Here is a 72,089-nt window from a genome sequence, read left to right as displayed (position 1 = left end):
ATTAGTGTGTAATTGCATCTTTCAACAGATGCCTTCTCACGCTAACCCCACTGGTGCACATTTTGAATAAGATGTAAATGTGTGTGTTTTGGTCCCAGGGTCACCTGCAGGGTCCACCAGCTGGAGATACATCAGACGAGGGACTCAGAGATTTACCTGCCAGGTAGCTTTAATCAAACACCTGGATTAGCTGTGTCTATGCTTCACTATCCATTAGCTATTCAGACACACAACATTTATTGAGTAAAATGTGCTGATAAAGCAGCTATGAAATTATGCAGGTTCCTCCTCTTATATCGAAATGCTTTTTCAGGTTCAATCTCCTTTTTTGTCATTACAGATGGATACCAGGGATCCTTCACTGTAACCATTGTAATTACAGTTTTAACCACCTTAACAGCCACTGTCATCTGTTCATGTATTGTGCATTTCGTGAAGAAACACAGCTGCCCTGGTAAGTCAGTTTCTAGGCGTTATTTTTAAAACTGCTAATTCAGTTCAATGAATCATCAAACAAGTGAAGGAAAAGCAAAACAAATAATAAAAAATAAAAGGAAAAAATATACATATGGTAAGAAGCACCTGGATTTTAGCCTGAATTTAGGTTGGCTTTGTCATAACAGTTTGTGTGTGTAATAAGAACAATGAAATGTCAGGAATGAAACAGATGCTAATTATTTTTGTTTTTTTGTGTTCATACAGTGAGAAGACAAAAACGGAGTCTCGATAATCATGGTACGAATGATGAAAGGCAGAGTCCGGTCATCCAGACAAGGGACTGTACAAATGACTCCAAATCCTCATCAAGCATCTCAAATCCCACGATCCCGCCCTCTCCAAAGTCTCATCACAACAACGACAACCCCAGACCAGAGGCCTTGACAACATCTGTCAGCTCCTCACAGACCACAGAAGAAGATTCATCACATCTGGACACCAGCGGCGAGATGAAAAGAAACAGTGATAACAGCAGTTCACTTCCAGTGTTGTCCATTCCGCATGAGCGTCTTCGCCGTTCGTCCACTCGTCGGTCTGTTAGAGGCAGTATACGTGTTCAGCACAGAAACATCATCTCTGAAGACTCAGAGCCGCTGATGGAGATCGGTCCTGAAACTAAATGAGGAACGTTTCATAATCAGACAAATGAAACTGTCAGTTAGGTGGGAGTTGACCTCTAAGTATAAACTGATTTGTCATTTATTTCAGGACGCCATCCAAGTGAGTTTTATAGAAAAGCATTGCATTTTATAAACATACCAACGTTTTAAATACGTATTTGATAGTTTTTGTTTTGAAATACAGTCAAAGTTGTCATTTTAATGTGCTGACCCAATATCTGCTTTTCTTGATTATCATCGTAGGTAGTAATACGGTTTTATAAGAGAGGCACCTCAATTCAAACTTTATCCACATTCATTTTGTGTAATATATTGGGATATGTATTTATTAGAGCTTTGCTGTAATCTTTTTTGAGTTTTGTAATTATTGTATTATGTAATAGTGCTGTTTTAACTTGCTGGTTACTGTTCTTGGAACAGCTGCAACCACACGATTTGCATTATTTTCACCTGGATTGCTGTGCATGTGAGTATGAAGCTGGCTGAGCTCCAGCCAAAGTAAAACTCCGACACGGACAGCAGTGACAGTGAAAACCACGTCATGTATCATGTAACTGTTTGTGACATTCTGATATAAACACACACACCTATAAAAGAAACTGTAATGTTAAGAACAATAAAAGTTGTTCTTGTGAATCTACAGCTGTCGATTAATTCTGGTTAAAGCAAGTTTTCTTCAGTATTCACTTAATGCAGTCATATTTGAATTCATATCAAACGATTCAAGGTAAAAATGAACTATTTGTAGCCAGTTCAGTTTTCTTCTTTTTCCAAAACCTCAGAAAGAAATGGGCTAAATATTCCTCACATTGCAGCAGAGTAAAAGTAAGTAAAACAAATGAAGGTTTTGGAGTGGTCTATCATCTGGGCTTAAATGTGACTGGATTACAGAGATAATCGTGCAATTCTGGAAGAAGCTGCTGCTTTTCCTCTGTGTATGGAAAACTCCTTTAGAAAGCCTGTTGTAAGGCTGATGTTAAATGTTGATGTTGTTGTTGATGCTGATGTTAAATTAAAGTACAATTGCTGTTTGTTAATAGTAAACAATGATAAAAAATTTAAGTAGCTTTGACATCATATGCAAAGCACACAGAGTAGCAAAGTGTGATGGTGAGTTACTGAAAAAAGTTTCTGTTAAAAACCATGGCAAAGGTTTAACGTGAGTTTTTAAAGAAACAAGGTATCATTTTTATATCTTTTAATTTTTTACATGGTACATTTTTTTCTGTAGTCTACTGAGGATTTTGTGGTATTTACTGTGAAAGGTTAAATTTGTGGGTTTTATAGGAAGTGTCAGGTGATGTGAGAATTTAAGGAAAGCGAATGCAACTGCTTTTTGTTTTTTCCAGATGTCTTCCCATAATCGTCTCTCATTTCTGCTGAAACAGTTTAAAATTAACTGTAAATGTTTTTTTCTGCTCAGCTTGTGACGCGTGCTGTGCACAGAGTTCAGGAAATTTGTTTCACAAGGACAAAAAAGGATTTACAAAATTGCACAAGTTCATGGTAATGAAATAGAAGTAAATCTACTTAGTACGTGTATGGAAGTATTTTACAGCATTTCTGCACGACTTTCTACACCACTTGAACTACTTACAGTTATTTTTTTTAACTATTATACTTTACAAAGCAGTGCAATTAAAACTTTTGAAAGATATTAATTCCACAGCAGTGTGTCCATAGCAGAGTGGTTTCTTAAATATGGGCCCTTTGCTGAATTTCATCCTTTATTTTTTAGTTAAAACATTAAAACAGACCTACTATACTCATTTCAGCCTCCATGTTTCGATTCTTGGAGTCTCCTACAGTAGTTTTGCATGATGCCCACTTCAAAAATATTCCTTCATTTTTAGCTTTTCTTGATCAATTTTAGCCAATTTTCTTCTGATTGGCAGGCTGGTGGGGCTTTTCCTCACAGCCACAGCTGTGTGCCTGACCATGTTAGGAAGATCCCTTTTCTTTGACGTCATACAAAGAGAACTGAGTGTTTACAGCAGACTTTTGGATCACAGAGATTATTAATCTGACATTTTGTGTTGTCTTAGGTTAGAATAAGGGGTACAGTGATTTGCAGTTATTTTCATTTCAATACATTTTGAAAGCACAGAAATAAGTAACAATAATGTAAATAACGTAATGTAACAATAATGCAGCTTAAAAAAACCGTTCACTTTGAACCAGCATAGATTTGTTTGTTTTCTAAACACTTAAATTAAAATATATTAAATACATGTCTTTTGTTCCTACTGAGTCACACCTAATAAAACATTAATGTGCTGTCATGTTTGCTGCTTTGAGTCTGTATTATCTAAATTTTAGCAGTTAACTGCAGGCCTACTTGTTGTTCCTAGAGTATTTAAAAGTAGAATGGGAGGGAGATCCTTCAGTTTTCAGGCCCCTCTTCTGTGGAACCAGCTTCCAGTTTGGATTCGGGAGACAGACACTATCTCTACTTTTAAGATTAGGCTTAAAACTTTCCTTTTTGCTAAAGCATATAGTTAGGGCTGGACCAGGTGACCCTGAATCCTCCCTTAGTTATGCTGCAATAGACGTAGGCTGCCGGGGGATTCCCATGATGCATTGAATTTTTCCTTTCCAGTCAGCTTTCTCACTCACTATGTATTAACAGACCTCTCTGTATGGAATCATATCTGTTATTAACCTCTGTCTCTCTTCCACAGCATGTCTTTATCCTGTCTTCCTTCTCTCACCCCAACCGGTCGCAGCAGATGGCCCCGCCCCTCCCTGAGCCTGGTTCTGCTGGAAGTTTCTTCCTGTTAAAAGGGAGTTTCCTTGCTTGCTTGCCTGCTTGCTCATAGGGGGTCATATGATTGTTGGGTTTTTCTCTGTATCTATGAAGCGCCTTGAGGCGACTTTTGTTGTGATTTGGCGCTATATAAATAAAATTGAATTGAATTGAACAAGCCCAACATGACAAAATTTGCCACATCTAGTTTAACCCCTACTAACATTTGTTTATGCTGTTAATCACAGGTGAGCAGATCATCCTGTGTGGGCCAAAAAGCAACAATACAGACAGTTCACCTCACTATCGCTGTCACTGATCAAAAATGAGCTTTTCTGACTGATTCAGATGTGAGACCATTGAGATGAAGAATCCAGTCTTTTGGTAACCTTTGTGCTCAAATTGAATAGTTTATAATTAAAGAAGTTATGAGAGAGTATGAACCATCATCAGTGGTCCTCCAACTGCACAACCAGTAAGAATGTAACAAAAAATCAGAACAGAAAAATGAAGCAACAGATTTCTGTCCCTATAAGTTATAAGTAAATAAATAAGTAAATGTTATAAGTAAAGCCAGCTGTCTGTAGACAAATGCTAAACTGTTTCTTTGTGGACATTTTCACCCACATCATTCGTAAAGCGTGTGTAATGTAATGTTTTGTATAAACATTTGACCTGAAATGTTGGTTGAAAAGTTCAAAGACCACAACGTGAATAATTAATAGTTATGTATCTCTCTCGTAAAGCTCAGATGAGGTTTCCTAATCGTTTCCCACAGTTTTCTATGAACATTTGAACTGAGATGTTGGTCACAGACAACAGCCTGAAAAATTCTTACTTTTGCAGGTGCTGTTTCTGAGCCAAAACTCTCAGTTGTTCCAGATGTGGGAGGAGGACTGACTCTGCAGTGTGAGGCTACAGTGGGGCAAAAAAGTATTTAGTCAGCCACCGATTGTGCAAGTTCCCCCACTTAAAATGATAACAGAGGTCAGTAATTTGCACCAGAGGTACACTTCAACTGTGAGAGACAGAATGTGGAAAAAAAATCCATGAATCCACATGGTAGGATTTGTAAAGAATTTATTCGTAAATCAGGGTGGAAAATAAGTATTTGGTCAATAACAAAAATACAACTCAATACTTTGTAACATAACCTTTGTTGGCAATAACAGAGGTCAAATGTTTACTATAGGTCTTTACCAGGTTTGCACACACAGTAGCTGGTATTTTGGCCCATTCCTCCATGCAGATCTTCTCGAGAGCAGTGATGTTTTGGGGCTGTCGCCGAGCAACACGGACTTTCAACTCCCGCCACAGATTTTCTATGGGGTTGAGGTCTGGAGACTGGCTAGGCCACTCCAGGACTTTCAAATGCTTCTTACGGAGCCACTCCTTTGTTGCCCGGGCGGTGTGTTTTGGATCATTGTCATGTTGGAAGACCCAGCCTCGTTTCATCTTCAAAGTTCCCACTGATGGAAGGAGGTTTTGGCTCAAAATCTCACGATACATGGCCCCATTCATTCTGTCCTTAACACGGATCAGTCGTCCTGTCCCCTTGGCAGAAAAACAGCCCCATAGCATGATGTTTCCACCCCCATGCTTCACAGTAGGTATGGTGTTCTTGGGATGCAACTCAGTATTCTTCTTCCTCCAAACACGACGAGTTGAGTTTATACCAAAAAGTTCTACTTTGGTTTCATCTGACCACATGACATTCTCCCAATCCTCTGCTGTATCATCCATGTGCTCTCTGGCAAACTTCAGACGGGCCTGGACATGCACTGGCTTCAGCAGCGGAACACGTCTGGCACTGCGGGATTTGATTCCCTGCCGTTGTAGTGTGTTACTGATGGTGACCTTTGTTACTTTGGTCCCAGCTCTCTGCAGGTCATTCACCAGGTCCCCCCGTGTGGTTCTGGGATCTTTGCTCACCGTTCTCATGATCATTTTGACCCCACGGGATGAGATCTTGCGTGGAGCCCCAGATCGTGGGAGATTATCAGTGGTCTTGTATGTCTTCCATTTTCTGATGATTGCTCCCACAGTTGATTTTTTCACACCAAGCTGCTTGCCTATTGTAGATTCACTCTTCCCAGTCTGGTGCAGGTCTACAATACTTTTCCTGGTGTCCTTCGAAAGCTCTTTGGTCTTGGCCATGGCGGAGTTTGGAGTCTGACTGTTTGAGGCTGTGGACAGGTGTCTTTTATACAGATGATGAGTTCAAACAGGTGCCATTCATACAGGTAACGAGTGGGGGACAGAAAAGCTTCTTACAGAAGACGTTACAGGTCTGTGAGAGCCAGAGATTTTCCTTGTTTGAGGTGACCAAATACTTATTTTCCACCCTGATTTACGAATAAATTCTTTACAAATCCTACCTTGTGAATTCATGGATTTTTTTTTCACATTCTGTCTCTCACAGTTGAAGTGTACCTCTGGTGCAAATTACTGACCTCTGTCATCATTTTAAGTGGGGGAACTTGCACAATCGGTGGCTGACTAAATACTTTTTTGCCCCACTGTAAGTGTTGGTTCCCTGAGCCTCTGATTACATTTCTTGACAATCAAGGAAGTGAAATTAGTGCTGAAGACCCAAGGAGAAGTGAGGAATCTCCAGGGTGTCTCACAATCACAAGAAGAGTGACTCTGCAGACTGCTACAAAAAGGTTTCATATTATTTTAATATTTAAAGTTTCAGATCTTAGTTCTGGTTTTATGTGGTTCATTTACCTCAGTTGGGTGGGATTGTGTTGTTAAATTATCATCAGTGTACAGAGAGCTTTAATTTTCCAGGACAAAACTATGTGAATAAAACTAAAAGGTGCTTCTTTCGATCACAGAGTCACCTGCAGAGTCCACCATCCGGAGATAACCCAGACCAGGAACTCAGAAATGTACATACCAGGTACACCAGCACTTTAACACACCTGGATCAGCTGAACTACATAAAACACATATTTTTGTCTATTGTTTACATCCATCTAGCTTTTCTAAAAAAACACTGCAAACTGTACATGTATATGAAAACTGTTTAAAATGTAATTAATTTTAATCTAAGATTTGCTAATTACTGTGTTCTTTAATGTCACTTCTGTTTTAAATGTAAACTTTTACAACATGGAAGTTACGTCACCTGTTTGTGTCATTTTTGCAAAATTTTATTATCCTAATCTTCAAATGTTGAGTTTCAGGTGAAAGCCTGAGATCCTGCACTGACATCCTTCGCTGTTGTCGTGAGGATCTTTGTAACAGCAGTCATTGCCTTTTTAGTCAAGAAATGTCAGCGTTATGGTAAGTCTGTTTTTTTAATAATGTGTTTTAAAATTAATTATTTAACTGATTATTTGGCCATCAGAATGTAAATATTAAAAAAACAAAAAACAAAACAGATCTGTTGCAATTATCTCCGTCAAGGAGGTTGTGTTTCTGGTAATGTTTGTGTGCTTTTCTTTCTGTCTGTAAACATAGTAGCTTGAAAAGTTTCTAATGAATTCTGATTAAGCTTTGCAGGCGTCATGTTAACAATCTATTCAAATTCAGCTAACATCCACCAAGTGTTCAAGGTCAACTTAATGATTTATTGGTCAAAAAAGCTGCGTGATTTAGAAACCACAATTCTTACGAGTGTGGTGTCTATTACCAATGTACAGAAAGCGATTTAAAATAATATTCCTTGGACATATAAAGACTGATATAGGTCAAAAAACTTAAACTTTCATGAAATTGATTTGCCTGAATTTCTACTGCCTTAGTTTGCATTGGCAACATGTACGAAATGATATTAGGATATTGAAAACATCACATTGACCTCTGACCTCACTTTTACATTTCACATCAGCTTTTCGTTCAAACTGTAAGGACACAAAGATATATGTTATATCTTTAAAGAACATATTGTCAAGAGAAAGACAATGAACTGCCCATTAAGTGACAAATATACTGACATGTAATATTATATAATGAGCTCGGGTTAGTTACACATCAGTACATATTGTCAAACATCTACTACTACATAATGTCTGCCCTTCTTACAACCTTAAAGTGAATACTGCTGACATTGTGAGCTGACCTGGTGGAGGTTTGCAGAGATTCTTTTAGTTATTTGCTGGACTGGGTTTGTGTTTTCACTCTATAAGAATGTTAAATGTAGCAATAATGTGGACATCTCAGGATACACCAGATCGTTGTGAGGCAGTTTGTACTGACTAATTTGACACAAAATCAAACCTCTTTTTACATTTAACTTTCTTATTTTTACAAGGACTGTATAGCTACAGTAAGTTCTCAATCAAAACCTCTTCACACTAAAAATCTTTACAATAAACAAATGCAGCAAAGTGCAGACAACAGAGAAAATATATAATTCATACACTAAGAGCAGTAGTGGTAGTTTAGCCAGGACTATCACAAACATATTTGACATTAATTTAGGTATTAGAATAAGGAAATGGGATGTGGTGTGTTGCAAAGTGGCTTGCAGAAGAAGCAGGCCGGGTAAAAGAGCTTAAAAATGTGCTGTAAACAAGATTGACCAATTTGATTAGATAAGTGATCATTTGTTGTAGCCTGGCAGTGACAGCAGGTGATGGTCCTGGATTTTGAGTTAATTTGGCCTGAATTTGTGGCCTGCCTAATCTAATGCTCAGTCTAAATATATTAATTTAAATTATATTTGTGTGTGTGTGTATGTCTGCACTGATCGATAGAATGGTCAAGATTTAAGAAAAAATTGCCAAACAAGTGATTTTTTATTCACTTTTTGTGTTCATACAGTGAGAAGACAAAAATCAGGCCTTGAGAAAGATAAGATGAGTTGTGTTCAACAGTCTAGCCAGCCCTCGGGATCATCACAAAGCACCCCAAACCCTGTTATCCCACCCCCAGCAAAGTCTCCCCACACCATCAGCCACCTGAAACCGGAGGCTTCAACCAACAGAAACCATCCAATCAGCTTAACACAGACCAGGTATTCCACACCTGCCGTTTCAGGACAAAATCCAACATCTGGCACGCAGATAAAAAGAAACAGCTGTGACACTTCTGCTTTTTCAGCAAAGAATCGTGCTGTGTCATTCAGAAGTCCTTCAGATTCAAAAGAAAGAAAACATCTTCCTGTTCAAAAAGCATGCGTGTGTCCTGGTCTGGTGCAGGTGGTGCACATGCGCCTCAGCGCAGCAACACCTTCGCTGACAGGTCTAAACTGCACTACAGTACCCTGATAGATTCATCTGATGTCCGGGGACATCAATAACAAATCAATATAATAGTATTAGATTTAGTAGCAGTAGTAGTTATAATAATGATAGTAATTGTAGTATCAAAAGTTAATAAAATTATTAATGCCACTACATAAAAATACTTCTGAGAAAAATTATAATCCCAAGATGTGAAATGATTCAGTGCAAGAAACAGGTCTGTGACATGCTTTATTTTCTTTATGGATTCATCTTATGATTTTTTTTGTTTGGTTTTTTTTTTGCTTGTCAAATTATTTCAAGAGTTTCCCAGTCATAACAAATCTCATGCAAAATGACAGATTACTAAAAAAAACTTGGGAAGAGCAGCTAAAGATGAAAATGCGCTTTTTCCCCACATGAAAAGGTTTCTTTTTTAATTTCATTCTCTTTTGGATACTACATCAGTCAGTTTCATGGGAAACCTTACACTTTTACAAATAATTTATCTTTCATTTGTATGTGTATAATGTGTAAAGTAACATACTTGAAGTTGTGTCTCAATATTTTTATTGCTTTTGATTATTCTGATATTGGAATAATACAAAAATATGAAAGACAAAAACACCTTTCATTTTAAGCTTCTTTTAGTTGTATGCATATTGTATGTCCTATCCTTCAGACACTTTAAACTGAGTGTATGTTGACTTTTCCATTTGTATAAAAAAATGAATCAACTTTTTTTTTCTTCCAAACTTAATTTAAAAATCCCATTACAGAGTCACAGCCCTTATCTACCCCAGAATTTTCCAGGGGTTGGCACAAATAAATGGAAAAGAGACAAAATGAAACCATTCCTTTCCTCCTTACAGGAGCCATGGTGGTTTGAAGGAAGCTTCAGTGCTAAATTGATTTCATTCATCTGTAACCCAGAGGTTTTGAAATGAAAGTTTTGTGGAAATATTTAAGCATCTGTTGATCTAAGCGTATGCAAATAAGAACACCGATCCATCACATTAACATCATGTGAAATAAAGAAAGCACATTATACTTCCACCTTTGCTGCTGCTGTGTTCTCCTATAGAGGTCAACTTTTCTATTAAGGCTTGTTTTTGGTCCATGTTTGTCTCTTATAATATCTCTGCTGCTGGACTTTCTGTCTATGTCTATAATTTCTTGGAGACTTAACTGGTCATGAAAAGACAAAGCTGTTTAATAAATGAATAAATCCTGTTGAAACTGTTTTTTTCCAGCATATTTAAACGAGCAAACATTTTATCTTTGACTCATGTCCCAGTTTTTAATCCCTGTTCAGCGACGATGCCAGACTAGTGGTAACTGCTAGTTTAATGTCAATGGGCTCAACTTACAAGACTGTACATGTTTCATAGGACGCAGAACCAACATAACAAGCTTGTTTCCACCACTGATCAAAAACAACAACAGCAAAAAAAGGAAATTTTGTTTCATAGATGACATTTCTTTATCACAAGCTTCCATAGGCATAGACAAAACATATAAGAGGGAGAAATTTCTTCTCTGCTCTGGACTCTATTCAAAAAGACGAGCCTTGTCTTTGAAAAATGGGGTCAGTGCCTGCCAATGCTTATAAAGATATAAATGTAGGCATACACTTCAGTCACTGACAAAGGAGAGGAACTGTAATGTTAGGTGACAGTAAGTTTTGCAGAGACTTATGTCAGCATTTGATTGCGTCAGACAGACGAGTAACTTCGCAGACAGCAGATACTCGGAGTTCATGAACTGTAAAAAAACTGCATAAATATTTTCACATCCATTAGAAAAAAATTATTTTATTGTTATTGGGAGAGAGACAGAGTGAAGTAAAAACTCAGAAACCAGCGAACGACAAAGGTGGCACCGCTGATTAATAGGATTTTTAAACAGTTTCACATTTGCAATCAGAGGAAGAGGATTTAGGAGAAAATTATTATGGTTTCATGTTTAAATTTTTATTTTGAAACGATATTAGGCTGTTTTAAACATACAACACTTATTACAGTAAAACTGATGTTTTACCTCATCCAGTGTCCCTCTGTTTTGTTCCAACCTATGAGTAACTTTTCATGCTGAAAATGATTCACTGTGTGCGATTAACAGGAAACAGCCATCGTATTTTCTCGAAACCATCGACAGCACCTTTGAATGACTGACAGAGGTTAACTCACTCATCACTGCATCTACAGCAGGTCTATGGCCTTTTGGTCAGTGAAGCTGCACAATGGTTTATGTTTGTTTAAGTTTTAATAAGCACTGTAGATGTGACTATAATTGAAATAATAAAAAAGTTAGCACTAATAACGCATTACTGTTAAGATTTCAAGCTCCGTGAAATTAAAGGTTGGCTTATTTACTCAAAAACAGCGCAACCGTGTGGTAGGATATGATAACTGCATTTTATTATCGACCTCTTGATTTAATATTCAGCTTTTTAAAATTCGGCTTTATATCTAAATATCCTACATTTTTCAGCAGATCAAAAATTTATTCTGCTTGTTCTGGTAATTGTTTATTTTCTTCCTTTTTTCGGTTTTTTTCTTCCTCTTCAAAGGACTTCCATGATATACGCTCTATATAAGACCAGATCCCCAAAGTGAAACATTAGAAAACTACATGCAGTGCACGTGTGGCAGATGTGACCCTGAGTTGGATAATTAGAAAAGGATGGATGGATATACATGTATGTGTGTGTGATACAGGGCTTTAAGAACAGGTACATAACTCAATATGTTCAACACAGAAAGAAATTGGAAGGAACACCAAAGGGGCAAAACACCAGCTCTTGATACAGCTGTTGCTTGGAGTTGCAAGACCAGACTGGTCGTAAGACTGGCTACAGATACCGACTCCAGAATGGAGCAATCTCCACCCACCTCCTCTACATGGATGACAGGAAGCTGTATGCCAGGAGTGAAAGAGACACTGTCATTTGAACTTGAGAAGTGTAGTCAGATGGTAATGAAGACGGTAGTCAGAATTGGGGAGGACTGCACCACCATAAGGCAACATTGCAGACATCAAGGACAACTACAAGTACCTGAGAATCCTACAGGTAAACTGAAACCATGAATAGGCCTCTAGGAAAGCTGCAACCACCAAGTATGTTCAGAGAGTAAAGCAAGTCCTGAGGAGTAAGCTAAACGGGAAGAACAAAATCTGGGCAATCAACACCTACGCCATGACAGTGATCAGATACCTCACCGGGATAATAAGTTGGCCAAATGAGGAGATAAATGCCAGAAACATCAAGACAAGAAAACTCCTGACCGTGCATGGAGGGTTTCACCCAAATTCCAGCGCCCTGAGGGTGTACGCTAAGCAGAAGGAAGGAGGCCGAGGGCTGGTGAGTGTCAGCACCACAGTCCAGAATGAAACAACAAAAAGCAAAGGTCTGTTGTTGTTGCTTTGACATTTTTTATGTGACTGTGTTAATGCTGTCTACATCATCTGTTGGGTGGACCTTTTGTGACCTTTTGTATAGTTGAGAAGACACAGGAGTCTCTTCTTATAATGTGCTCTAAAAAACAAAACAAAACACAGTCTCTGTTAACACATAAAGTTGCCACTTTTACCATATTCAGCATTGCAAAGGAAAATAATGAAAAATGAAAATGCACAGCAAAGGTATAACAGGCTAGAGACTAGGGATGGGTATCGAAACCCGGTTCTTGTTGAGAACCGGTTCCCACTGTTTCAGTTCCTTGGAATTGTTTGACATTTTTGCAAACATTCCCTTATCGATTCCAGTCGCCCCGAATGACGTCACCACATTGCGGAGCGTCATTTACCCGGCAGGAAACATGGTACCTAAGCGGCTCAAACACTCAAAAGTTTGGTTTTACTTTACGAGAACGGATGACAACAGGACAACTTGCAATACTTGCAAAGTAGATATTTCATTTAAGGGAGGAAACACTACGAATATGCAAAAAACACGTGATGACCTTAAATGAATGTCGTGTTTTTAATTCCGCTCCGGACTCGTGAATCTCAACCCAGCAGCAGCGGTAAAGTTTGCACGTCCTCTCCCGTTAAAGCGGCAGGTAAATAATCAACTAACAGTGCATATTATGTTAGCGCGATCTGCCTTATTACAAAACCTGCCATTACTGTGCATTTAGGTGACCGTGATGAGAGAGACAGACAGAGTCTGGCTCAGATGCTGGCAGCTCTCACTGCAGTCTACCGGTAGCGTCTCCTTTCAGGCCAGGATAGACGAACGTCACCGAGCTGTGACTAAGTTTGTGGTAAAAGGCTTGAAGCCATTTGCCACAGCAGATGCCCCGATTTAAAGTGAACGTGTTTAATTGTAGGCAGGACATTACTGGATATTCTTGTGTAATTGCTACAGAATAATTTATGTTATACTTTGTTATTGCTACAGAAGAATATTTATTTTATTATTTTACATTTACAATTTTTTTTCCTGGGGACCCTGTGACACCCCATGGAAGAGCCGTAGGCTGTGGATCTCTTAAGATCTCACTGTTGGTTTGTAAGGCCATGTTACTCCTAAATTTCTATCTTGTTCAAAGAGAAGATATAAAACAAAGTTCTAAGCTAATCGACCTTAGTGTTCTCCTTTTTTAAAAAGAATCGATAAAGAATCGAATCATTAAACAGAATCAAAAATGGAATCGGAATCGTGAAAATCTTATCAATACCCATCCCTAGAGACGTAAAGAAGTGTGTCCGTGTAATGAGCACTTTCACTTTAATAGAATCAGTAGCCACATTTTATTGAGATCACTGGTATCTTATCTGGATGAATCATTTGGTTTGTATCGATAGCATAAAATACAACAATATGAATGTTAAAGTTGTTGTATTCAGTCATATTTCTTTTATTAACAGATTCAGATGTGAACATAATCACACGGGCTATATTGTCAGCAAATAACATAAAGTGCTACTACATGAGTTACTTCTCACACACAAATTTTCTGTAGACTTCATCTTGAAATGCACTGACTGATATGAGCTGTCAAATGACTGTACTGCTGTTGTTTGAGTGTAAACAGGAAATGACCAGAGCTTCAAAATTACAGTAACTTAGCATGACTTCATGCAATGCACAGTAACAAAGCATGTTTCTTGGCTTTTGTTTTTTTGTAGGTTTACCAAAAGTTTCATGGCATTTACTGTAAAAATTGTGGTAAAGATTAACAGTAAGGTTATTTTAAAAGCACAAGCTATCAGGTGATGATTCCTTTGTATCCCTTTTTTGTACTAAAAATAAATTGTGGTTGTGTTTCTTCTTCTCCTTTTTTTAACTGATGTTCCCATAACTGTCACTCAGTCCTCTTGAAAAACTTAAAAAGGTTTGCAAGATGTGTTTGTGTTCTGCATGCATGTGACTCATGCTGTGTGACGAGTATGAGAAATCTGCCTCACATGACCACACAGGATTTCCTTAAGTGCTGTTAATGTTGTGATAAATAATATGATAGCGTTATGTTCTCATCGGCCTCCTGATTTAATCTTGAGATTTTTTAAGGTTTTCTGGTTACATCTACAAATATTATACTTTTTAATCAGCAGCTCAATAATTGGTTCTAGTTGTTCTGGTTAATAGTTTCTTTGAGGGACATGTGCCCTGTTAATTTTATATAAGAGACCAGACCTCAAAGTCATCTAATGTCTTTGTCTAATATCAAAGACATTAGATGACTACTTACAATGTGGATGTGGTTTGTGGCTGTGCTGTACATCCTTTTGTTGTTGCTTTGAGTTATATTTGTTTGCAGACTTTATGCTAAGGGGAAGGAAGGAAGCCGAGGACTAGTACGTGTCAGTACCACTATTCAGCATGACAAAGAGCAACAAAGAGCAAAGATTTGTGTGACTGTGTTAATCCTGTCTACATCATCTGCTGGGCGACCTTTTTGTGTCTTAAATTTGGGGGTTTGTGTCTTTAAGATATTCCTTTTAGCTTTTTTTTTTTTTTTTTTTGAGACACTGGACGATTTCCCAAAGGGTTTCATATGAAATGTGATGTGAATTAGAAAATTACAATCTATGATAACAAGTTGTCAGTTTCAGCACATTCAGCATTACAAAACTACTTTTGTAGCTGTTTGTATTGTTTGGCATGATGAAAGGAAGCACTTTCAGTTCACTCACTCACTGTTTGACTTGAAGCAGCAGACCTTATTGTCTTTTTTGAGTTTGTTTTCATTTAGCCAGATTTATCTTGTACTGCATTTGAATCTTATCTGGGTGTAGTTTAAGAGAGCACAATGACTATGATCTCCTAAACTACAAATACATTAAAAAACAAAACAAGAGTGCATGATGACATTCACACCGTCATGAACCCACCCACTTCCCGTTTTGTGAATGAAATACAGTTGGAACTGTTGCACATCATTATGCCTCAGGCTGCCCTCTAGAGAGGAAGCATGGAGCAGGTTAACAGAGTTTGGGTCCTTTTTCAGTCCTTATTTCACACCCGTGGATCCGGCAGGTCGTTTTTCTGTGCTTCGGCCACGCACGTCCTTGCGTTCCTTCTCGCCGTGGTCCTATCTTCTTGTAGAGGTAGGATTTCTACAGTCCCGTGGGAGTGTTTTGTGTCGCGTGACTTTCCCACGAATTACTGTGCAGATCACACAAGAATATATTTGTTATAAAATCAGCTGAAATGGAGAGAATATCAGTGTAGTAGCTGCCTCTGCCCGTTGTCCATTTATATGCCCATATACAGTGGACTACACGGTTAATGGTTAATTCTTTGTATCTTGTTTTATTTAATCTGAAAAAGTCAGTGATCACTGTCACCCTATGTTTTTATTACCACTGTTCATTTTAAAGCTCAGTTTTTACATCCTTAAGATGTGACTACAGCCCAGCTCATGCAGCAGTATATCAATGACTAAACTTATATTGTGGATGGATTATCTCAGCTGTTCTGCTGCTGCACCTCTTAGATATGACTGTAGTCATTACTGCTCTCACTACTTGTTTCAACTTCTATTGACTGTGTGTTTGAGGTGGTTTCAATCAGGCAGAACTGAAAACACATCCACACTGTTTCATGGTTTCTGGTAATATTTGTGTAAAAGGTGATATGCCTAGCAGGTTTTTACAGTTAATGCTTGACTTTCATTTTTAAGAAACAAAAAAGGAGAAAAAAAAGGTTGTAAATCTGAGGACATGGGGCACCATGCATTGTTTTCCCACACACCTATGCAACCGAACTTCTTTTTGCCCTCCATAAGAAGAATGGCAGTCCCATAACACCGTCACTTTTCAGGCCAGGAAGGCCATATTATCTTTAATATGCTGTCTGTGGTTGATTCACATATTGTACGTCCATGTGACTGAACCATGTGATGCACTGTGCTGGCTGTTTATTTATTACATTTGTCTTGCACGGAGCCATAAAAACTGAAAGGAAGTCCTTCTACATTAGTTCATTTATTATAAGAACACAAACCAACAATCAAATTATCTTATAAAGGTACCAAAAATATGTTGCTTTACTTTTTTGTGCAACATTTCTTTAGACATTATCTTGTAAGACAGTGATTGATATCAGCTGTCAAATTTAGGTGTTACAGGAAACAACTACGGCTTCAGAAATAACTTACTGTGACTTCATGCAATGCACAGTAACTAAGCACATGTTTCATGCTTCTTTTTGTATGTTTACTAAGAGTTTTGGTATATTTACTGTACAAATTGCACTAAAGATTTACAGGAAGGTGGTTTTAAAAGCACAAGCTGTGAGGTAATCATTCTTTTGTATCCCTTTTTGTGAGCATTAAAAATAGATTGTGGCTGTGGTTGTTTTTTTGTATAGATGTGTTAACTGTCATTGGGTTCTGTTGAACAAGCGTTTGTGTTTGCATGCATTAGAGTCATGCTCTGCACCAAGTTTAAGATCTCAGTCTCACATGACTACACAGGATTTCCTTTATTGCATAAGCTATGACAAAAAAAGTGGAAGTAGATGACATTTTAACTTTACAAGCATGACTTTTAAATCTGTCTGTACTGAACACATGCCAAGACTTTTTTCTGACTTTCTTCAACACCTTTAACCTCTGCAGGTCAAAATAACACAAAAACAGCAACTGATGCATTTTACAACACGGTGCATCTCTTCTGCCCACTTAAAGATGCCACACATTACTTTCTAACAAGTGTGAGTGCACAGGAAAATGTTGTGCACACACACATTTCATCCTATCTATATAGGCCTATTATGTTTTCACTGTAAGAGTCCAACATCTTAGTTAAAAGAAGAGGGGGGGGAGAGAATATGAAGAATGAAAGGTGGTTATTCGAGCTGATATACCTGTGCAGGTACAGAAGACCAGATTATTTTAGACAGTTTGACTGAGGAATGGAGGAGAAGTGTACAGGTACCAAGCAGTTTCATGTTTTGATATAATAATGGCATCCATTATTCTGGGAGAAAAATCATCCCACTGTTTGCTTTTGGGCTTTCAAAGCTTTAATGTTTACGCCTGTAAACAATGTTGTATTTTTGGAGCCAGATTTGACCAAATTTGATTGCTAAATAAATGCTAAATGCTAGCATTCTGTTTAGCAAACTGCATCAATAAACTGTATTACACAATAGGTATTTGAGGGATAAATGCCCTAAAAGAAGCCAAGAGGTCTTCTTTATACAATTACTTCAACTGAGTCCTAGCCTATTGGAAATAGCTGCCAGTGTTGGCAGACCCATCGAAGTAGGCTCAACTGCAAAAGTTAAACCTCAACAAAATTTCAATGAGTGATAATAATAAATACATTTAAAAAAAAAAAATCACTCCTGCTGTTGTCATGTAGAGATGTACCATCTACAGAGGCTAAAGCTGGTTTGTCTATCAAGCTGTACACAAATGTTTTAACTTGTTTTAATGTTGTTAACTTGGGTGTTTTGAGTTCTATAGCATTGAGAAATACTGTTGCTGCACGTGTAAACTATATTAGTAGATCCAGTTCTTTGACTGTAGGAAAAACACAGTAATTAGTTGCCACACATATTCTGTTTTTTTTTTTTTATTCACAGGAATAATGTTAGTGGATACTGGACCAAAGATCGTTGCCTTTGTCGGTGAAACTATCCTCCTGCCCTGCATCACCACCATCAACAGTGAGGTGCCAACAGTGGAGTGGACTAAAGAGGGTCTGTTTCCAAACACTGCCTTCCTGTACCGGGATGGATGTGAGACCTTCGAGATGAAGAATCCAGTCTTTCAGTACAGAACAAACCTCATCATGCACAAACTTCACGACGGAAACCTGTCAATGGTGATATCCAATGTGCAGCTAAATGACAGTGGAAACTACCAGTGTGCAATTCGGAGGAACAGGAAAAAGAAAGTCATCACAAGGCTGGAGCTGTTTGTAGGTATGTTAACTCAAAGTGCAGTACTGTATTTATCCTTTCCTCCACTTTGGAGGTCAGCACAAGCCTCACATTTTGGTTTAGGTTTCCCTAAAGACTCCGAGGAGGGTGTGAGGAGTGCACAGATTTTACTGTGAATGTCAGATTAAATGATTTATTATTTAATGAAATAGTCTGAGGTTTTCTCCTTTCTATTCTTTATTCTAAGCAAAGGTAACCAATTATCTGCAGATTTTTCCCAATCGTCTTTGCCAAATGTTCTTAGGAGAACATGCAGATTCTTTAATGATTTCTTTGATCCACAAACCTCAGATAATATTTGACATTAAAGTATTTTCCACAGTGAAAATTTTTGTAATAATGTTTGCTGGAAGGTTCAAAGGCCACACCCTGAATAATTCTTGTTTTTACAGGTGCCGTTTCTGAGCCGAAACTCTATGTTGTTCCTGGTGTTGGAGGAGGACTGACTCTGCAGTGTGAGGCCAAGTGCTGGTTCCCTGAGCCTAGGATTACATTTCTTGACAATCAGGGAAATGAGATCAGTGCTGAAGACCCAAAGAGAGATGGAAACTCCCCAGGGTGTCTGACAGTTACAAGAAGAGTGACTTTGCATACTGCTACCAACAGGTTTAATATCATTTTAATGCCTAAAGTTCAAGACCTCAGATCTCATTTTATCTGTGTCATTTACTTCATCCAAATGGGAATGTGATATCAAGTCACTGCATTAGTGCAGTCATGCATAAGCTATGACAAAAAGTGCACATCAGTTTTCTTTTTCCAGGACAAAACTGTGAATGAAACCTAAAGGTGTGTCTTTTTAATCACAGGGTCATCTGCAGAGTCCAGCAGCCTGAGATAAACCAGATTAGGGACTCAGAGTTTTACATACCGGGTAAGCTTAACACCTGAATCAGCTGGACTGCATAAAACTTAGATTTCATTATTCTTTTGTAATTATTCTAAATGTTACATTTTGCAGAATAAAAGTGCATCAAAAAGCACCTTCAAAAAATAAATAATGCCAGTGTCTCTTTGTGTAAAATGATCTTGATTTTCTCATTAAATCTCTTTTTTTAATCATTTCAGATGAATACCTGAGATCCTGCACTCTAAACATCGTAATCAGCGTTGCAGTGACGATCCTTTTAGTCACAATCACCTGTGCACTCGTATACTTTATTGTCAAGCGCTGTTGCTCCTCCGGTAAGTCATTTTGTGCCATCCATCCATCCATCCATCCATCCATCCATCCATTCGCTTCCGCTTATCCTTTTCAGGGTCGCGGGGGGCGCTGGAGCCTATCCCAGCTGTCATAGGGCGAGAGGCGGGGTACACCCTGGACAGGTCGCCAGTCTGTCGCAGGGCTAACACACAGGGACAGACAACCATTCGCACTCACTTTCATTCACACATTCACACCTAGTATGCCTTTGTTTTTAACTACTTCTAATTATTTGCTAATTAATTAGACAATTTATAAAATGGATAGAATGTTGTCTCCAGAAGTTTAGCTGCTTTAGCGTGGCAAGGTATGGTTGGAGAACACGGAGCTTCCAAGTTTAGCAGATATATTCAGCTGTGGTCTGTAGTAATGGCACATGAAGCAACTATCAGTACTGTGTGCGTCAAACATTCAACACGTCCAAACATAATTCTAGCACAGAGATTCCAGATGGAAACTGTATTCAACACTCACGTGTATAACAACTTTAACAATTACACAAGGTTTATAATTAGCATTAACTAGCTTAGTAGCTTACATAGCGTGTTAGCGTAAGATAGCATTAGCATAGTCACGAGGGAACAAATACACGCAAAAGCATTTGACTTACACAAAATCATGTAAACAGGACCCACCTTCTGGCATTCAGACACAGCAATAACACAAGAACCCACAAGTTGCTGGTGAGAGGACACAAGGAAAAAATGCTGGCGATCAGCAGCTTCGAAAAGCAGTTTTCAAAGCCCACTGTGATGGCATCAGAGCTTTTGTTTTGTTTGAAGAGTCCAGAAATTTATAAGTTAAACATCAAATGAGTCAAGGAGAAGCAGCATTTTCGTACCATTATAAATAAGAACCTTGATACTGTCTAAAATATTTAAATAGTTATTTGTAAGTAAGTAATTTAAATGTCAAATTGCTGACACAATAGCAACTTGTCTCATAATTGCCCCCAAAGCATTTTTGTTGGGTTCAAATAAAGATGAATGCTATTGTAACTAAAATGCTTATATCTTACAGTTGGAGTTTTCCAAATTTTACACACACAAAAGAAAATGGAACTGTGCCCTCACCAGTGTTATAGTTACTAGTTACTTCTTCAAAAAGGTAACTGAGTTAGTAACTGAGTTACAATATTCTAAAAGTAATTAATTACTTGAAAAGTAACTATTGCGTTGCTACTAAAAAACGTTTAACCCTCTGGGGTCCAGGGTATAATTGGCTATTTTTAACTACTTTGGATTTTCCCCACATTTCACCTTTAAAAAATATTTACTTTGCCTTGTTTGGCCTGTCGACACAATTTAAAAACTGGTATATATCACCTTGTTGCTTTGTCTTTAAGTGGTCATGTGATTGGCTTACCACGACTACTTTATTCTTCCTCAGTCAAACAGCAGCACTCATGCGATTGTTTTGCCCCGAGCTCCAGGTGTTGTGCTAGACAGTGATCGTGATTATCGTCCGCGGGAGTGCGCGCAGCTGCTTAAAGCTGTTGCGTCCAGATTACTTACGTAGTCAGTTACTTCCGTGCAACTGATATAAGATGTGGTAAGCTGAACACAGCTTCAACTGTCTGTTTGTTGAAAAATAGTAACGGACCGCATTTTCCTGTTAGTAACGGTAACGGCGTTGTAACGATAGGAATAGTAATTAGTTAGATTACTCGTTACCGAAAAAAGTAACGCCATTAGTAACGCCGATGTTTCCCATCACCGGCCCTCACTGATAAAGACACAGCTCAAAGCAGCTTTCGTTCATTAAAATAACCTTGTTAATCAGAGCAAATCCCAAAATATGGGGTCACTCAAGTGAAGTAGAACCTGGATTTGCTATGAAATTCAGGGAATTAACACTGAAATTATGGTAAAAAGATGCAGTAATGTGCAGGCTTTAATGTGGACAACAGAGGCATACAGCAGTGGTAGTTCAACTGCGACTTCTTTAATTAAAGGAAAGTTATTTTTATTTGGGGGCATTTATTTATTTGTTTGCATGGCTACTCTGATGTCCTCATCCTTTTATGCATTTATGTGAACAGGCAGGGAAAGACAGAGCAGAGACATAACACGAAATGCAGGAACTCACATGTAGGTGGTCTGCAAGCTGCAAGATAGCTTGCAGAAGAAGCAGCAACTGCAGATAGAGTAAATAAGCTTAAATAACATACTATAAATTAGCCACTGAAGGATATTAGCAGCTGCCTTACCTAATGCTTAAGGTTAGTGCATTCATGTATATCAGGTATACTATGTTTTCTTTTCCGCTTTGTAATAGAAACAGGGAAATGTCAGGAAAACAAAATGCTAACTGTGTGTCTTTTCTTCTTTTGTGTGTGTGTTTCTACAGTTGGAGGACAGAAACCGAGTGTTAATGGAGAGAGCATCCACCAGCTACCGAATGAGATGAATGAAAGCACACCCAGTCCGGACACCCCCCCCAGCGAGTCATCAAATGACTCCACATCCTCACCAGGTATCTTAAATCCCAGTAATCCATCAAGACAAAAGTCTCCTCAAAGCAACAACAACCTCAAACCAGAGACTTCAACCAGCAGCAGCCGTCCAAACTCTGACAGATTATCAAAGACCACAGGAGGAGATTCAGAACCTGCCGGTTCAACACAATATGCAGCAGCCAGCTCTCAGACGGAAAGAAGCAGTCAAGACAGCAATTCTGCTCTTTCAACAAACAGCGACGATGTGTTTTCCACTTCTCCTTCACACTCAAAAGAGCTTCCTTTTGTCTCAAACGCGCGTCGTGGAAGCACTGCACGGCCTCAGCGCAGACATACGCACTCTCCAGAAGCAGAGCCGCTCATCTCGATCTAGAGTGGAACTGAAATACGAGGATGTGGCAACTTTTACAACTGGACAAAAAGAAAGTAAAATGCTGATGTCAGCTGACAGTCAAAGGAGAGTCGGGCATGCAGTTCGAGTTTTACTTTCTGTCGACTGATTTTTCAGTCATGTTTAATCATTCAGCAGAGACGGCTGGATACAGTCCATTTTTAATATATTCCATAACACATAGTCTAAAAAGTAGTAGTAAGTAAATGCTTTCATGTTAATATATGGTATCATTTTCTGACTCACTAGTAGCACTGAATAACTATTATCTTCACATGGTTATCTTGGTGTGTCAGTATGACGCTGCCTGAGCGCTCGTCAAGATAAACCTCCAACACAGATGGTAGGTTAGAGGTAGATGTATTATTTTATGATTCTTTAATAATCAAGCTAACGGGACTTTTGAAATAAGCTTTTTCCTTATTTTTTGTTTCTTCAACTCCCTAAAAACAACAACAAGAACTTTCTTGTTTTGTTATGTTGCACTTTTCTCATGTTGTTCTTTTTTGCACAGTTGTTTCTGTGATTTTACAGGGAGGGCTGTGTAAGGTCTTCTTACTGCTAATCCTACATATCAACATCAGCTTTACCATTTATTAGACCCTTGAAACTTGGAAGCTTTAAAGCTAACTTTATTCCACTTTGAACTACCTTAAGATTGTGATTTTGTGATTTTCAATAATATTTGTTATGGAGTTTTTACAGGTTTATTATATAGTTCTTTTTATTTTCTGGTTGTGTAAAATGAGCCTTAAGAATAAACTATTTTGGCTTTTTAAAACTGTTTTTGTCCGCATTTAATAAAACAGACCTTGTTTCTGACCCATATTTTCACAGCTGGAGGAAGAAAATCAAAACAGTTAAAGTATTTAAAACAAGAGTCCAGTTTTTTGTATTTTTTTTCTTCCTTCTCCTTTTCTTCACAGCATTGTCATGTTACAATATTTATAGATGTCTAACCCTCTCAAACTGCAAAACAAGAAGTGAACTACAGAACAAAATGAAAATAACTGGAAACCTGCAGCTTAAGGATTAGGATGAGGATCCAAAACTACACATTGTAGCTTGTCTGCCCGCCACTGTTTATTGCACTTCTTAATAATGACAGATGTCAATACACTGTCAGGAAGTACATGAATAATCTTAGTGACTATAGACAGTGACCATCATAACAATATCTGAACATTGGGCCACATTGGCCATATCACCTCCGCCTTTTTTCAGGTTACACACACACATATCACTTGCATCACTAAATACAATATACTATAACTCACAGCAAGCGACTAACAAATAACCATTCATTAGTGAAGCATTTGCATATTGGTTACAGCATTTGCATCTCCTCTTACCTCAACAAAACATATAGAAAACACAAATGAAAACATTCATGAGCCTGATTAACTTTACTGTCACGAATACTTTTTGTACTTCATTAGCATCGCTACTGCACTTGAAGCTTCACCTGCTAGCATCAAGTCCATTAGCCTAGCACAACCACGTTGGCGTTATTGTTTCATTCTACTCACAATACTTCGACATTACTGAGTTTATAAGTTATACTTTCCTTTGACATGTTCACAACAGGCTTATTGTTTCTACATCATTTAAGGACTAATAACCCACCTGTGTATTAAAATAAAGAGGCACAGATCATCAGCTTGTTTACAGTTTGCCTCAAAGAGAGTTTATGTTTCTCCTGTGCACTTTGCACCACCTAGTTGTATCATAAAGTAATGCCGCAAAGTGTAGTGAGAAAACCACTGAACCAGTAATTAAAGACATAATAAACATGCAAGGATAGCACGGTGGCATGGTGGTTGGCACGGTGGTTAGCACTGTTGCCACACAGCAAGGAGGTCCTGAGTTCAATTCTGACCCTGAGGAGGATAAGTGAATGGATGGATACGCCTTTTTTTTTTTTTTAACCTTGTTTAAAAACATGAACTGAACTGTGATTCCATAACTTATGAATTGTCTTTTTTTTTTGTCTCTTAACCTTTTAACTATTAGTTTAATCCCTATTTATGTCTTCAACACACATTTTGACCTGTTACATTAAGCACTGTTTACTGTGTTTAGTGGTCTTCTCTGGATTCCCTTCTAAACCATTTTCCTCTGAGTCCTTGTAAACCGACCTTGAGGAAACACCAGAAACAGAATAAAAGAAATCCTATTGTTTGTTGTGAAATCTGTTTATTTTGTCCTAGTAAGGCTACCATGGGGGCGACCACTAGAGGTTGCTAGAATACTGTATGTGTATATGTTTTGAGAAAATTGATGATAGCCACGTACACTGCTGCTACAGTTCAACAAAAGCTGTTCGTGCAGGAGAACCATGCGTCTTATTGCCTCCAATCACGACATTGTTAATTCCTTTGATCTGAGAGGGAACCAGACTTCTTCACATGTATTCTGTTTTCAGACCACAGAGGCCACAGGGTTAGGAGGACGGACAAATAACCAAAATATTGGGGGGGAGTATGTGCTGCTTTGCACCTGTTCCCCACTACCTCCCCACTTGGTACGTTCTTTTATTTCCTACTTGGTTAGGTTTAGGAAAGAGAGAGAGATATGGCCCAGAGCAACCCTACACACTGAACAGACGGAGGGATTGGCTGATCTGGCATAGGTTTTGGTAGGATCAGTAAACACCAGCAGAGGGCAGCAGTGCACAGCTTTCAGGAATTGTAGGATCGTTACTGGTTGCCTGTTGTCGATACAGATGAAGTCAAACACGTGGCTCTTAAAAGAGTCTTTGGTGGATTAATTAAATACACAAGACTCTGCATCACTGCTTCTTTATGTACCTGATAAGTTGACAGCTATCGTTGAGTGTGCTGTGATTTGAAGTTTTTCGCTTCAGCTTCACTTGCTGAAGCATTGTGACTTTTTCTTAACACAGCTGTGATTCATAGCGGTGAGTCAGAATGATACTTTGCGTAGTGATTTCCCAGTGAATCTTCCTCTGAATCATTGCACCCCCCCCCCCCCCCACACACACACACACACAAGAGCACAAGAGAGCTGAAGACACACTACAATGAGCTGAAACATGCACTTGTTATTGTTAAAACAGATTATTATGACTCAAAATATTATTTGGTTTTCATACGTGCCTATTTTCAGTGATATCAGCTGTAATAGCAGGATATTAACTAGGCATATAAACCTATAATTCTCTCTCCTTTTTGCCATACTTTTCAAGCAACCTATATTTGACAACAACATAAAAATTAAAATTCTGTTTTGGAGGCACGACCACAATATTTTTAGTGGCCCCGTATGAAAAAATTCTGGAGGCGCCCTGTCTTTGTGAATTATTAAATTATTATTATTGAATTAATTTGGTCTTCTGACGAAAACAAAAAGAGGATTCAATTAAAGAAGATTTCATAGGCTTGCTTTAACTTCTAAAAGAGTGTAAAAAAGAGACTTTACACTTTTTTCACTTACTGAAGGGTGTCTCATTTCCTGTCATGCTCAAGTGCACGGCATGAAGCCGCTTCAGAGGGGTAGGTGTGAAATGGTGGGGGTGTAAATTCATGAGAAGGATAAGTGTTTGGAGGGGGAAACCAAAGAGCACTGCATTCTGCAGACAGAGACCACAGGGGGTGGAAAATAGAAGCCCCCTGCATGTGCTCACAGTGTTGATCTGACATTTGGAATATGAGGATTCTTTTTGCAGAGCCCACCAACACCTAATCATCTGTGCGACCCTAATAACTTCCTGCAAGTCAGAGAGCTGCTGAAAAGTTTCTAAGAAAGAAAAGAGCACCAAAGCACAATGGAGATCTCTTCAATGTGTCTGATTATCTGTGAGTAAATTTTACTTTTTTAGTTGTTTTTAATTCAGCTGTAATTGAAAGAATTCCTGAGCTTGCAGGACATTTGAAGGTTTTATTAGGTGTATGTTTCTCCAAAGATCTCAAAGAAAATACGATTACTTCTTTGTCCTACAAAGTACAACTTGATGAGAGGCTGCTTCCTCACACATTCTGCTTTAAATTTCTCTCATTTTTTCCAGAGTTATTAGGTTTTGATTTATGTTCGGCTCGTCACAAGCTAAAAATGTGATTTGCTGTATTTTAATTTCACTTTCATTTACTCACTTCCACGTTGCTGTTTTCGGACGTACTCGTGATATATTGCATGGACAGAATGATGTTTTGCATGATAATTTTACTGTGCTGCGAGCTTAAATTGTTAAACAGAAGCGTCGCACTACAAACCCAAGTTGGCAAAGTACACAAATGGTTTTCCTACTGCAACATGTCAACATATCAGCAGTGGACAAAGTCCGGTTAGTTCCTTTTTGCAACCTGCATGGACTCTCTGTGATCTGCCAACAATGGTACCAATGCCAAGATAAACACACTATTCATTATGTATATCGTGAAAACAACATAATTATATATTTTAACACCCTTGAGTTATATTGTCTCTTGTAAAAGGGACTTCTTTCTTCCCACATTATCCTTAAAGTACTTGCTCAAAGGAGATTTTAAGGTATTTGGAATTCACTTACTAATATCGTATGTCATGGCTACTGAACGGACCCACGCGCAGACAGTTCTTTCAAGGAAACAAAAGGGGATTTATTTACAATAGGGATCACCTTAGTGCAAAATATATGTACAGTGAGTTGGGAGGGGGTCCAGGGCTCCAGGGAGAGAAGGGGGGGGGAATCCACACACACGCTTCCTCTTCCACTCAGTCACCGCCACCGCTCCTCCGCACACACGCACTCCTCTTCAGCCGCACTCGCTCCAACACTCCACACACTGCCCCACTTGGACAGGTCCGGTGATTCGGTCCAGAATCTACAGACAGAAGGTCAAAGGTTAGTTCCACAACATAAAACACGTGTAAGCGATTCTTCTTTGAATATGCCGCGAGCACGAACTCAGGTGGTTCGACGTTCCAGCGGTGAGCTGCTCTGTGCCACTGCCTTAAATAGCAGCTGGGGAAATCAGCCAGATCAGCCGCAGGTGGACACCATCCACAGGGGTGCGTGGGCCAAGAGTGAGAGCCCGTAATGAGCTCCACCCAGGCAGAGAGGAGGAGGAGAGACAAAAAACTAAAACTAACAACAACAAAACCTGTAGCCAGCGTGGGCCAACCAGAGAGACACGGGGACCGTGACATCGTAGGGTCTCTATATTATCAAGCATCACAAGGGTGTTGTTGTCAAAATCCTTCTGAGACCAAGAAAAATAAAGTTCTGGACATTTTTTTGTGTGTTTGTTTTTTGGAAGATTTTAAATTTTTAGATGATTTGGATTAAATACAAAACCTTTTTCCAAATAGCGGTTTATTCATTTATTTTTTATTTTTTATTTTCTGCCACTAGTTCAACAATAGAATGATGTTATGTGGAGATTTGGTGTTCACGTTCATGTGGATTTCTGGTTATTGTTTTGTTCACAAACAGTAAAATTGTTAGATGAAGGAAACTGGAGAGGAAATGTCTGCTCATCTACACAGGACTTGAACGGTCTCAGCATAGAGAGGCAGCTTTGTTGCACTCTGTTGAAGTACAGTCATCTTCCAGAGATCATGAATTTTTCTTATTATTAGAGACATCAATATCAATTGTTACTTTGATGGAGTAATCTTGAAGATTTTGTCTTGACTTAACTGAATTGACTATAATTAGGACTCAAGTGTATCTGGATCCCAGTGCATCAGGCATGCCATGAACGCGTTATAGATACACCAAAGATTGTTTTCAGATTTCAGGTTAAAACAGTTAGGAGAAGGAAACACATCAGAACACTAAACCATGAACATATTATCTATGCACTGAAGATTGTTTTCAGTATTCAGTTTGCCCTGTTAGATGAGCACCTCTCTGGTTTGTGTGCTGTGGCATTTTCAAAAACCTGGTTTTCTATTTCCTATTTGAGGTCACCAGACGGCCTCCAGGCTTGGCAGTTGTGGGCAGTTTTGTCCTGTCTTCATGTCTCATGGTAAAAACAGCTGGAAACCAGTTTCAATAGAGTTGAAATTGAACTGAAAAAGAAGGGAAGGGTACAGTTTAATGCACTGTTAGGAAATATATTATCAAATGTATAACTAAACAGAGTAAATAGTTTAAGAAATAAAACTAATTATGCACTCTATGTTTGTGTGAGTGTGTGTGTATGTGTGAGTGTGTGCATGTGAGGGTTAAAATTGCTCTACATTTCTGAAATCCTTCTCCAATGAAGGTAGGCATGTAATAGTTTTCAAGACTGTAAGGCCAGTAAGCAAAAACAGACCCAAATGCTGAGCTGATAGAGAGTTGCATCAAAGTATTATAATCTTTATTTACACATGAGTTAAGGTACGCACTGAGGGGTCTTGGTAAAAGCACAGGGGTTTCTTTCAGTTCTTGAGGGAAATGTCCATAGAGAGAGACGAGACGGGTGTTAAAAGGTCCACAAAGTAAAAGGTCCACACAAGGTCTGGAGGCCAAATGTTTTCATTCTGTATCTGCCATTTTCAGCTTTAATTAGACTCTGTTTAATGTATTCTAGCCTCTACACGAGATTAAAATGTTGCTGCTTTCCAAAATACTGGTGATATACAGGAGGGACAGGATGATGTTTTGTGTAATCATTTGCCTGCATGGAGCTTAAATGGACAAACTGAAGCATCGCCCTACAAGCTCAAGCTGGCAGTAGTAAAACAGTTGCCTAGCGATCGTATGTTATATGGACGACAGTATTGGCCCACAGCTGTTAATCTTTGAATACAGGTGTTTTACGTTGCATTTACACAGCTGTATAAAACTGAGCACCCTTTCAGTCCGCCATTACAAACACTTACAAAAGATTGGGTCGTTCTAAAGAGGTCACTGAAACACTGAGCGTGGTATGACTAAAGTCCATTCGTGGAATTTCTTCCCTCCTAGATATTCGATGATCAACTGAAAGTGATATTATTACGAAGTGGAACAACAGCAACTCAGCCAAGAAGTAGCAGATCACACAAACAGAGCAGAGTCTCTTAATACGTAAGAGTTTCCAACGCTCTGTTCACTCAGTAACAGAGTCCAAACCCCCTCTGTCATTAACCTCAAACAGTGTGCACTCTTGCAGGTGTACTCCATCTGTGGCCTTTGCTTTGGTCCATGTCTTAATTTGAGACATTCCTATTATTATCATTGTTATTATTATTTTATACACAGATGTCATGGACTTACAAGTAATAGATTGATATGATGCGGTGATATGGTCTTAATCTTTTGTGGATTTCTGATCATTTTTTTTGTCCATGAGCATTAAAACAGTTAGATGAAGGAAACACATCAGAACACTAAACCATGAACATATTATATACGCACTCAAGATTGTTTTCAGTTTGCCTTGTTAGATGAGCACCTCTCTGGTTTGTGTGCTGTGACATTTTCAGAAACCTGGTTTTCTTTTTCCTGTTTGAGGTCACCAGAGGGCCTCCAGGCTTGGCAGTTGTGGGCAGTTTTGTCCTGTCTTCATGTCTCATGGTAAAAACAGCTGCAAGCCAGTTTCAATAGAGCTGAAATTGAACTGAAAAAGAAGGGAAGGGTACAGTTTAATGCACTGTTAGGAAATGTATTATCTATATTCACAACATACTTCATACCGTGTACATTATAACATACCATAATAGACCCATTTCTGTAATATACTCACATATCTATACTATTGCTAATATATATTGTAATATATCTATATCATGGCTAAAGCACTTCTGGATGGATGCAAACTGCATTTCGTTGCCCTGTACCTGTGCATTAGCAATGACAATAAAGTTGAATTCTATTCTATTCTATTCTATTCTATCAAATGTACAAAACAGAGTAAAATTGCTTGGAAATCAAACTTTTAGCAATGGCTCTGAAATAACTGAAAATCAGGTTGTGTAGGAATGTTTAGCTTATGTTAGAGTTTAGGAATGTGTTAGATAGGTAATAGAATTGTGAGACACTGACACTGCCTTGGATATAAATAAAGGCCTGACTGTGTCATGAACTTAGGAGTAGATTTTAGGAGACCCTCCCCCAGTTGAACTGTGTAAGTAAGACAAATGCTGAGTGGAAATTCCTCAGGGCATGCCTGGGTGGAAGTCTCAAAGTTTGTAACTAAATAACTTTGGTTTGGAAGGGAGGTGGACTTTTATGACCCTCAGGAAGGTACGTACATAGAGATATACGCACATAGTGTTTTAACTGTTACGCACACACATCCACACGCACACTCACTCACGTGCACTCACACACACACGGATACGCGCGCACACAGGCATTCACGTGCTCGTGCACATAGACACAGACACAGAGTTTGCAGCACACCGTGGGGGGTTTTATGATAGGGTCGCTCCTACAAAACTGTGTTTCACGGACAAATGAGTGAAGATTTTGCAGAGGGGCACCGGCCTGGCAAGTCTTCCCTTCTAGAAGAATGCATGCTTAAATGAGGATAAATAAAGATGAGTAAAGTTTTTGTGAAAATGACTACTGAGTCCGTCTCTGGATGCTCGAGGAATAAAAAGAACCGGGGTAAAACAGATTTCGCAACAGTTGTCATTCACTAGGTGGTTTAATGTTGAAGAACATGTTTTTCTCTATCAACCAATGCTAGCCATGGGGTCTCCAGACCTGTGTGTCTGGGGCTTACCACAAGTCTGCAGACTTGCATGTTTTAAAAGGACCAAATCTCAGCCTGATGCTTTTTTCCTCTTCTTTTTATTTCATGTTTCGAACCCCAGCTGCTATGCTGAGCATCCATCCTGACCGATCACAGTTCTTTTGGTACGAGACGATCACGCTGAGCTGTGAAGGGACAGACAACTCTGGAAATTGGACTCTGAAGAGAAACACCTCCTCTAAAACTGCTGAGTCATGTATCTCGGGTTGGGGAGTGTCAAATCAGACGTCATGCACTATTTTGGACACCTATGCATCAGACACTGGAACATACTGGTGTGAGTCTGATCGAGGGGAATGCAGTGAGACTATCAACATCACAGTCAAATGTAATGCTCTTTCTTATTTGATGTTTTAGACTTTTTATCTGATATACAGCTGAGGAGTCATAGCACGGTTTGATTTTTAGATGGAGTGATCCTGGAAAGCCCTGCGCTTCCTGTGACAGAAGATGAAACAGTGATACTTCTCTGCTATTACAAGTACGATGAAGAGAGCAAGGCGACTTCTAATTTCTCTGCTAACTTCTACAAAGACGGACATTTAATCAGTACTCAGCCTGCAGGGAACCTCACTTTCTCAGCTGTGTCCTTATCTGATGAAGGTTTCTACAAGTGTGAACACCCAACAAAAGGACAGTCAGCACAGAGTTGGATGGCTGTCAAAGGCAAAGGTGGGTTCAGGCAACAAGACATCTGTTTTGAGGAGAAATGTGGTAGACGTGATACATAATCAATAAAATACACCCAGTCTGTCCTTTGACATATTCATTGTGCTCCAAAAGCAATGCATTGACTAATTTCACCTATTTAAACTAGCCACTGAGGATTGATTGACATATATTCAAAAGATTTTGTTATTTTCTAACTGGTGAAGCATAAAATCCTTATTGAGGCAGTCCTGTCTTCCTCCTCTCACCCCAAATGGTCGCTACAGACAGCAGATGGCCCCGCCCCTCCCTGAGCATAGTTTTGCTGGAGGTTTCTTCCTGTTAAAAGAAAGGTTTTCTCTCCCTCTGTTGCCAAAGTGCTTGCTCATAGGGGGTTATTAGATTGTTGGGGTTTTCGCTGTTTTCTTTGTATTATTGTAGGGTCTTTGCCTTACAATATAAAATGCTTTTAGGTAGCTGTTGTTGTGATTTGGCACTGTATTGAATGCTGAATTGGAACTATTTAAAATGCAGTCACACATTTTCAGTATATCCACATGCACATTGCATGGTCAAAAAAAATATAAACAGTATAAAAAGTGGATGTAGCCATTCTTGCACCACTCATTACTTAGTGAAGAACTCTTATGAAACCTCAAATTGAGTGCTTTACCACTTTGAAATGGACATGATAAGGGAAGAGGTGTCCAATGCATATTCATTGTTCAAGAACTTATGACTGGTAATTAATTCATGAGTGAGCATTACTTGGATAATCCTTCATTCTGATTTCAATAAAGGCCATAATTTACTAAAGGAACTTCATATTTTATTTATTATGACTAGAAATTCGTGGCTGAGCCAAGCAAGTCAACAGAAAAAGGTTTAAAGAGGTCACAGAGTGAGGGAACTTCCCCTAGACTTTCTATAGCATTGGAAGTCTCTTTCCAGTCACAGGAGTCTCCACCTGCTGGCCATTAAAAGAATGAAGGTTTAACATACTTGCATATTAGACCTTGAGGCTGTATCCATCTTTTATACTGCCTGTGCAGTACTGCTCTGATTCACACATCTCATCTGCACATACTTAATTAGAAGGTAAATATGAGAAATACATATATAAAGTCCAAGAGCTTTTAAGCTCCTGTGCCCTGTATTTCTTTGGCTTTCCCTGTCGGTTACTTAATTGATTCTAATGTGTATTGTTTGATTTCCTTACTTTATTGTTGCCTTTCAGCCATTTATTCTGCCTGTATTTTTGGTACTTTCTATGCCAACTCTGTTATTTTGTTCTGTCTTCCTTACAGTCAGAGCTCAGCCATCAGTATCTGTGCCTGGACTGATTGGTGCTATTCTGGTGAAACTCTTCTACACTGTGATTATTACACTGGGTGCAAATGTACTCATACGCTGAGCTAATGGTAGAAAACCTGAGAAAATGAGTGTGATGTGACCTCTTTCATATCATTGCCCTCATATATTGAAATATATCTTTATATTTGTACAGCCATGATGTTTCGCTTTTTATTTGAAAATGCTGGAAATTAATCGCAACAAAGAATTTAGGAACATCTGAGATAAGATGCAGTAAAAATGTTTAAGGATGCGTTCACCAACAGCTATGGAGTCTGTGTATGTAATGGTGTTAAACATGTACTCATAAGACAAGTATTTAACCATCCAGCCATCAGTTTTTGCAGCTGAGCTAGAGCTGGAGCCTATCCCAGCTGTCATAGGGTGAGAGGAGCTATGGACAAATTGCCAGAACTGGTGAGAGACAGATCTGAGAACAACCAAGTAACCTAGCATATCTTTGAATTGTGGGTGGAAGCTGGAAAACCCACTGGGAGAAGATGCAAACTCCACTTAGAACACCAGGCAACTGATGGATTCACACCCAGGACCATTTTCCTGTGGGGCCGTGGTGAGAAAACCATATCATTATGCCGTCCTTGTTACTATATGACTGTAACTACCCTCTATAGTGTTTTATAAACCATTTAACACATTAATATGGTTCTAATAAATGACAACTGGAGTACCTGGAGAGAACCAACACCAGCACTGTGAGAAGATACAATCTTCATACCGAAGACCAGGAAACTGATGGATTCACACCCAGGACCGTCTTCCTGTGAGGCCGTGGTGCTAATCACCGTATCATCATGCAGCCCATGTTAAATTATATGACAGTAACTACCCTCTATAGTGTTTTGTAAAACATTTAATATGTTATTGTGGTTCTAATAAATGACAACTGGAGCATCACAGAGTGCATTTTGTGTTTTCTGTAGGAAAATACACTTTAGGTTTTAAAAAGGCATCATTTTAAATCTGGGTGAAGTATTTTTATAAGAAATCAAAAAGGATCAAACTCATATAGAGGATAAATGTGTTAATGACTATTAAGTTACATAGATGCTGCCTTGATTTGCAGCCAAATGTCTGTTCAAAACTAACTTTTCAGGAATAATTAAAAATAATGTTCAATGTACGATGAAGCCCTCTGCCTGTAACTCAGGGTATCAGCATGTTTACATTGTTGACAGGTGACAAAAAGAAATGTTTCTCAGTGCTCACTCATTTTTTAGGTAATCACCATTCAAACTTGGGTGATAATAATAATAATAATAATTGTTATGGCCCTGGGCCTTGAGGGAGTGAGACCGCTTTTTTGCTCTTCAAGCAAATCCAATAGTGCCAGGACTCAATAATGATTGGCTAGCTGGAGATCTGTGCCAGCCCTCCTGTATGCAGTTTGCAGTGTGTCAACCCTCATAGACAGGGCTGCACATAAGTGGTCCGCAGGTGCGCATGCGCTGTCAAATTAAAAGACGCGCAACAAATAATAAGTTGCAACGCACGTTTACGTACATAAGATTTTCTGGAGGAGGACAGACGTTTGTTTAGAACTCTTAAAGATGTCAAGAAGCTCCTTTAAGCAATTACTTTGGTGTTCCTCCACCTCCAAAGAAATGTCAGAAGGAGTCCGAAGCACGTATTCTCGGAAAAGTGGTTGCAGGAGGTGAGCTGGCTTCAAACAAATGATGAACACACAGATGTGGTGCAGAATATGCCGTGAAAATCCCACTCTAGCGGACAAAAACAGTGCCTTTTATATGGACGCAAACACACATTGCAACTTCTTATCTGGTGTGCGTCTTTTATTTTGACAGCGCATGCGCACCTGCGGACCACTTATGTGCAGCCCTGCTAATAGACACTTGACTGCCTGGGATCCGGTGGTGCTCCAGGAAGCAATGAGTGGTTGATTGTATGCACCTGTGGCTCTGTGTCTGCTGCTTAGGACTGAACATGCTTCCTTCTTGCCTCCCTCTTTGAACTTTGATCACTCAACTCTGTTCATGGCATTGAATTTTGTTTGTTAACCTCGGTGCCTGGTTGAACTTAACTTGATTAGAGTTTTGTGATGCTAGCTTGCCTCAGTTAACTCTTAGCTTTTACTATTGTCTGTGTTAATGCCTTCATGTAAAGTGGTCTGTTGAAAAAGCCCTGTCGGTTTTTTGTTTTACTCAGTTTCTTGTGTGAGGGCTCGTGTATGTTACGCCTCCCTAGGAGAGGGGATCGTAACAACAACAACAACAATGATAATAATAAAAATCCCAAGATGTAAACCTACCCATGTCACACATTCAACTATGTGTTGCATAAAAGCTTTCACTATAGTGAGATGCATTCAAATTATAATTTGAGTCAGTCAGATCTGATCTTCAAGGTTACAAACATTCATTTCTAATCATTAAACTGCTCAAATTCCAAGTTAGATTATTGCTCATGTAACCTTTGTATCCTTAGTTGTTGTAAGTCATGGCAAGTCAAGTTAATGTGTAACTGCTCTTTTTGTATGCCTTTGTACAGTTATAGTTACTGTATCTTGTATTCTTTATATTATGTTGTGTTGTATTTGAGCTTAGGCTATTTATTTATTTCACCAAAACACACAACGCAAAATAAAACTGTAGACAGACTTGACTGAGCATTGTCGAAGAGAAGGCTTCAGGTTTTCCATTAATTTGTCCTTCCTCTTTATGTTACAATCAACAGTTTGAGATATACGTTTAGTTTCATTTGGTTTAATTTCTTGTGAAGAATGACACAGTAATTTAGGTTTCATGTAACTTTATCTTAGCCTCAGCATCTTCGTCTTTGAATAGTTTCGTCAGAAAAAAAGTTTTTGTCCCTGTTGTTTTGTTGTTTCATGTTGTTTTTGTGATAACAAAGTCCATCTGAAGACTGTTCTCGAAAAGACGAGCACCAAATGATGTTAGACCTGCTGAAGTGAGAAAGTTGTCTTTTTTTTGTTTTCTTTGAGGATCGAAAGTTTTACTTCAGAAAACAGTGAATATGTTTATTAATAAACGCTATTAAAGTTGAAGTTAACAACAGATCCTTTGCTTTACTTGCTAATGTACTAACAGCATTAACAACCTAAAACACACAAAATGAAAAAACAAACAAACACAAAAAACATGTAAGTCGAGCACTTGCAGACTCAGCAGCACTTTCAGATTAGCATCTACTGCATATGAATGTAATACCTTTCATAAGGTGTGTTATATTATATTATAAATATACTCATTTATTATTTAATGTTTTTTTAAATATAAAATGATGGTAAATGTAAATGGCCTGTATTTATATAGCGCCCCAAAGCGCTTTACATATCCAGTCATCCACCCATTCACACACACATTCACGCACACATTCACACACTGATGATGTGTTATTTATTGCAGTAACATTGCTTTTTCATGAAATACACTTTGCTTCTTAGAAAGAACTCAAATAAAAGCTGAAGTCACTTTAATGTGGAAAATGATGCATGTAAAACATGTTTGGTTGGGTTCTGAGAAAACTTACGAAGCGTTTCCGCACTGAAGAACACCAAAACTACACTTCCTCTTTTGCTCAGTTTATATGTGAGGAAGGCAGTCCAGGTCTTCACTAGCTGTCTTGTTTCCTCTGCTGTATGAACCTGTTACAAGGTCATTTTGCTGGTTTTCACAGATCATTGGAGGTAAGAACTTCTCCACTTATCCCTACTTTATTCATCTTTTAATTTGTAATTTGTGTGATTGAAAAGGATTCTAACTGAATATAGTCGAGCTTCAGTCTCTGTTCGGTTTTCTTGTTCTGTTGTTTCAAGTTTCAAAGTTCTGGATTCCTGATTCAGCTTTCCTGTTTTACTTTGAAGGTTAGCTTTCTTTCTTCTCTGTGAATGTCTTCACCTGTGTTTTGTAAAATGTATTCATCACCTCTGAGAACACGTGGCACATGTATGTTTCAGTATGTTAGCTACAGTCCTGCTCCTATCTCTTGTCAGCAAAAAACAAACAAAAACAAACATAAGATGAAACAGGAAATTCTGTCTAAGAGTGTGCTGTTTGTGCAGTGGTGATATTTAAATGAGAAAAGCTGAGAACGACTGTTTTGAAGCAAGTCAGAATATCTAAAAGCCTTATTGAATCATGTTTTAGTTATTGTCTGGCTCACTTTGTGTTTTCCTGTAGATGATGAAAAACTGCTTGAGTTTCTGTCAGTTTAATCCAACTGACTTCTGACTGTGCTTTGCTAACGTGTGTGTTAAAGTGTGAAGAGTGGGTGGGGTTCAGTGTTCACAGAATGCATAGTTTATTTTAAATATTATATATTAACCTATTTTTTTTTTACTTTTAAGAATGTGGCCATGATAAAAAATAATATCCTATACTGGTTTATGTTTTATAACCTTTTCACAGTAAAGAGAGGAGCTGGTTGACCTTGGATTAACTCTAAAAGCTGTTATTAATATCTTAAAAACAAAAGCTATCAGATTCTCTCTCTGTGATGAAATGAATTCACGTCAATGACACTGGAATCCTAGAATAGACACTTGGACATAAACGTAGCTCATAATTTGAAACCTTCATCCTAAGAACCCACAGTCACACAGGTGACACTGCTACTTTACACATTGAGGGAAGTTTCTATTAAAGTTTGAACATTGACTCGCCCACAGTTTTCCTGACTGTAAAAATAGGTCTGGGCTCTTATGGGTTATTATGCACGTATATGTATATATCAGGGAATGAGGAAGTATGTTTAATGTAATATCTGTCTTTGTTTTTCTCTAACCCGATGACACAGGGCTCACTGATGATATCATTGATGATGCAGCACCTCCTGCCTCTCACTACTCTGCTCCTTCTGTCCATCGTTCCCACTGAAACTGCAGTGGTGGCATCAGTGGCACAATGTAATGAGTCTTTTCTTGAGAAAACTCCACCAAACATCCCAGATATTTTGGAGGGAGGGAACATCAAGGACCAGAACAGATACAAAGTGATCTGCCAGACTTTGACAGACATCAGGAGGTTTGTGACGCTGTACGACACCAAGAACAGGATTCCAGTTTTTTCTGCTGCAGAGTACAGAGGTGGAGGCGAGGGAAAGGGAAGTCGTTGGAAGATTGAACCACAGGTATCATTATAAGTAACAGCCATCTGATTTAATACATCTTTTTAAGCTTTAATAAAATATGTTCATAATGCAGTGCTACGTGATGATAATACTTACCACATTTATTACTGTGAATCTTAGTATACCACTAAAATTAAACCAACTACCCACAGTGCTGTGCTACTGCTATTGCAACTAAAGCACTCCAGTGAACTACAAAAGTAACTTTTATGGTAACACTTTATAATAATGTCATGCTATTAGTGAGTAAGACATTTTTCTCTTAATTAATAAACTCATGTATAACACGTTCATGGTAACATTTAGAGAGGCTGAATAAGTGATTAACAAAGTAGTTTCATTGACATTTATATACGTAACGATTAAGATATGAGCACATTGTTTGTGAGCGATCTAATAAAGGTTTTATTAACACTTATTTCATACTGTAATTCATGGTTACTTTAATCAGTTATTAACCTTTAGTTCAGTACTTTGACTGCATTTAATGTGTAGAGCATTTTTGCCACATAAAGCATTTATAGAACAAAATGAAAGTATTTCAAGACTGCAATTACAAATTACGTACTATGGAGGAGTAATCCTTTAAAAATGATGAATGAAACATTTACTAATACCTCACTAATGCTGAATAGTCCGAGATTATTATAAAGTATTACTGCTTTAACTTATTACTTATATTCAGTGATCCCATTTATATGTTGATGACGCTACAAAGATTTTCCATTTTTTCTGATATAGGACACGTCTGTATATTTCCTATGTAACAGCAGTCTTGTCAGTTAAAGTTTGCCTTTTTAAATGGTAGCATTAAAATATGTAAAGCTCACAACTTAAGAGGGCTGTTATTATGTTTAAATAATACAACTTTGATCAACCAATTAGTAAATGTACATTTAGTCGACTTTGCAGCAGCCATGCATGGATCACTAATATATCATTTTCACTTTTATAGCTTGAAAACCAAACTGGTGATGCCAATATGACACCAGCAGACAAGAAAATCACCTACGACCACCAGGCTGGAACTAATGATTACGCTAAACAGACAGAGTTTGACAGAGGGCATTTATTTCCAAGCTCTTATAGATCTGAAGAAGGTGACATAAACTCTACATATACCCTGACTAATGCTGTTCCACAAAGAAGACGATTTAACAATGGTAGGTGGAACTTGATGGAGAGATGTGTTAAATGCATTCTGGATAATTACTGCATTAAAAACAATAACCAAAGAGAAGGCTTTGTAGTGATCGGAGCACAGCCCGGCAATGAAAACCCACTCAACCAAAGGATAAATATACCTTCAGTGCTGTGGTCGGCATTCTGCTGTTACAGTCAAAGTAAGGAGAGCTGGTTGGCGAGTGCACACTGGGGTGAGAACACAGATGATGGCCCAAAATATCTGCAGACCAAGACCTTGGCAGAACTCCACACAAAGCTGAAAATTGAAGCATTTCCTGGACCACAATGCCGTAATGGCAAAAGTGCCACTGAGCTTTACTCAGAAAGTCCCTGCAAAGCCCAATGCCGACAAAAGTGAAACAGAAAGAAGAGTACATCTACTCGTCCTACAACCACCCCCACCCCTTCAGTCTTCTTCTTCCACATGTAATTCACCAATCCCTCCCAGCTCCAAATCTTTCTCATCACCTGGAACATCTGTCTCACTTTCCTGCACAGTTCCAAATTACAGTACCACATCTGGCAATCCAACAACTGGCCCTCTGGGTACTACAGCCAGTGTTTCTGCTGCTGCATCTGTCCAGATTTCTAGCACATGTGTCAAAAGGTTTTACTCTAAACCTTTTGACGCATGAGAGTGATGAGATTCCTTATAAGGCAACAGACTAAAGATGAGAATTCTGATTCAAAGCATTTTTTTTTCTTTTAGAAAACTACCTGTAAGCACCATATGAGAAGCCGGGGTTAATCGAAAAGTGATTTGGAAAAGTTAAAAAACACGATCATGTTAAAAGAATAAATAATAAGGAACTGTATGATTGACTTTGAAATGACTGAAAAAAGTACATTCAAAAGTTTACATCATTATTGTGAAATGAAAGGGCATCATCAGTTTTTCCTCCTAGTCATTTTTATTGATTATTTCATGCTGATGTTTTCTTACCAGAGTCTCTCTAAACATTGTTCTCTATCAGACAGGTGCCACAGACCACATCACAATGCAAATATTATTGATGCTTCATAAAGGAAGCTTGCAATCAAAATTCTTGGCTGAATAAACAACATCAACACTGCAATTTACAAAACAATTAAAAATAAAACAAGTTGGATTATATCTTTTTGGCAAAGATATACATAAAGCATTTCTCATGCATAAAGGGAAACTAAGCATGGTTTTAAAATTAGCAATTATATTACATTTTAATTATAAATGTCTGATTTAAACCACATTTATTTATCTACTATTCATGCCTGAGATGATAATGAAGTAAAAGCTACAGATGTGATTAAATGAATAATGTTGTTTTTGGTTCGGGAATCGCATGAAGGATTTGTTAAGCTGTGGTTCCTGCTTTGTAATCTCCATGTTTATTCTTTCCTGTGTTTATAATGACCATATAGTTTTGGTAATTTGGTAATTTACCTGAATCATGTGCCTTGATTTCATGCCTTTATTTTCCTTCCTGAGTGCCTGATTGATTCTTGTGCTTTATCAGATTTACTTTCTTTGTTTTTGTGTTTTTTGACATTTATTCTTCCTGCATTTGGGGTATTTTATCTGCCAGTGCTGTTATTTTTTTCTCTTTTCCTCACAGTCAGAGTTCAGCCACCATTGTGATTGTTACACTGGGTGCAGATGTACTCATACTCAAAATAAGTGGTGTTACCAACATAAACTGCTTTGAGATCATCTCTTGGTTGAAAATGTCAGAAATGTATCAAATAGCAAAAGCAAGGACGATTTGAGACAATATTTACACACACTGTGATGTGCTGGTATACAGAAAAAAATGTTTAATGATGTGTTCACCAACAGCTATAGAGAAAAGAGAAGTATTTGTTGAAGTACTGAGTTGTAGTACCAGCTACAACTCAACAACTGGTTGAGATAGCTGGAGGCTATCCCAGCTGTCAAAGGGTGAGAGGAGTTATGGACAAATTGCCAGAACTGTTGAGAGACAGATCTGAGAATAACCATATAACCCAGCACATCATTGAACTGTGGGTGGAAGCTGGAGTACCTGGAGAGAACCAACACCAGCACTGTGAGAAGATACAATCTTCACACCGAAGACCAGGAAACTGATGGATTCACACCCAGGACCGTCTTCCTGTGAGGCCGTGGTGCTAATCACCATAACATCATGCAGCCCATGCTAAACTATATGACTGTAACTACTCTCTATAGTGCTTTGTAAACCATTTAATATGTTATTGTGGTTCTAATAAATTACAACTGGAGCATCACAGAGTGCATTTTGTGTTTTTTGTAGGAAAATACACTTTAGGTTTTAAAAAGGCATCATTTTAAATCTGGGTGAAGTATTTTTATAAGAAATCAAAAAGGATCAAACTCGTATAGAGGATAAATGTGTGAATGACTATTAAGTTACACCGGTGCTGCCTTTATTTGCAGCCCAATGTCTGTTCAAAACTAACTTTTCAGGAATAATTTAAAATAACTTTCAGTGTACGATGAAGCTCTCTGCCTGTAACTCAGGGTATCAGCATGTTTACATTGTTGACAGGTTACAAAAAGAAATGTTTCTCAGTGCTCACTCATTTTTTTAAGTGGTAATCACCATTCAAACTTGGATGATGATGATGATGATAATAATAATGATAATTGTTATGGCCCTGGGCCTCGGAGGGAGTGAGAAAGCTTTTCTCTTCACGATTGGCTAGCTGGAGATCTTTGCCAGCCCTCCTGTATGCAGATTGCAGTGTGTCAACCCTCATAGACAGGGGTGCACATAAGTGTACGATGAAGCCCTCTGACTGTAACTCAGGGTATCACAGCATGTTTACACTGCTGACAGGTGACAAAAGGAAGTGTTTCCTTTAGGTAATCAACATTATTGTTACCCTGTAACTCAGGATAACAATAATAATGACATTAATAATAATAATAATGATCCCAAGATGTAAACCTAACCATGTCACACATTCAACTATGTGTTATAAAAAAGTTTTCACTACAGTGAGATGTATTCAATTTAGAATTTGAGTCAGTCAGATTTGAACTTCAAGGTAAGATCGCCTATTTATAATCAATAAATTGCTAATATCCAAGTAAGGTTATTGCTCATGTAACCTTTGTGTCCTCAGTGGCACTGAGTCATGTTAGTTTATCTCAATTCAGAGGTTTTTGAAGCTTTGTATTTTTTTTTTTTTATTAATTTTTACACTCAACAAAAATATAAACGCAACACCTTTGTTACTGCTCCCATTCCCCATGGGATGGACGTAGAGACCTAAAATTCATTCCAGATACACAATATAACCATCCCTCCCAAACAGTGGTCACAAATCAGTCCAAATGTGTGGTAGTGGGCACATCTGCTATATTGAGATAATCCATCCCACCTCACAGGTGTGCCACATCAGGATGCTGATCTGACATCATGAGTAGTGCACAGGTGTACCTCAGACTGCCCACAACAAAAGGCCACCCTGGAATGTGCAGTTTTTTGCGCTATTGGGGGTCTGGGGACCCAGAACCGGTCAGTATCTGGTGTGACCACCATTTGCCTCATGCAGTGCAACACATCGTCGCATGGAGTCTATCAGATTGTCAATTGTGGCCTGTGGAATGTTGGTCCACTCCACTTCAATGGCTGTGCGAGGTTGTTGGATATTCGTGGGAACTGGTACACGCTGTCGTATACGCCGGTCAAGCACATCCCGAACATGCTCAATGGGTGACATGTCCGGTGAGTATGCTGGCCATGCAAGAACTGGGACATTCTCAGCTGCCATCTGCCCTGAACAATGTGAACCATGATTCATCCGTGAAGCGCACACCTCTCCAACGTGCCAAACGCCATCGAATGTGAGCATTTGCCCACACAAGTCTGTTACGGCGACGAGCTGGAGTCAGGTCAAGACCCCGATGAGGACGACGGGCATGCAGTTGAGCGTCCCTGAGACGGTTTCTGACAGTTTGTGCAGAAATTGTTTGGTTGTGCAAACCAATTGTTCCAGCAGCTGTCTGGGTGGCTGGTCTCAGACGATCTTGGAGGTGAACCTGCTGGATGTGGAGGTCCTGGGCTGGTGTGGTTACACGAGGTCTGCGGTTGTGAGGCCGGTTGGATGTGCTGCCATATTCTCTGAAACGCCTGTGGAGACGGCTTATGGTTGAGAAATGAACATTCAATGCACGGGCGACAGATCTGGTTGACATTCCTGCTGTCAGCATGCCAATTGCACGCTCCCTCATTGCTTGTGGCATCTGTGGCATTTTGCTGTGAGACAAAACTGCACATTCCAGGGTGGCCTTTGGTTGTGGGCTGTCTGAGGTACACCTGTGCACTACTCATGATGTCAGATCAGCATCCTGATGTGGCACACCTGTGAGGTGGGATGGATTATCTCAATATAGCAGATGTGCCCACTACCACACATTTGGACTGATTTGTGACCACTGTTTGGGAGGGATGGTTATATTGTGTATCTGGAATGAATTTTAGGTCTCTACGTCCATCCCATGGGGAATGGGAGCAGTAACAAAGGTGTTGCGTTTATATTTTTGTTGAGTGTATGTCATGGTTTTTGGGAGCAGCTGAGGGGTTTTCAATTTTGGTCATCAGGATGGTACCCTGGCTACTCTCGGAGCCGCCTGTGTCGCACCTGAGCCCCCTCCGCTGTCAATTACAGGAGGCCTATTTAAGCCAGGGCTGCCTACTACTCATCGCCAGTTCGTTCAGTCACTTACTGTGGTAACTAGGCTTCGTCTACACTCCGCTCTGCCCTCGCCCTGTCTTCATGTTTAACTCTGCTCCCTTGTGCACAGGTGTCCATACAATCCCGCCCTGGACTCATCGCCTGTTGTTCAGAGGAAGTGTTCACCTCCTTGTTCCACCTCCGTCGTCAGCTCTCATTAAGGGAATCATCATCTTGTCATTCACCTGCATTTCGTCCTGCAAGCCCCGACTCTCTTGGCAACACTGATGATTTCTCATTCAACTTGGGCTAAGTGTAGTGATCAAAAACACACAACAACCACCAAAGCCCTTGATACTACTATTACAAACTTCAAGCCCAGAATAAAAGAGACAAGGGGTCAATATTAGCCAGGATATGAGTGACATGATATGATATGAAGATGATATGATGATATAATAAAGAAAAGAGCAAAAATAAGGTTTGCAATAAAACTAAAACATCACAAAAAAAGATCACTTACAATCAACAATGTCTCTTTAACCTTCCTGTCGTGTTCGGTTCGATTTACAAATTAAAAAATTCGTAAATATTGTTTTACATCCGATTGCCTCAAGTCCTCATGACATCCTCCACACTATGCACTTGAACATATAAAAGTGATGAGCACATCTTTCGTTGAATTTTGAGTGTTTTAATCAACTTTGTTACATCTGTGGTGTTCCCCCTGTCCCACTGAATGACCACTGAACGACTCACTGAACAACCCATTGACCCACCCACTGAACTGAATTTGGTGGTGAAAAATATGATAATTTAAGAGCTGTTAAAACTGACCGGTCATTTTTAACCGGGAACATTAGAGTAAGGGGTGAGGGTGAATGGTGCAACCTGCCCACAATGTAACAATCACCTGGTAACTCGCTCTCACCAGAAGAAAACAGATGCCCCTTACTTAAAAACCCAAATCCACTCCAGATAAATACAACTTTATTACATGCAAATGTTTCCCTAAGGAAATGATTGGTACCACTGCAATCGTGTTATCATAAACACAGCAAACCAATTCCCAAAAAGCATCTAGGCAAGGCCTAATTTTCTATAAGGTGTGAGCCCCAGCTCAGGGATTGCACATTGCCCGACTAATATTGCACCTGGCCCAGTTAACTTAAAGAGCAAACCCAAATGCAAAATAAATAAATAAATAAATAAAAATAAATAAATAAATAAATCTGTTTTAAAATGTGACCCATACTCTAAAGCAGACTAGGGAGAACGAGCGACAAAAGGAGAAAAGGAAAAACTTCTCAGACTCATTACCTTCCCAAATCACCTTTGTTCACAGCCGCTCATCAGCACAAAGGAGAGAAGAAGAGCGCCTGCTGCTACTTCCTCTTTTATACCCTCCCTTTGATCCTCTGGGTCCTAAAACCTTCACCATTAAATAAATAAAGAGAAATTCTCATTAACTGAAAAGACAAAAAAATTAAGAGGAAGGATCTTTTCATTGTCATTATGCATTCACAAACAACACTTTGTTTGGTAACGCTCGGCACTGAAGACAAGGGGCACTTAGCTCATTACCTCAACCTTTTACATACATACATACATACATACTGTACTTACACTACTAGTCAAAAGTTTTAGAGCACCCCAATTTTTTTCAAGTCTAATGAAAAGCTTGAAATAGTACAAACTTAAGTGGTAAAGTGCCAGAGATGAAAAAAAGGCAAGGTTACACAAAGAAAGGTGTCAGTCAGTACAGTTTCCTTCACCATGAGGGAGGCCGCCAAAGGGACGAATCACTTTACTGTTTTTCCAAAGTTTGTCAGTGTGAACAAGATTTCTCTGTGGGGCAACCCACGGGGGTGTAAAACTGTAGCAGCGTCTGCAAAGCAGACACTCTTGTGTATGCAATGGTTTATTTGTGCGCCCGCTGTTGAGTTGTACATGCGCGGGTTGTTGATTTTACATGCGAGGAATTTAATTGGGCCCGTGAAATGAATATATTTGTTCTGATGATTTTTTACTTGCACATTTATTATGATTATAACTCTAAGAACTGAACACTGCTCATAGCTGAAGTCTGGCTTTTTAATTAGTACATGTTGCAGTGTAAGTAATCCAACAACAGCTTTACCAACCTGATTACAACCTGTTTAAATATCAATTAACAAACAAACTGAGATATATATACATAATGCGTGATATAAACAGTAGCGCAGTCATGGTTGGCTGCCTGTACCTAAACTGTCAGGGCCTATTTTCTGCTCCAGTCCAGTCCAGGCTCCACCTTTTTGCTCTTTGCTGTGTGCCTGCAGACAGACTCCATGTTAAACTATGGCAGCATCATCTTCGTTGTAGCCCCAGTTTGCTTAGTGTTGCCATATCTTTCATTCACACCCCTGTTCCTGCATGTGTTTCTACTGCAGGTCTTTCTTTAGATGCAAATGTGAGTGAAATGTTTGCACAGTGCTTGCACAGAGCTTCCACAGTGACACTATAGAGTCGTGCATTAAACGAAGCACAGAAGTAAAAAAATTGCACAAAGATTTTTAAAAATATTTGAGTTTCTCAATGAATAGTTGCTGTCCTAATTTGAGCTAATTTCTAATTTTGCTTCTTGTCTGTTTGAGATCAACATGCAAAGAGACACAAAAACAACACGAAAAAACAAGGTGACAGGAACAGAAACTGAATGAAGGCCTTGCATTTCACAGTCATAATGTTTCTGAGAACAACCACGAAAAGCAGAACATTCAGACTACTGTGAAAACAGACTGCTGTGTCACCATCGTCAAACAAACAACATTAGTGTGACAATACATGTCAAAGTGTTAACATGAAGAAGGATAAATTAATGTAAAATACTGAAGTCTGTTCTCCAATAAGGGTCTCACACACACAGCAATGTCTTGTTTGCTGCAACTCAACCTGTCAAACCTGCATCTCCAAGTCTTCTATTTAAAGTTGTGGTCTGCCCATCACACAGGCCATTGACCCTCAGAAACACACACACACACACACACACACACACACACACACACACACACACACACACACACACACACACACACACACACACACACACACACACACATGTTGGTGTGTGTGTTTGTATGCATACATAGATAGATAGAGAATGAGAGACGAAAGGAGAAAAGAGGAAGTTGAGGTGCGAGACTATACGCTGTGTAAAACTGACAATAATCATAACATACACAAAATTCTGAGTAGGCACCGACTTCCTCTTTGAGCCTAACTTATATTTAAGGAGGGTGACTCTGCACCGCACCATGTATCTCATTTCCACTGCTCTGTTAACCCATAAAGGAAACCTGAAGTGGTAAGAACTGTTTTCTTTATTTTATTCATCACCATACTGGTCATCTTAGTAGATGCGCACACACACACACACACACACACACACACACACACACACACACACACACACGCACACGCACACGCACACGCACACGCACACGCACACACACACGCACACACACACACACACACACACACACACACACACACACAATTGGAGTCAACAAAGTAAAGCCAAATTCCATTAGTTAGCATAGCAGTCACAACAAGCTGTACAAACTAATATGAAGCAACATTAATTGAATTAAAGCAGCACAAAGTTTAAAAAAAGAAAAAATTGATTCTGAACTCCATTACTGTAACCCTTTTTCTTAACTTTCTCTTAAGCTTAACTAAACTCGTAACAGATGCCACACCAGTTAGATGTTTACCTCATTCCAAAAAGGATTAAACATGAAATGCAGAATAAAAGTTTAGTAGAATCACATTTTCTAAAGATTTATTGAGTTGTTTGGAGCAGACTGAAACTGAATTTCACTCCATCTCAGGCCACTTGGGCTGAACTTGTCTGGCTGTTACATAACAGACACTCTACACCATTAAAAGAATTTATGATGACGGTTATCAAATGTGAAGTTTTGATCTTCTTTTGCTGCTGGTTCAGTGAATTTTGGTCAGAGTGATGAAACCTTCATATGTCGGTATTCAGCACTGATGGCATGTTCGTGTACGTGCCGTGGGGTGAACGATCCACGCTTTTTGTTTTTCTTTGTGCAGAATCTGTTTACCTGCTCTCATTTGCTGTTTTAGCTGTTTGGCGATTTTTGAAATAGTTTTCTGAGCTTTAACCTGAGAGTCTGAAGGCCTCAGTATATAAAGTCTTAATTATTGTTGAGCTGACTTTGTGTTTACCTTTAGATAGATGAAGAAAGACACTTAACAGGCTTGAATTGGTTTTAAAATTTGTAAGAATGCAGTTTCACATGCAGGTTTCCTCCGCCAGATTTTCTATGGTTAGACACCTTTTTATGATTCACAGTTTAAGCTAATCCTTATCTTATGCTGGGCCTTTGTTCATCTGAAATAAACTGCTTTATTTCCATTCCCGTTAATCCAACCAACTTTTCACTACACGTCCTTTGCAAACAGAAGGTTTGAACCGCACAAAATCCCTTTATTTATAAAGTGATTGCTGCTTGGTTTGCTTTTGTAAATACTGTATTTGCATAGTTTCCACTGAGACACTATTTCTTGTGTTACGCCTTTTTGACATTACACAGGTTCAAGAGTAGAAACAAATTGGGTAAAGTCAGCATTTATGGTAATCCTTATCCTTAGTTTTTGGCTCACAGTGATTATTTGTGCATATATTTACCTCATGATTTGAAACTTTATCTGAGACAGAAAATACGGTAAATTTTAACTGTGCCTCTTTAAATGTAATGATGTGTAAAGGTTTTGGTTTCTCCTCTGACCAGATGAATCAGGGCGCGGTGATGACATTACTGAAGCAGCTCCTGCCCCTCGCTGCTCTCCTCCTTCTGTCCATTGTTCCCACTGAAACTGAAGTGGTGACATCAGTGGAACAATGTAATGAGTTTTTTCTGGAGCAAAATCCACCAAACATCACAACAATTTTGGAGGGAGGGAAGATCTTGAACCAAAGCAGATACAAGCTGATTTGCCAAACTTTGAATAACACCAGAACATTTGTGACACTCTACGACACCCAGAACAAGATTCCAGTTTTTTCTGCTGCAAAGTTCAATGGGAGCACATCTGGAAGACCCCAGATCCCATGGATGATTGAACCACAGGTATATATTAAATATTTGCAATATTTATTAGTTATGTGTAACAACTGTTATGTGTTACTTCATAATAACTGCTGTGATGCAGCTTTCAAACTGAAATAAAATATTATGACACTGCAGGCCTACGTACATGATAAACTAATCACTGTACAGGCTGACTCCAACACTCTAGTGTTGCTGATACCATTTCTACTAATTCAGTAACTGTTTTGAGGGCTCTACAAATTATTTCCATTACATTACATTACATTATAGTGATAATCAGCATTGTTCAGTATATGTTCCTAAAGACATCACTGAGTTCAGCTTCACTGAGTTTGGCTAAAATTAATTTAAATTATGTCAGTTTAAGTTTGCTCTATAGACGAAAAAAAAAGCAATATCAGCTGAAATGAATGATCCCGCGGTGATAACTAAACTCTTTTAATCTGTTAATCTATTTAGCAACAACCATGCATGACTTACTGACCTACCCTTTTGATTTTGACAGCTTGAAAAACCAAGTGACAATCCCAATATGAGACCATCAAACAACAGTACCAATTACAAGCACCAGGCTGGGGACCAAGACTACAAATACAACATAGATTTTGACAGAGGACACTTGTTTCCAAGCTCTTATGGATCTACTGTTTTAAAAAGAAATTCTACTTTTACTTTGACTAACATTGTTCCACAAAATAAAGACTTCAACAGCGGAAGCTGGAATAAAATGGAGAATTGCATCAAATGTGTTTTGAATGAATATTGCAAAAACAATAGCAATATAGAAGGCTTTGTAGTTATCGGAGCACAGCCCAGCAACGAAAACCTTCTAAACCAAAGGATAAATATTCCTTCAGTGCTGTGGTCGGCATTCTGCTGTTACAGACAAAGTCAGAATAGCTGGTTGGCAAGTGCACACTGGGGTGAGAACAAAGATGATGGCCCAAAATATCTGCAGACCAAGACCTTGGGAGAACTCCACAAAGAGTGGAGAATAGAAGTATTTCCTGAAACAAAATGTCCAAAAAATACAACAGTTACTCATCTGTATTCACACCTTCCCTCTAACTGCTCCTGCCCATCAAAAATGTCAAGTAAATCTGTACAAAGTACATCTTTCTCTTCCCCTGAAACCTCTGTCCCACTTTCCACCACATCTGGCAAATCAACAACTGCCCCTATGAGTACTACAATTGCATCAGTCAAAAAGTTTAAAGTAAATGAGAATGATGTAAGGCTTTTAAAAGGAAAACATTTTCTTGGACCTAAAAAGAAGAAAATCCCAATTTAAAAGTCAGATTTTTTTTCAGGTAACTTGCTTGGAAGCATCATAAGAAGAAAGAAATCGTTAAATCAAAAAGTAATTTGGAAAAGCTGAAAATCATGAAAATGTTGAAGGAAATAACCTGGAAATGAATCATTTACTTTAATGAAGACAAAAGTAAAAATAATGTAAATTAATGATGGTTATTTTCTTAATCTGGTTTTACTCAGTAGGTGTTTTATTTTTTTTATTCACAATAACATTGTTATCATGTGCTGCAGCTGCCTTTAGTTTAGTTACTGTGTATTCTTCCCTGCTTGGAATTTCTCAGACTATGAACACGGACATATACACCAGCTGTGTATATGTGTGTGCCCCTGCGCAATGTGACAAATCCAAATAACTTTGTATTGAGCCGATTCAGGTTTTACCATTAATTTGTGTCCCATGTTTATGTAAAACAGCCAAATATTTCCGAGATGTGATTATTTTTCAGTTTATCATTGCTGCTTAAATTGTATTAAATAGGACGTGATGTTTCATGTAACTTTTTTGTAGTGTTTGCATCATAAGCGTTATTTTGAAGTGTAAGGGCACCATTAGTTTTTCTCCTGTTCACTTTGATCATTTTGGGCAGATGTTGTGTTTTGTGTGTTTTTTTCTATTTACCTGTGTCTCTCTACACTCCATACTGTAATAAACTTCACAAGGCAACGCCTGTTAAAATTAGAGATGGCACGATACCACTTTTTTATGTCCGATACCAATACCGATATCATAAATTTGGATATCTGCCGATACTGATATGAATCCGATATAGTGTTTTTTAATCAACAAAACTGTTTTTTAAAATATCTTGCTGCATTTTGCAAGTCTGCAAGTTCATACTCAAGTTTAAAACAACAACTACACTAAAGCTATTCTGTTATACCTGTATACAAAAAAAATATTTCATAGTTCAGCAATACTGATCAATCTAATAAACTTAGACCTACACCATCCTCCCTATTCTGGTATTTTAAAGAGTACTTAGCGTAAATATTAAGCAACCTAACTAATAGGGTTCCAACTCCCAGCAACAACAAAAATAAATAAATAAAAAATAGGGAACCACCCCTCACGCTCCACCTCATGATGCTTAATCGACGTAATCAACCTTAATTTGATGCAGTGTGAAAAAAAAATGCACAGAAATCAATTATTTTTCAAGAAATATTAAATTGATTCAACATCTTTCTTCAACAAAATTGCAGACTGCACAGATGGTACCTTCCCAAAGTAAAAAGTACTATAGCTTACTAGGGTATATATATTAGACTTAATAGTCACTATATACAGTAATTGACTTCTATTCATTTTACATCAAATTAAAACTTTGGGTGTCAGATAATTATTTATTAAAAGCTCGACATTTTAAATGAGAATAAGAAAGAAAAGTATGTCTTTGTGCCCCCTTTTCCCTGTTCATGCCCTATCGGCCCCCCTGGCTAAACTTTGCTAGATCAGCCCCTGCACAGTTACCAGCCGTCAGCTAAGTAGAAAAAGATCCTGGTGTAGAAAGAAATATTAAATAAATTGTAACAACAGCTTATCAAGCTTAAACGTGCTGCTGTTGTTCAGCCGCTGGTTTCCTCTTTCTGGCGCAAAGTGGACCAAAAACAAACAAGAGAGACGGACTCGCTACAGAAAAGCCAATCAGCTGATCATTTAAGCAGTTTCACGATGGAGAGCGAGAGGCAGTCGCTCGTTAAGCTTAACGTGGGAATGCTTTACAAACATTCAGAGATGGACTTACACACTTGCTTTACTTCTCTCGGGGATAACTTTGTCGGAGATGAAATGCCAGGTTGCTAGCGAAGCTCCAAATGCTATCCAGACCACAGACAGGTCCTGCATGCCACAGCCGCTCTATCACTGATGCATACTGCTCCGACGTGCTAACGTTCTGAGGCGAGTTACGGCGTGTTGCAAGTTTTGTGAGGTGCTTTCGTGATATTTAATGGATCGGATTACATTTTTTATTTTTCTCCGATATCCGATCCAGTAATTTAGGTCAGTATCGGACCGATACCGATACGTAATATCGGATCGGTCCATCTCTAGTTAAAATGTCATAAGGAAACTTACAGACAAATCTCAGTGCTTAATAAACAACATATTAATGTGACAGGAGTCCAGAGGCTTCAGAACTTGCCATTCTCACGGCTGGGTCCTGTACTACCTGGGTGGGTGCGGTCAAACTTCCGGTTGAGTCAACGCTGGCGCGACTTGCTGCCTCTACTCACCAGTATTTTTTTTTTATCTTTTATTTATATATTCTTTGATACATCTTAACAATTGCTAAACCTTCTTGTCTTCTACTGACACTACTGGCGATCTCGTGAATTTTGCAAGTTCCTGAGTATTTTGGGTCTAGTTCATCTGCCTGTTTGTTTTGGTCGTTGTCTACTGTTTGGCTTACCTGACTGTCCGTGATGTGGCCTAGCAGGATCTGCGTCTTGCTCGTGTGGGTCTAGATTTTTATGTCATTGGTCTACTGACCTAGTGCTGGACTAAACCAATGAAACAACTCAAGCACAGGACTTAGTTTAAAAAGGTTGAACAGTTTGTTTACAAACACACCAGGTGCTTTAAAAAATGTGCAAGGGGAAAAAGTCCAGGGAATCCAAGAGTGGGGAAGGGCAGCCACAATCCTGTGGGTCACACACACGAAAATATCATCTTCAGTCACACACGCCTCTCGAACACACTCGCGTTAGCACTGTTGGAGGGGAAACCAATAATTTCATAAATTGTTAATCATGCATAGAAAATAAGCATGATGCCAAAAATCTTTGTGATCATCGTTATTGTGAAATAATAAATGCTAATTTTTAAACCATAAATAATTACCCACGATGTATACCTGAGGTATTTTTCTTTCTTTCTTTTTATTAAAAAGCTCTCATTACTTCATGTTGGAGCTTGTTAAATAGGTGGCTTAATGCAGGATTCCTGTTAGCTTTTTGTGATAAGTAAAGGTTTTAATGGTGATTGCAGGACCAAATGCTGCTGTTTTGGATGATATCATCTTGGTACCAGTTCGGCCTTTTTGCCCTTTGCCATGTTGATAGATACATTGATAGAAACACTGATAGAAACGTTAAATTGCTATACAGCACTAATTTCACTTAGAAATAAAATTTCTTTCTGTTAGATATTTTAGTATTATGGGAGCATGTACTGGGTACTTCTTTTTTGATGATATTAGACTGAAGATTCTGTGACTTAACAAGGCTCTTTATGTTAACCCTCATTTTCTCTTGCTTTGTCAACTCAAGATTTTATGGTGTGAAAGTAGATACTAAGGTTGGAAGGAAAACACCAACAAATCACTCTGTTACTTATCACTGCCTTGCAGAGGATGTTTATGTGAAGACCATCTGGGTTGTGTCAGGAACTCAGGATGTAGGAGACCTCTGTATAACATTTATAGGCCTTGAGAGTGCATCTTACTGCAATTGTAGAACAAAGGATTCTAACTGTCTAGTGTTTAATGGACCTGTCAAAGGTATGTTGAGATACGATTGTAGAAGGCCCCTTTCAGAGCGGGGGGGAACTTCCTTATATGGTTGTAACTTGAAACTTGTTGACACACGAACCTTTCTGCCTATAAATACTGCTGCACAAAAGAATAAAACTTTGAGTTGATTTTGGGAAAGCAATCTGAACAGTCTTTGTATCATTTTGTTCTCCTAACTGCTCCCGACGTCGTAACTAACCCGCTGACGGCATATCTGAGTGCTACTTGAGAATATATTGCTGAGTGTTACTTAAGAATAATTTTGAATCTTATAGGGTAAAAACAAAGCTAAGCCCACGCCTCGGAGAAACCCGGTCCACGGACCAGACCCGGGACGGAGTTTCTTTCACTTTCCTTGTCCCAGATATGTTTCTACTGCACATTTGTTTTCTTGGATACAAATGTGCAGTAGAAACATTCACACTTCCATGGCAATCAGAGCCATGCGTTAAATGAAAAATCAAAGGAAAAAATTGCTTCATGGGTTTTTCTTCAAAACTCAAATTATTCAAATTAGATTAGATCTAATTTCTAACATGATTCGGTTTCTTGCCTGTTTGCAATGTACAAAGAGCGGTTACACAAAAACAACGTGAAACGACAGTGTGACAGGGACAGTAACTGAATGATGGCCTTGTATTTCACACATAATCTTTCAGAGAAAAACATGAAAAGTAGAAAATGCTGAAAATAAAATAAAGTAGCTTACCACGAAACTAAAACTGCTGTATCACTATTTTCAATTAATTAAGTCATGTTATTGTGACAGTTGTTGACTTTGACAAGAAGAAGGTCAAATTATTGTAAAACCTTTAAGTATTTTCTCCAGTGAGGCTAACATCCATTTATGACCTTAATGTGTGTTGTTTGTTGAAAGACAGAGAAAAAGGGAAGCTATGGCAGGTCACCTCGGCACTTGTGCAGGTGAAACCAAAGGGAAGATATGCTTCACCATATTTTCTAGTCTTTGGTGATGATTTATCCTCTGCTTTGCGTTTTTGTGGGAGCCCCATCGAAAACCTGTCCATTATGCTAGCAGTGTCTTGTATTATTAAAGCTCTTCATGACTGAGCCAAGTGTCCTCTTTTTTTGAAAAACAATATATGGTCACCCTACCCTAAGCTAACCTATATTATTTTTAGATTATACAATTTTATACAATCAGTTATTAAATGTTCATTTAGTCCATTTTCCAGCAGCCATGCATGGCTTTTTTGTTTTGTTTTGTTTTAACAGCTTGAAGACCCAGATGATGATGACAATATGAGACAAGCTGACAACAACATCATCTATAAACACCAGGCTGTAAACACGACCCCTACAACCAGCAAAGGTTTGACAGAGGACATTTATTTCCAAACTCTTATGCATGTGATTTAACTGAGAAAAAAATCTACCTTTACCCTGACTAACGCTGTTCCACAAAAGTCACGTTTCAATCATGGAAAATGGAACCAAATGGAGAAATGTGTCAAACGCTTTCTGGATGAAAACTGCATTAGCAACAATAAACAAATAGAAGGCTTTGTAGTAATTGGAGCAAAACCTAGTGACAGTGAGAGTAGTGACAGTAGCTTACTGAACAACAACAAGATAAATATTCCTTCAGTGCTCTGGTCAGCCTTCTGCTGCTACAGTAGCAGTCAGAAGAAGTGGCTGGCAGGAGCACACTGGGGTGAGAACAGAGATGACCACCACAAATATCTGGAGACCAAGACCTTGGGAGCACTCTACACAACCCTTGGAATTGAAGCATTTCCTGGAACACGGTGTCCTGAAGACTTAACTACCCAGGTCTACTCAAAATGTGCACTTAAATCCAAAAAGCGCAATGTGATTGTGAGTCATAAGGTTCCTCATAAGGATTCTGGAGAAAAAATATATTGTGGGGCTAAAAAGAGGAAAATCATAAAACCTGCATTTCAGAAGAAAAAAAAAACTACCTGGAAGCACGGTGTGAGAATTAAGGGTTAGATTGAAACGGGATTACTTTTTTTCGTCTGCTGCAGCTACTTTTAGTTTAGTAAGTATGTAAGTGTTACGTGTCTGCAGGCTGCATGTTTTCTTTCCCTCTCCTTTTGTTTGCCGTTCCCTTAGGTCGCAGACTGCAGGCTGATGTCAATCTGGGGCCGTCCAACTAATTAGAGGAGGGAGACCCTGATTGGACAATCCAGGAGTGCACACCTTGATAAGGAGACTCACCTGTGGCTGGGTGTGGCTCTCTTCCTTTGTATGAATTGTTTGGTACATGTGTGATGGGTCTCTGCTGTCCTTCTTTTGTTTCATGATTGTGGTGGGAGAAAAGTGGACTGAGTAAGTTTGGGGACCCCATACACTTACTCACGTAGAGTCTTTTTGTTAGAAACACTAGGTCAATTTGGTAAAGTAAATCTGTTGGTAGTGATGGCCAAATGAAGCTTTCCGAAGCACTGAAGCTTGTATTGAAAAATGGTTCATTACTCGAAGCTTTTCAACACAGTCCTCTCCGGTGACATCTGGTGGCGAAGATTTTGAAGAGCAGCTTGAATCTGCAAAATAAAACGGACTGCTCAATCATCACTGCTCACTCAAGAGTGGAGTTCTCTCCGATATTGGGCCACCGTTCCGTTGCTTTGAACATGTAATTGGTTTTGTTTACTCGATTGGGGGGCTGAAAAAATGTAATGCGTATTTGCGTAATACATTTTGATCAATAAACTTTCCCTATTTAAACATGCACTATGGTGTGGCCTTTCTTTGCTCATAACTCCTTGATGTTGGTAAATACAATAAGTGAGCAATATATACATTATACATATGATAACGCACAGCACATTATGGAGTATGTCCCTGCTGTGGAGTCCTGCCTCCATCTACTTGTCATTTAATCACTGGACAGCTGGACAGGTTCATACAAAATATTAGATGAGACCAATTGTCCTATACATATTTTTGACCTAGGGGTGGGATTGATTGTGAACTGGAAAGGGAAAATGCTTAGGAAGCTGAGTACGGCTGCATCGTCACTGATTTGTAGAATCATTTTGATTCGATACAGGATCCGATTCAATTTGATTGGAATCTGGAAAGTTTTGCCTCAGTCAGAAATATTACAATTCTGATCATTTAACAGTATATATCCATAATTTCGTATCTATTAAAAGAAAGCTGACACATGTGAGCCTTAATTAGACAGAGAGTTATGAAACCTGCAGCTGCAGAAGCCAGCGGAAAAAAAAGAGGCAAACACAGCGCGGACCCGACGACACATCAAAATCTGATTCTGACGCGTCGGGTCCGCGCTCTGTGTTCACGTTTGTATGCAGAATCCATAAACCTGCTCCCAGTTACTGTTTTAGCTGTATGGTGTTTGACGACATGTTGTGAGGTTTAACCTGAGATGCTGGCGTTTCAGGCATAATAACGTTAATTTACAAATTGACACGGGATTTTAATGAATCAATATCACTTTATTCAATTTAGCATGGATTGTAATCAGAAAAGCGATAATCAAAACCCACCCCTAATCAAGAACTTGCAAAGTAAAAACATGATCTATGTCAGGTAGCCCTTTTGTTATTTACATTTAAAAAGAGGATTAGTGTTACTGTGCGCTGGCTGAGTCTGTTTCTTTTCTTAGAAATAGTTTCTCCTGCCCTGGAGAAAATCCACTTGCATGGAACAGAAGAGGCTGTGGAGTGCAGGAACCACACTGCAAGCTGGTAGATATGCAGGTATTCCTGGGTCCTGCAGACTATCACCTAAAAACAATGAACAAAATGATTTTCTAAACTGTGTAGCAATGTAATGTACGTATAGTGTCAAATACATTTTTGTAGTCTTCATCAGCTTTAATTCACATGGAAGTGTTCCTAGAGTCATATGCTGTAATGATATTTACATTATGAAAACATGATTTTGGACATTTCAAGTTTTTCACTTCGGCAGATAAAATGAATTGAGCAAAATCAACTCAAAATATCTCCACATGCCAGAACGTCCTCTCTTCCTCGCTGGCTCCATATCTGTCAGTGGAATGATCACCTCTTCGCTCTCTGTCACCATCAACACACTCCACGAATCCCGTGGATGATTCACTTCCTTATATCCGTTTGAATCAGGTACCGAAGCAGTTACGTGCGTAATGAAGCTTCGGACGTCACTGGTCACGTGACTTTTGCCAAACGAAGCAAGCCTCGACACAGTGCTTCTGAACCAGTGTGTTGTTTTTTTCGACACACGCTCCGGAGCGCCAGCTTCAAGCAGGCCATCACTATCCGTTGGGCATCTTTCTTTGCCTTTAGACAATAATTCTGATGGCAAAAGAGCCAAACGGGACAGGCAAAAAAAAAAAAAAAAAGAAACACTAGGTAAGTAGGTTGGTGCCACCCATGTAATTTTAAGTTGAGGTTTAGGGTCTTTCTCTCTTGTTTGTTGCTTTTCTAGGATAATAGCTCAGCTAAGTTTTGGTTTTGTCTTTTTGGTGGTGGGGTTTTTTTATTTTTTATTTTGGCACAACCTAACTGTCCCTTTCTCCCCCACATTTGTTGTTTGAATCTGGGTTATTTATTTTGTGAGAGTGCTGCCATTAAACCTTTTTTTCATAACACCTGTACCGAGTTTCCGGAGTTGTGTTCTCCCCTCCTGCCCTCGAGGAGACGTAACACAAGTAGCAGCTCGCCTGGGATATATTTTTCCAGAGCTATAGACAACGCTGGTGCTTGGTACAATGTTACTGCCTTGCATTTAAGTATGGATTTTGACTTAGAAGACTTCATTCGTGCTCCGAGACCTGAGAAGGTTGAGTTATGTCGTAAAGATGACTTATTGAGTATTGCGGCACACTTTGATATTCCAGTGTTGTTACTTGGTTTTCTCAGATGACCAACATGCCTTTCATACATGTACAGTTGTGGCCAAAAGTTTTGAAAATGAGACAAGTATTAGTTTTCACAAAGTTTGCTGCTAAACTGCTTTTAGATCTTTGTTTCAGTTGTTTCTGTGATGTACTGAAATATAATGACAAGCACTTCATACTTTTCAAAGGCCTTTATTGACAATTACATGACACTTATGCAAAGAGTCAGTGTTGGCCTTTCTTTTTCAGGACCTCTGCAATTTGATGGGGCATGCTCTCAATCAACTTTTGGGCCAAATCCTGACTGATAGCAATCCGTTCTGTCATCATCACTTCTTGGAGTTTGTCAGAATTTGTGGGTTTTTGATTGACCACAATGTTCTCAATGGGATTAAGATCTGTGGAGTTTCCAGGCCATGGACCCAAAATTTCAACGCTTTGTTCCCCGAGCCACTTATCATTTATGCCTTATAGCACAGTGCTCCATTGTGCTGGAAAATGTATTGTTCTTCACCAAACTGTTTTTTGGAAGAAGTTGCTGTTGGAGGGTGTTTGGGTACCATTCTTTATTCATGGCTGTGTTTTTGGGCAAAATTGTGAGTGAGCCCACTCCCTTGGATGAGAAGCAGCCCCACACATGAATGCTCTCAGGATGCTTTACTGTTGGCATGACACAGGACTGATGGTAGCGCTCACCTTTTCTTCTCCGGACAAGCCTTTTTCCAGGTGCCCCGAGCAATCGGAGAATATGACTTTGCCCCAGTCCTCAGCAGTTCATTCACTATAATTTCTGCAGAAGATCAATCTGGGCCAATAAACTCAAGTTAAAGGTTAAATTTTTTATGGCTTATTATAGATTTTTTAAAATTTATTATTTTATGGAATTTGACCTTTGACAGACCTTTGACATTACATGCAATGTGTTTGCATGTACAGTGTTTTGTTAGAGGTTTTTTTTATTTTTATTGAGTAATACTGCAGCGAATCATAATGTTAATAAATTAAATCAGTGACTGTGGCATCACAGTTAGATTGAATACCAAAGGTCACCTTTCAGCTGTTGTTTACACAGGAAAACCCTGTAGCACTCTCACTGAGCAATTACTAACACTCAGACTGGCCAAGAGTAACATCAGCCAGCCACTCGGCTCCACATACACAGACACGCTGGTCTTACTGAAAAGCCTCCTTTTTTTCCTGTCTCCTCAACCTCTTCCAGCCCTCTTCGCTCTTGGCACACAACTTGGAAGGAATCAGCTTTTCATAACCTTTAGGAATACTGCAGTCTAAGCTCCTATTTATATAAATAGAATGTTTTAGAAATGCAGAAGACTGACATCTATTGTATCAATCAGGGCTGTGCAGAGAGGTTTAAAGGGGCGGGTGCTCAAAGTTAAAAAGGGGCACATTGAACCAGGCTGAATAACAACAACACACATTCATCAAGAATCTAATATGGGCAACAAGGCAAAGCAAACGTAGCCGATGTTTTACCTGATGGGTACAATGTTGCTGTTGAGGGGTTGCTGCTGATAGTGCTGGAGGGCAGGGCTGTGTTGATCTGAGACTCTAGACATTAAAAAGTCCATAGGAGAGATGGTAGCTGATTAAACAAGTGTCATGAGATAATAACAAAATGCAAAGATTGGTGACAGCGCTTGGAACCATAAGGCAACAAAAAACTGTGAGAAATAAATTAGGCTCTGCCTGTGAATCACTCTTTGCTTCTCTTCTTCCTTCCATCCCATCATTTCATATATCACTCTCCACTTGCTTTGTGAGAACAAGGCACAACTTGCTATTGCAATAAACTATAATCTAATCATCCACACCTAACAACTCTTGCACTTAATCTATAATAAAATGATGACAGAAAAATGTTATAGCCCTGCCTTTAGTAGCCTCACACAGCTCCTACTGTTTCCTCCTCATGTCCTTACCAGGCATGTCTGCACAATGTTATATCATGAGTAATATTTTTTTTTTAAATCCATCTAAATAAAACACACACACTAACTATCCTTTTGATTTTGATTTTGTAGTTATTGGAGCACAGCCCAGCAACAACAGGCCCGACAACAAGATCAATATTCCTTCAGTGCTGTGGTCGGCTGTTACAGTGACAGTCAGAACAAATGGCTGGCAAGTGCACACTGGGGCAACACCACAGATGAATATCTGGATACAAAGACCTTGGGAGAACTCCACACAGAGCTGGGAGCTAAAGCATTTTCTGGAACAGAATGTCCTACAAATACAAATGTCACTCACCTTGACTCAGAAGCTGCCTGTAAACCTGAATGCAGAGAGTCTGAGAACAGTAAGAAGAATATATTTCATTCTCCTACAACCACCGCTATTCCTTCAGATTCAACACCTTTGTCTTCTTCAACATCTAATTCACTGATCCCTACCAATGCTACATCTTTCCCTTCATCTGCTCCACTTTTCACCACATTTGGCAAATCAACATCTGGTCCTCTGAGTACTACAACTAGCATTGCTACTGGTGCATCTGTCCAAACTTCTAGTACATTCACCCGTGTCAGAAAGGTTAGAGTAAATGAGAATGATGAGATTCCTCATCAGGCTCTTGGAAGAGAAAAATTTTCTCTGAGCTAAAGAGGAAAATGATGGTTCACAAATAAGTTTTTTTTTCAGTTAAACTACCTGGAAGTATCATGTGAGAAGTAAAAGTTAAATTGTAAGTGATTGGAAAAGCTGAAAATCATGAAAAAGTTAAAAGAATAAATCACCAGAAATTGTAGTAGACAAGTGAATACAGACATCATCCACAGTAAAGTTTATTCGTCTTTATTAGTGCAAATAGCTCTTAGAGGCTACTCTAACATTTTTAATTATAACCTTCCCTTAGGGCCTGCCGTTTAGGCCTCTAAAGTTGAGCCCAAAAGTAAGTGGACCGACAGGGGATCTACGATTATCAGGTGAAATCCTATCAGTCAGACTTCTGTATAGAGGTCATAGGTCCTGCAGATCGACACTTGTGATTACAGCTACAAGTGCTGCTGCTGTGGATGATACTGTCTCCATAGTGACTCTAGAAAGTCGTGCATTAAATGAAGCATTGAAGTAAAAAAAAAAAATGGGTCAAGGATTTTCAAAAATATTCGCATTACTCAGTCAGTTGTTGAAGTCCTAATTATTTCTAATTCCGTTTCTTGTCTGTTTGAGATCAACATACAAAGAGACAAAAACAAAATGAAACAACAAGATGACAGGAACAGAAACTGAATGAAGGCCTCACATTTCAGTCATGTTTCTGAGAACCACGAAAAGCAGAACATGCAGACTAAAATAAAGTAACTTACTGTGAAAACAGACTGCTGTGTCACCATCGTCAAACAAACCACATTAGTGTGACAGTACATCTCAAAGTGTTAACATGAAGAAGACGGGTGCCCTCCAAGTTAGCGTTTTCTGAATTTTCTCAGAGCCTTTTTATAGTGAAGGAGACTCACTGACACGCTGACTTTCTTCTCAATTTCTCTGTGGAAGGACGCACACTCTTATCAGTTTTGATGTCTCTCTTCCATTGCTAATTTCTTTTTTGTCATTTTTAAAAACACTCTACTTTCTGCAGCACAGTTTAAATAATACTCACAAGGTTGCGGTACCAGTGTGTTCCAACACTACTTTTACAACCCCCTCGCTGCAGACACCGGGGGGTGTAGTACTTAAGAAGGTTTGGGACAACTATAGCAATTGTACCTGTAACAAACAGACATAAAAGCAGTCTAGGTAGCTCTGTTTTGGAAGATTCTTTAAAATACAAGGGGGAGCAAGCGAGTCAGATTCCCAGGGCACAGAGAGGAAGCAGCTCTGGTCAGAAACAGTTTATTACTAGGCCAGGGAGCACAAATAAAAATACCCTTAAAATGTACGTAATAAAATGTTGTCAATCTACTAAAACTAAATTAAACAATTCTAAAACCCGTAAAACTACCATTGTCTACATTCACTAAACCCCCCCCCCCCCCCCCCCCCCTGCTATAATTATGTCACATGTTCCAGTTATGGGTCCTTCAGCAGGCCAGGAATTCCTTCTTTAGAGCAGAGTCCACGCCAGCCTCGTCTTCGGCAGACAAGAAAGAGCCTCCCATCTTCTTGTCCTTCCGCTGGCCCATCACTTCCCAGCCCGGCTTGCGTTCCGCACCCGAATCCATCATGCGACCACCGCCACAGCTCCCCTTGCGTTGGTGTCCTGTAAAATAACAAATAGGGGCCAGAACAATGGTCCCAGAAGCGGCCCTGCCTCATGGCCATGGCGACCCTCTCCCAATCTAGCTGCACCCAGTAAACAACAGTAGAGACCCTACTCACAAATGCAGGCAGAGGTAAACCTCTGCCCTGCTGCCAGTCACACGCGTTGTCTCTTACTGTTGCTGTTCCATGAGGTCAGGACTTGGTTGCCGCATCACACTGGCCATCTCGCATTAACCTTCCAGTCTGGGGCCTCGTTAGCACTCTTGGAGGGGAAGCCAACATTTTCATAAATTGCTAATCATGCATGAAAAAATAAGCATGATGCTAAATGCACATTTTTAAAGCATAAATAATTATCTACGATGTATACCTGAGGTGATAATGAGGTACAAGTTACAGATATGATTTATTAAATGATAATTTATTTGTTTAGGGGTTCATATAAGTTTTTTTTTGCTAAGTTCTGTCTCCTGGTTGTTATTGTGTTTGCCAATGTTTATCTTTCTTGATCTTCTAATGATCATATTTCATAGTTTCTGTAGCTTTCCCTTTCTTTTTTCTTTATTTCTACATTACAAAGTTCTCTTTACTTCATGTTGGAGCTTGTTACAGCTACATTTAGTATTTAAGCTTGGTTTTTACAGATGAGGAACATGCTTTTTATGCATATATATATATATACTGTAGCATTGATTTATGTTTTGTACATTTGATGTGGGATCGGAGCATTATACAAAATATGTGCAATTTACACACATTGTTTATACATCATTCAAGGGGATGTACACTGCAAGGTCCTTATGGTTTTAATGTATTTTAAATAAAAAATACAGCAAATTATTTTTCATGTAGCTTTTTTGGGTTTTTGTTTTTTTGGTTATTGCATCAGAAGCATTATCTGTCAGGTAGGGCTGTGTGGCAGGCAGGATTAGGACCCAAAGGGTAAACTGAGCCAGCTTTATTTATCAGTTCTTCTTCTGGATACTTTAAATATTTCAGGCAGATGTTTTCTTATCAGAGTCTCTCTGAACATTACACAAACCACATCACAGTACTAAACGTGTTGCCTTTTTGAAGAACTCTGACCTTAAAAACTGAGTGTATAAAAGAAGAAAAAGAGATTTCTGCCATGGTCCGGGTGAGTGCTGGGCCTTCCTACAGGGCCGGCATTCCCACCCCTGGGCGGAGCCACCACATCATGCTGACAGGCTACACCTGAGCGTAATTGGAATAGCTAGGTTTCATTTGACGTAGACGTGACGTCGACGTAAAGCGCGAAATTTGACTGGCGGTCGGAAGTGAAAAAGATAAGCGCAAAATCACAGACAGACAGTACGCAAAATGCCTATGTCTTGTTGTGTTTACGGATGCTCCAGTAGGTCGACCCGAGAAACTGATAAACGGTATTTTAGGGTACCAAAAATAGCCCAACGAAGAGGAGAAAAATGGAAAATTCTAACCGAAAAACGTAGGAAAAAATGGATTTTAAATTTACGTTTACAGTCGGGAGGAGCAGAGTCTGCCAATGCCCGTGTCTGCAGCGACCACCTCGTCAGAGGTAATGTTATGTTTGCAAACGAACTTATTAGCATTAGGTTGTCGTTAAATTCTCGTTTACTTAGTGCTTTTAAGTTAGTAGTCTAATATTGACTTGATTGGGACTATAGGCTGCCCAAGTGCTTTGGATGACGAAGAGTCGGAGGACTGGGCTCCGACGGTCAATCTCGGCTACGAACGAAAACCCAGATCGGAATCAGTTCTCAAACGAGATAAAAGAATGAAGCTTAAGGCAGAACAGCATCGATGTGCAGAGGCGATTTTGGATATGCAACAGACGGCTGAGAGCCCGGATTTGAGCCTAGTGACAGTGGAGAACCCCGAACTGCAGCTTCCAGCTGAGAATCCACAACCAGAACCCTAATTACCCAAGTCTTCAGAGGTGTCTCGTTAGACCTCTGAGAATGGTTTACCTTGAAACAAACAACTGTCACTCTAACGAAGTCCTAAGGATGTGGCATGTTTGTTGACGTTAAAGCCGCTACCGCTAACTGTTAGCGTGTTTAAGATAAAGCAATATAAGAACAAACACTCACCCTTGCAAACACCAAACTGTATCCATCACGGAGACGTTTTGTTCCAAGGTTGTGGACCCACCCGCTGACAAAAAAATTGTACGCCTCCAGACTCTTGAAAGCTTTCATTTGCTGCCTAGTGTAGTAAGAAGTCTGGAGGACCAAGTAGTTGGTGATATCCACAGCCTCGATAGTAGGCAAATCCTTTACTTCTGTGGTGTATTCGGACATTTTCAAAGAATACGGATCACGTCCGATATATTTTTTAACTATCTGTTTATATCTCTCCCGAGAAACGGGGTCTAAAGTTGCACAATAGCTGCTCTCCTGACTCTCCACAGTGTCCTCCATGTTTACTTCCGCCCTCCACTCAAAAATCGCGCTGCCTCCACACGTCATCAGAACCACGTGACCGCAACCCAACTATTGCGCTCAGACTCACACCTTGCCAGATCATCTGCAAACCTTTGTCAGTCAGGGTTTCCACAGTTTTGTCAGTTCATAGTAGTTTCATGTGTTTTCTGACGTTTGTGCTTTCTCCACTCTCAGAGGACCTCTGGATAGTGATGGGCAGATGAAGCTTCATGAAGCACTGAAGCTTTTCATCCAATTGGTTCACCCCAGCGCAAAGCGTCTTGAAGCTTCATTTGCTCTAGTAGGACACCTACTGGACGTAAAAATATTAGTTGGCATGAATTTGAAGAGTGTGGCCTTTTGCACACAGCCTGTAAATGTCAACAACAAAAGGAGTGTGTAAAACGTGTATATTGTAGTGATGGCAGTATACTGTGTATATTTATACTGGCAGTATGGAAAATGATTATTTGGAAATGCTTAAAATGGAAATGATCATTTACTGTGAGGTGAGGTGTGGCTTGGGTGTGGACAGTGGTTGTGCTTTTGTAAGGTTGAGGTATGGACAGCTACACCCTTTCCTGATGGGTGCTCAAAGTGCCCTTTTGTTGAGGCAACTTAAAAAAAAAAAAATTATTATTATTATTTTTTTAATGTGTGTGTTTGTGCGGAGTCTTGTCTGTGCCCCTCAACAATAATATTTAACTAATCACAGTTTTGCTAAATAAAAGGATCTGGCTTGCATCAGTCACATGATCACTATTAACCAATGATCGCCCTTGACGGCAGAACGCGCTGGTTACGAGCCGGGAACGAGCTCACAAAGAGCACGCGCATTTTTAGCGGTCCGGAGCTGTAGGAGAAACACAAGTTAACTCAGAGACACAGACTGGTCATAGCTGCTGGCTACCTGTGTAAGGCTGTCATGGGTCTGTAGCTTTGTCCACCGTTTTAGGGAACATATTTAGTTTTAAAGCAAGTTTCCGGGCTTTTCCTGCCTTTCTGGAGGGATTATATTTCACTAAAAAACGATCTAATATACATGTCCACATAATTATGCATTATAATAATATTTTAAAAAACACACGCTGTATTTTAAAAAACATACATTAAGAAGCAGATTATATTAGATTTATATTTTAAATAAGACAAAATTTGGATTTTACAACAGTAAAATTATTGTATCTCTACAGTTTAAAAATGTAATAAGCTTTCCCCCTGCACAGAGTGGATAGTGAAACAAATGGAATCATCATAAATACATTATTTCATATTTATTACTTCCCCCTCCTCATTGCTTTATTATTGTAGCTCTAGTAATAAATAATAATGTAAGGATTCTGGATCAGCACCATGATGCCCACAGTATATACAGTATTCTGAAGAAGGTCTAAAATGTCACTGTGTGTGCATGTGTGTGTTTTATTTAGATGGATTTTTAAAAAAAATATTACTCATGATATAACATTGTCCAGACATGGCTGGTAAGGACATGAGGAGGAAACAGTAGGAGCTGTGTGAGGCTACTAAAGGCAGGTCTATAACATTTTTCTGTCATCATTTAGATTAAGTGCAAGAGTTGTTAGGTGTGGATAATTAAATTATAGTTTATTGCAATAGCAAGTTGTGCCTTGTTCTCAGATGGAAAGCAAGTGGAGAGATATATATGAAATGATGGGATGGAAGGAAGAAGAGAAGCAAAGAGTGAATCACAGGCAGAACCTAATTTATTTCTCACAGTTTTTTATTGCCTTACGGTTCCAAGCGCTGTCACCAATCTTTGCATTTTGTTATTATCTCATGATACTTGTTTAATCAGCTACCATCTCTCCTATGGACTTTTTAATGTCTACAGTCTCAGATCAACACAGCCCTGCCCTCCAGCACTATCAGCAGCAGGAGCAGCAGAAACCCCTCAACAGCAACATTGTACTGTGGCTGTAGCTCAGGTGGCAGAGCAGGTCAGCCACTAATCAGAAGGTCGGTGGTTCGATCCCAGGCTGCCTCCTGGCTGCATGCCAAATATCCTTGGGCAAGATACTAACCCCGTGGTGGCGCCACCTACTGGTGGTGGTCAGAGGGCCCGGTGGCGCCAGTGTCTGGCAGCCTCGCCTCTGTCAGTACGCCCCAGGGTGGCTGTGGCTACAATGTAGCTTGCTATCGCCTGTGGGTGAATAACTGAATGTAGTGTAAAGCGCTTTGGGGTCCTTAAGGACTAGAAAAGCGCTATACAAATGCAGGCCATTTACCATGTACCCATCAGGTAAAACATCGGCGATGTTTGCTTTGCCTTGTTGCCCATATTAGATTCTTTTTTTTTTTTTTTTTAAGTGACATCAGAAACAGCAGCATGTGACATCACGCGATGGCGGAGTGTCAGTTCATCCTTTCTCATCTTTTTTTTTTTTTTTAATAGGACGGGGAAAGAATGAAAGAAAACCAAAGGGGAGAAGAGACGGTGAGAAGGGGGGGAAGAGAGAAAAAAAAAACAAACAACAAAAAAAACAAACTCCTGGGTCACCTGTATGGAGAAAAAAAACCAAACAAACAGAGGAGACAGCAAACAACAAAGAGCAACATAATAATAGAAAAAAAAAGCACCATCACAATAAACTACCTAGTCATAAATATCAATAGTTACTAAATAATAGACGATATTGTTCAGCACGCAAGATAGACAGCGCACAGTGTGCTTTGAGGCAGCAGCCAAGAAAGCTTTAGTCCGCGCCTGTGAATACCCATGTGTACACCTGTGTGCATACCTGTGTGGATCAGCATGCTTGCATTCCAAAGGTTTCTCCATGTAATGATCTGTTAGGGAGTGTGGGGAGCCACAGCCCGGTCCTTTATGGTATCAAGCAGGTATGGAGGAGATCAAAACTCCAGACATCCAGAGGCCCCCAGAACACAAGAGACCAAGGAAGACCCACAGAGGGGCAGCTGCGCCACTGTCCCAGTTAGAGCTAAGGAGAGTCCCAGATGAGGGCTCATTCAGCAGCCGCGGAGCAGAAGCCAGGGGGAGCTGCAGTGATGTGCCCGTGGGCTCCGCCGGCAGCCAGCTGTGCCTGAGTGACCAAGCCCCAGGTCGAGAGGCCGGGGGCACCCCACCTCTGAAATGGCCCGAGCGAGCCCCAATAAGCGGCCGCCAAGGAGTGAGCCGGTGTGTACCCGGACGCCCACCCCCAGATACAAAGAACCACCAACGCACCGACACCTGAGGGAGTCCGCCACCGGCAGGGGAAGTGGTGGTGGGTGGAGATAGGCCTCCAAACCTTGGGAGGCCCGAGATGTCCCCAGAGAGGTGGCGTCTGATACCCAACCTGACATATAGACACAGACATACAGGCACACACAGACACAAACATCCATTCCCACCCTCATGCTCTCATGTGCACTTCACACTCAACCGACGTGGAGACAAATATAAAGAGACGCTGTATACGCAATCACACTCCCCAAGCGTACTCTACATACCGGGTCTAGGTACCCCTGCCCCTGGAGGGGGGAACTGCACCCAGACCCAGGTGGTGTTACCCCTTTCCCTGTGGTGGGGAGAGGCAGACCGCCCCGACTCCGCAGCAGCAGGGAGGCCCCACACCCCAGACCACAGCCGGACGGCCAACTCCTCCCAGCCCCCCCTGCTCCAGCAGGCCGCAGAGAACGGGGGTGAGAAAAGACTCCAAACCTCCCTCCACCCGCTCATAGTAGTGTTGATGCATGTGTGTTCTAAGGTGCAATTAAAACCCAGGAGGGCATGGAGCTACCTGCCAGAGAGCAGCAGGTAAGCGCATTGTCCCTCCTGTTGGCCCTCAATGTCTACATGTATTTAAAATTGAGAGGTGGGCAACGAAGCCAGGGGTGAGGTGTACACCCTGATGGTAACTTGGACTCCATGTATTGTGCCCACCCCCAAGATCCTATATGTATGTGTAATGAGGGTGTGAGTAATGTGTATGTCTAAGTGGTGGGATAAAATTGAGGCAGAGGCAGCCAGAAGAGGACAGAGGGGGGGGGGGGGGGGGGGGGGTAGCCTCCTCTGCATCCTGGCGACATACCCCTACTCCAAGGCCCTGCATGTGTGGGTGGTTGTGGTGGAGCGGGAGGAGGGAGGCAGCTGGAGATGGGGAGGAAAGGAAGGGAGGGGCGGTGACCCCTCCCTGGGGCCAGCTCCCCCGCTGACCCCAGTAGGCACTCCCACACTCCGCGACCCGCCAGGGAAAAGGGGGCCCAGGCCCATCCAGACCGGGGCCCAGCGCGGCAGCGCCCCCCGGCCCCACAGAGCCCGGGACAGTCCACCCAACCCCACCACAGAGAAAACTGCACCCACCCCACCATCCACTCGTCTTCCAGACTACATGAGACAATAGACGCCCAGGCTGAGATCTTCCTCCACCTCTCCTGTATCTCCCCCTCCTGCAGAGAGTTCCTGAGGGGAGGAAAGCTCCTGCAAGGTGTGACAATCTCCCCCACCGGTTGAAGAGCCCCACAGGCGACTCGACACACCGGCGGCACCCTGCGCCAGGGATGGGCTCCCATGCACCCACCCGCCCACAACCCCGGCACCACACAAACCAGGACCCAAGGCCCCGAGGCCCAACCAGGGCCCCGGCCCAGAGATGGAGCGCCCCCAGACCCTCACTCCCATCCCGGACCCACCCAGGGGCAGACAGGCTACCAGGTCAGTAACCCACGTCCATCACCACAGACCCTCCCCTAGCCCCGCTGCACGCAGCCACGAGGAAATGGTCAGAAAAGAGCCCCCAACCGGACATGACCGCTACCCCGGGTTGAGCCCCCCAAGGAAGATGCCTCCGGGGAATCCCCCGACACCCCGAGCCTGTCCCTGCCCCCACACCAATCACAACATTGAAGGCGGGACCAAACTATGACCCCCCACCCCCACTAGGTAATGGAGCCGATCAAAGGAGCCCAGAGCAATTGATCTGATGTGGTGGCCGAGGCTGTATCAAAACTAATGTAATCTAATAGATAATTTCTATATTGGTTAGAATTAAGATTGTTTTTATTTTTCCAGTTCATGAGGACAGTTTTCTTGACTATGCATAGGGCAGTGAAAACCATATGGGCTATATTGTTTTCTGAAGTGACATTATCTAAGCTGCCCAACAAACACACTAAGGGGGAAGTTGGAATGTTACATTTCAGACACTTTGATAAGTCTTCACATATCTCATGCCAAAACTTCTGCACTGGTGGACAGAACCAAAGAGCATGAATGTAATTGTCTGGTGTATTGTTTTGACAGTGTGAGCAGTTGTTGGAAGATGTAAAGCCCATCTTGAACATCCGATGACCTGTATAGTGCACTCTATGTAGTATTTTGTATTATGTAATATACATGCCCACATAATTATGCATTATAATAATATTTTAAAAAACACACGCTGTATTTTAAAAAACATACATTAAGAAGCAGATTATATTAGATTTATATTTTAAATAAGACAAAATTTGGATTTTACAACAGTAAAATTATTGTATCTCTACAGTTTAAAAATGTAATAAGCTTTGCCCTGCACAGAGTGGATAGTGAAACAAATGGAATCATCATAAATACATTATTTCATATTTATTACTTCCCCCTCCTCTTTGCTTTATTATTGTAGCTCTAGTAATAAATAATAATGTAAGGATTCTGGATCAGCACCATGATGCCCACAGTATATACAGTATTCTGAAGAAGGTCTAAAATGTCACTGTGTGTGCATGTGTGTGTTTTATTTAGATGGATTTTTAAAAAAAATATTACTCATGATATAACATTGTCCAGACATGGCTGGTAAGGACATGAGGAGGAAACAGTAGGAGCTGTGTGAGGCTACTAAAGGCAGGTCTATAACATTTTTCTGTCATCATTTAGATTAAGTGCAAGAGTTGTTAGGTGTGGATAATTAAATTATAGTTTATTGCAATAGCAAGTTGTGCCTTGTTCTCAGATGGAAAGCAAGTGGAGAGATATATATGAAATGATGGGATGGAAGGAAGAAGAGAAGCAAAGAGTGAATCACAGGCAGAGCCGAGTTTATTTCTCACAGTTTTTTATTGCCATATGGTTCCAAGCACTGTCACCAATCTTTGCATTTTGTTATTATCTCATGATACTTGTTTAATCAGCTACCATCTCTCCTATGGACTTTTTAATGTCTACAGTCTCAGATCAACACAGCCCTGCCCTCCAGCACTATCAGCAGCAGGAGCAGCAGAAACCCCTCAACAGCAACATTGTACTGTGGCTGTAGCTCAGGTGGCAGAGCAGGTCAGCCACTAATCAGAAGGTCGGTGGTTCGATCCCAGGCTGCCTCCTGGCTGCATGCCAAATATCCTTGGGCAAGATACTAACCCCGTGGTGGCGCCACCTACTGGTGGTGGTCAGAGGGCCCGGTGGCGCCAGTGTCTGGCAGCCTCGCCTCTGTCAGTACGCCCCAGGGTGGCTGTGGCTACAATGTAGCTTGCTATCGCCTGTGGGTGAATAACTGAATGTAGTGTAAAGC

At 39.8% G+C, this 72,089-nt stretch overlaps 3 protein-coding genes across 4 annotated transcripts in view; all 3 read left to right on the top strand.

The window, feature by feature from the left end:
* Window positions 1–1,754, top strand: part of LOC113019048 (butyrophilin subfamily 2 member A1-like) — a 4,496-nt gene extending 2,742 nt beyond the window's left edge. Inside the window, exons 4-6 of the mRNA XM_026162530.1 lie at window positions 99–163; window positions 341–454; window positions 703–1,754. Coding sequence (XP_026018315.1) covers window positions 99–163; window positions 341–454; window positions 703–1,121 — 598 coding nt within the window. The 3' untranslated portion in view covers window positions 1,122–1,754. The remainder of the gene's footprint in view (window positions 1–98; window positions 164–340; window positions 455–702) is intronic.
* Window positions 1,755–15,484: 13,730 nt separating this feature from the next.
* LOC113019049 (putative butyrophilin subfamily 2 member A3) lies at window positions 15,485–23,221 on the top strand. The gene is made up of 6 exons (XM_026162531.1): window positions 15,485–15,596; window positions 18,082–18,423; window positions 18,834–19,047; window positions 19,251–19,315; window positions 19,510–19,626; window positions 21,995–23,221. The coding sequence occupies exons 2-6, from the start codon at window positions 18,087–18,089 to the stop codon at window positions 22,474–22,476; spliced, it is 1,215 nt and encodes a 404-aa protein (XP_026018316.1). The 5' UTR covers window positions 15,485–15,596; window positions 18,082–18,086; the 3' UTR covers window positions 22,477–23,221.
* Window positions 23,222–26,006: 2,785 nt separating this feature from the next.
* On the top strand, window positions 26,007–34,082 carry LOC113019046 (Fc receptor-like protein 5). Of its 2 annotated transcripts, none has more exons than XM_026162528.1 (4): window positions 26,007–26,312; window positions 31,228–31,494; window positions 31,575–31,838; window positions 33,122–34,082. In XM_026162528.1, the coding sequence occupies exons 1-4, from the start codon at window positions 26,282–26,284 to the stop codon at window positions 33,226–33,228; spliced, it is 669 nt and encodes a 222-aa protein (XP_026018313.1). In that variant the 5' UTR covers window positions 26,007–26,281; the 3' UTR covers window positions 33,229–34,082. The 2 variants fall into 2 exon arrangements, with proteins under 2 accessions (XP_026018313.1, XP_026018314.1); XM_026162529.1 differs by lacking the exon at window positions 26,007–26,312 and adding an exon at window positions 27,283–27,337.
* Window positions 34,083–72,089: the final 38,007 nt, after the last annotated feature.

The sequence above is a fragment of the Astatotilapia calliptera genome, chromosome 3 (genome assembly GCF_900246225.1).
Source record: "Astatotilapia calliptera chromosome 3, fAstCal1.2, whole genome shotgun sequence".
NCBI classification, from domain to species: domain Eukaryota; kingdom Metazoa; phylum Chordata; class Actinopteri; order Cichliformes; family Cichlidae; genus Astatotilapia; species Astatotilapia calliptera.
This window is presented reverse-complemented; position numbering and strand designations above follow the sequence as displayed.

Coding starts and splice junctions, on each gene's coding strand:
- LOC113019049 (XM_026162531.1), top strand. CDS start 18,087: ATGTTAGTGGATACTGGACCAAAGATCGTTGCCTTTGTCGGTGAAACT. Junction 19,316..19,509: donor CTCAGAGTTTTACATACCGG/GTAAGCTTAACA, acceptor TAATCATTTCAG/ATGAATACCTGAGATCCTGC. Junction 19,627..21,994: donor CAAGCGCTGTTGCTCCTCCG/GTAAGTCATTTT, acceptor GTGTTTCTACAG/TTGGAGGACAGAAACCGAGT.
- LOC113019046 (XM_026162528.1), top strand. CDS start 26,282: ATGGAGATCTCTTCAATGTGTCTGATTATCT. Junction 26,313..31,227: donor TTCAATGTGTCTGATTATCT/GTGAGTAAATTT, acceptor TTCGAACCCCAG/CTGCTATGCTGAGCATCCAT. Junction 31,495..31,574: donor TATCAACATCACAGTCAAAT/GTAATGCTCTTT, acceptor TTTGATTTTTAG/ATGGAGTGATCCTGGAAAGC.